Raw genomic sequence first — 72,089 nt, 5'->3', positions numbered from 1 at the left:
TTGTCCTTTGTAATTAGCTGGAGTATGTCATACCTTCTAGTTTTATTAGTTAAGTAAGTATGAGAGTCGTGTGGAGATACTAAGAAAAACTTAAATACGATTCACTGGAAGAAAGAGGATGTCATTTTCGGCTAACACTGTCGGATAACACTGTTGGCAAACTTCTGAGAACTGGTATTTGTAATAGTCTGCAATAAGTTACTTCTGCCTGCATCTTATATTTTTTTCATACGGTAATCAAAATAGGAAATATAGATTAAGGCGCATAAGGAAGCATAGGCGGTCTTTTTCCATGAATTAAATCAAATTCACGTGAATGGCTGGAATCAGTAGAGATGAAATCAATGAAATGCTGTGACATGACATGACCTCAGTGCAATCCGTTCAGAAGTACTGCACTTGAAATGTCATGAACATCCTAGGGGAGTGTTCGGGTGGCCTAAAATTCTATGGCGGCTGCTAGCGACAAGCAGGAGATGCGCGTTCGAAACGTATTTAGATGCTGTTGCACGCAGACGTTCGCTGCGACTGTGTGGGGCGGAGCGATTGTTTACTGCGGAGTGTGATTTGTGCCCCAGAAAAGTGTCAACCGAACTGTAACATGTCGTTCTCGAGGACAGGCACCATGAAATTTAATTTTGAAAGGAACACCGAAAAGGTTACCCGCCTTGCTTTTCAGAGATGGCTAATAATTGATGTAAAGTTAATTTCTGGCAATATCTATCCACATCCACTACAAATTCCTTAAATGCCGTCACTTACATGGTGTAAAGTTGCTAGATGAGGTATTCAAATTACAAATCAGTGAACCGTGTATGTATTGAATGCATAAATAACTAGCCAGCCGCCTCAGCATGGCACGGGTAGCATCAATTGTATCTACGGTCGGACGGCTAGTCGCGCGTATCGGTGATGAATTATACACAAAAACCCTCCTCGTGAATCAGTCTGTCTATTAGTGAAAACCGTGACAATATCCCTAAAGTAGCTGCTTGGGTCAGTTTTAACATACAGACTGAAAAACGTGGTGTATGTACACTACTGGCCATTAAAATTGCTACATCACGAAGATGACGTGCTACAAACGCCAAATTTAAACGATAGGAAGAAGATGCTGTGATATGCAAATGATTAGCTTTTCAGAGCATTCACACAAGGATGGCGCCGGTGGCGACACTTACAACTTGGTGACATGAGGAAAGTTCCCAACCGATTTCTCATTCACAAACAGCAGTTGACCGGCGTTGCCTGGTGAAACCTTGTTGTGATGCCTCGTGTAAGGAGGAGAAATGAGTACCATCACGTTTCCGACTTTGATAAAGGTCGGATTGTAACCTATCGCGATTGCGGTTTATCTTATCGCGACATTGCTGCTCGCGTTGGTCGAGATCCAATGACTGTTAGCAGAATATGGAATCGGTGTGGTCAGGAGAGTAATACGGAACGCCGTGCTGGATCCCAACGGCCTCGTATCACTAGCAGTCGAGATGACAAGCATCTTATCCGCATGGCTGTAACGGATCGTACAGTCATGTCTCGATCCCTGAGTCAACAAATGGGGACGTTTGCAAGACAACAACCATCTGCACGAACAGTTCGACGACGTTTGCAGCAGCATGGACTATCAGCTCGGAGACCATGGCTGCGGTTACCGTTGACGCTGCATCACAGACAGGAGCGCCTGCGATGGAGTACGTAACGACGAACCTGGGTGCACGAATGGCAAAACGTCATTTTTGCGGATGAATCCAGGTTCTGTTTACAGCATCATGATGGTCGCATCCGTGTTTGGCGACATCGCGGTGAACGCACATTGGAAGCGTGTATTCGTCTTCTTCATACTGGCGTATCACCGGGCGTGATGGTATGGGGTGCCATTGGTTACACGTCTCGGTCACCTCTTGTTCGCATTGACGGCACTTTGAACAGTCGACGTTACATTTCAGATGTGTTACGACCCGTGGCTCTACCATTCATTCGATCCCTGCGAATCCCCACATTTCAGCAGGATAATGCACGACCGGATGTTGCAGGTCCTGTACGGGCCTTTCTGGATACAGAACATGTTCGACTGCTGCCCTGGCCAACACATTCTCCAGATCTCTAACCAATTGAAAACGTCTGGTCAATGGTGGCCGAGCAACTGGCTCGTCACAGTACGCCAGTCAATACTCATGATGAACTGTCGTATCGTGTTGAAGCTGCATGGACAGCTGTACCTGTACACGCCATCCAAGCTCTGTTGAGTCAATGCCCAGGCGTATCAATGCCGTTATTATGGCCAGAGGTGATTGTTCTGGATACTGATTTCTCAGGATCTATGCACCCAAATTGCGTGAAAATGTAATCACATGTCAGTTCTAGTATAATGTATTTGTCCAATGAATACCCCATTATCATCTGCATTTCTTCTTGGTGTAGCAATTTTAATGGCCAATAGTGTATATATGACGTTTGTGAGCGAATAGTGAGGAACAGTAATGGTAGCGTAAAAGTTAGGTATAATGATGGCTCTATTAGCTCGGTACAGACTAAGGTCTGGGCTTGTGGTTTGTAATTTACCGTTCGAAGTGCCACTCGAAAAGACCAGATAAGTGTTGAGCACATACTGAACAATTAATGATATCGGGGAAGAAGTGTGATCTGAAAACTTTCGAATTGGCAGTCGAATAGGTAAAGTAGACATACAAAAGTCCAAAGGTCCTACTGTCTCCATATGAGACTCAATCGAACGCCTAACTGTAGCCGCATTGTGCAAATTGGCTATTGAAAGCATTCAAAGTGGAGCGCTGGCATAAGCAACTCTTCTGTTAGAGAGGACTGAATCCACTGTGAATAACTCAGGTAGTTGTAGTAGTACAGTAGTAGTAGTAGTAGTTTTGTTTATCCGTAGATCACTTTTATAAGGATTCTGGATATGTGTTGGTATTACAATTTTACTTAATTCGTATATTCAGGCATTTACAGACATATAGGTGTAGTTTGATAAGGATAGGAAAGGTAAACGGCTATGGCCTTATAGTAGGAACCATCCCAGCATTTGCCTGAAGTAATTTAGGGGTACTACGGAAAACTTAAATTACGAGTCTCAGTTCTTCCGAATGCAAGGCTAATCTGTTTAGAATAGTATTCTATCTCTCAGTTTATCCCTAGTGTACAATACTACTCTGTAGTGAAGTAGTGTTATTTTTCAAACACATGCAAATAGTAACAAATGTATGATCATGCATATATTCCAAGATAAGAAAGATTAAAAGGCTTTCCATAAGTTCTGAAAATCTGTAACTGTGCATGTACTTATGTATATGCTGATGCATTTGATATCGGACTATTTCTGTACTTATATGTATATTTTTCAGATATTAAAAAAACGTGTCGTCTCCTCATCCCTGGCCAATTTGTTCATAACATAACAGAACACATTATTTATTTCCACTCATAATGTATAATAACTTTGTAACTAATTTATTATTACTTTTAGATGTTAGCATCTGTAATCTAATCGAATTATAATGTTTCCATTCGACATACATTATGTATGTACTTGAAAAACAGTATGTGTGGAAATGGATGTCGTCTGTAATTTGTCTTTTCGACAGCTGTTGTTCTATCTTATGTTTGCTGTGCTTTGTATCATTCCATCTTTCTCTTGTTAATTTGTAATGAATATTGTTGTTACTGCTTACGTTCTACATTGGCTGCAAATTTAATTTTTGTATTAAAAATTTCTTATTTAACATACGCATGAACACCAATGAAATAAGGTAAACATCTAAAACGAGAGCGACTTTCTCTGTCAATGATACATACCAAAGTTTCAGTCATAATAACTGTGTCTCCAAGTTATTACTTCTGCAGTGTGAAGAATTCAGTAAAAATGAGCATTTAGCCTCCTTTAAAGAAGTTACCAGCGGGAAGTGTGGGCATATGTGATGGTGCAAGAGACTTATAGTTGTTAAAAATGAGTTGTGGTAGTTAAACTGAGCAATTAATTAGAAGAGTAGCAATGATGTATTCTAAATTTTGCACATATTCATTTCTCTCATGCTGAGATCGTTTGGGTACCATATATCAGCACTCAAATGTGTATGTGTATATGCATCCTTAGTGGTAAGTATTTTAAAAATAATTATAGACTGAACACACTGCATAGTTATGTTAATTATTAACGTTCCTAGAGTAATTATCCTCATACGAATATCAACTACAAGTACGCATTTTAGACAGTTGAACCGTGGCTGCATGACTGTACTAGGGTTGCCAAAATAATGTAATACTTTTCATATTTAAAAAAATAAGGAAGTTGTGGTAAATGATCATGACAACTGGTCTCGAAAAGATGATCTGGGTTCGAATTGCGGTAAGGCACTAATTTCGATTCGACACAGTATATTCATTTTTTTCTGACTACACTCGCAAACTGAACATGAAGAAAAATGGTGAAGAATAGTTCGAAATACTATCCATCATCCACTGCACATACTGACGAGAGTTGAAATAGGAAAATAACACGTTCTACACCCTCTTAAGTAACTCAGCTCACCCACTTCAGCGCTTCGTGCCCGGGTAAGCAACAGAGAATCTTTTATTCGGCCTTAACATACGGAGCTATACTATGGGGTAGTTCATCTTTAAGAACCGATGATTTCGTTCCACAAAAGCGTGCCACCTACGATCGGCTTGTAAACAACATGAGATTTGTTGTAATTAATCAGTTGGAGTTCACAAGAATAATATGCGTAAGTGCAGTACTAGAAGAAATATAAATCTCCATTCCTTTTAATTAAAATTGACTTGAGCTCAGAAAATTATGAAGAATGTTGCTACCAAAATTTTTAATCACTTATCGGAATATATAAAGTGCCTAAAATACAGAAAAACTGAAAGTAAGCTAAAAATGTCTTCTTCTATGACAGAGAAGAATTTTTATTTCGGAACTTATAGCTTTTGTAGTGCAAAAGTATTACAGATCTACTTCTATTATTGGACTAAATATTCTTTTCTGTAAGCATTTCGAGATATTGATACACGGTTTTCGACATGTGGTAGTAGACAAAGGGAAAACTATTTTGTTGTGTATAAAGGGAAAACCATCTTGTTGTGTATTTAATACGCGTAGTTCTTTTTATCTCCATATATACTCAAGCAACAATTCTTTATAGAGCTATGTACTTTTTAACGGCATTCGAGAGCTCTTGAAAAGATGAACACAGTGATATAACGCTCGTTAATGTCTGCAGTAAACTGTTTCGCAAAAAATACCTGGGAAATAAACTGAATGTGTGGCGCTAGCCTGGTAGCACAACGTAACTTTTCGTCCATTATCTCAAAAGCTTGAAATGGAACCCAAGTCGACGCTACACTCTTCACATTTAGATGATTTTCATCTCTTTCTACGAAAATTTTCTTTGAAAGTTTTAACGAGCCTTAAATCACTGTATTCCTCTTTCCAAGAGCTTCGAATTCCGATAAAAAAAGGGGCATCGCTGCATTGAAAAAACATAGTTGCTTCAGTATATCATTTCATAAAAAAAAATGTTACGCGAAGTGTGCCTTCAGTTAAACACACTGCCCTTGGTGTGCTGTCACATGCGAAAACATTATTTCGACATCCTGAGCCCTTAATGAAATATTACATTGGATTATTACATTAAACGTATTTCTTATGCATAGAGACAAATGAACCCATGAGCTAAATTTCTTAGCTTAGGCAAAAGACTGGTTTCGGGCGTAATAGCAGCGAACATTTTTGCTTGGTTTCCTTCTCATGTACACGAAATGCATAGTCCAAGTTCATTTGACAAACAGACTTCCCTGATGTGTGGGAGAGGGGATTCAACACAATGCAGCATCTATCCTACGGCACCTAGCGATATACCAGAATTTAGGCAGAAACAGTTTATGGCGCTAAGTAGTCTTCAACCAAGTTTATTCTTAAAAGCTTTGTATTTTAATCATTCTACTGAATGTATCCTAAGTATACTTTGTTGCATAAAGCACATGCTAGTTGCTTGCAATTACCCATTCGAAACAGATTCACCACTTGCTCGTACTTTTTTTGTCGGCATAATCAAAGATGTACGTTTGATAGACAAGCATTTATTAGCTGCCGGCCGCGGTGGTCTAGCGGTTCTAGGCGCTCAGTCCGGAACGGCGCGACTGCTACGGTCGCAGGTTCGAATCCTGCCTCGGGCATGGATGTGTGTGATGTCCTTAGGTTAGTTAGGTTTAATTAGTTCTAAGTTCTAGGGGACTGATGACCACAGATGTTTAGTCCCATAGTGCTCAGAGCCATTTATTAGCTAATTTGCATCATCTGGAGACAATACAGAACGTATCGTAGTTTCTTTTTCGATGATTCAGGTTTCACAATTTGTAATACCTTTAGAGAATTCGGTATCTTGTAAGAATTCGTTATGTATCAGTTTCAGCTATTACAACTCTGCTTGCTGTTCATATGTTCCTAATTTTCGGTTTTAATTCTTTCAGCTTTAAGACCTCAACAGAACCTTCCATTCTTACTCTGGCCTCCTTTTCGCCCGTGAGAGAGGCGACTTCCCCTGTGGTGTGACACGTCTTTGCGTGGCTGCCTCACTGCCATAGCCCATGGCTCCCCTCTTCATTAACTCAGCTCAAAGGCCTTTGAAGTCACACTAATTTGAGGTGTTTTTCCAGTACAGTATTTCTAGCGTCATATTACAAGACTGGGTACCACGAAGTAGTTGTTAGCAGTAGCTAACGGTGGACATGAAAACCCGACCTCTTCACGGTCAGAAGGCTAGAGGAAAGTAATTCGTAGGAAGTAATTATTGTATTATCAGTCTCTAAAATAAAAGTGATCACATTATATTCCTACAGGATCATATAATGTTTTTCAGTTAGGCGGGAGGCTAGATCGTAAAATTAAAAGAATAAATAAATACAAACGTGCAATTCGACCGAGAAACGTATCACTATTTCCTTCGAATCTTCGTTTGAAAAATTATCGCGGAATATATAAGATGTTTAAAAAAAACAGTCATCCTATTTTACAAGACTATATCTTCAGCATGACTGAAAACAATAAATTGGAGTAAATTTGAACTTACACATAGTAGCACAAAGTTTGGTTGGTTGGTTGATTTATTTGGGGGAAGAGGAACAAACAGCGAGGGCATCGGTCCCATCGGATGAGGTAAGGATGAGGAAGGAAGTCGGCCGTGCCCTTTGAAAGGGACCACAAAGGCATTTGCCTGAAGCAATTTAAGAAACTCATGGAAAACCTAAATCAGGATGGCTGGACGCGGGTCTGAACCGTCGTCCTCCCGAATGCGAGTCTACTGTGCTAACCAGTGCGCCACCTCGCTCAGTGGTACAAACTCTCTAGTTTCAAAAGAACCATCGAATATTCAAGTGCATATATTTTACATGCGTGTAAATACATCTTTGGGCTATTTTTTACGTTAAGTTTAGGATAGAAGCTTTCACTTACGTTTCGCAAACGTTCAGTGCGTCCTGCATCAGACGTGAGACAAACGTCCATGTGATCAAATCTGTCCCATATTTTTGCGAGCATCTCTGAATGTACAGAATTCACTGTTACTGCTATGCGACGATGCTGTTTACTCGCAGTTGTTGAAGGGGAGGTTTATAGACGGAATCTTGCACAAACTCCCACAAAAAAATCACACACGCGAGATCAGGCGAACTCGGAAGCCACAGATGCAGTGTGAGATCCGTATGCCCCTTTATGCAGTAGAAGTTGCAATGCCATACTCTCTACGAAAACGACGCCTCACGGGTGTGAATTTATTACAGGTGTTGAAACAGAGAACAAAAAAGTAGGAGGACAGTGCAGGTTCAATTACCAGATTCAAGTACACAGTGTAACCAGATATGCCACCCACACCATTTTTATGTCGCACAATAGACTTAAAGGCATGAACGGCAGACCCATGACAGGTATCAGATTAGATCCTGACCTTTAATGTACCGCACAAAGTGCTCCAGAGGCATGGTGGGGGGTTTCAGGTTATAGCATGACCGTGAATATGGTGCTTAAACCCTCACTGTCCTCCTAGCGGGAACACGCCTTTTGTTGGTGTGTTATCGCCTTCTCAACTCGGCGCACACCAGGTATTGTGTAATGGACGATCAAGCGAGCTAGCTGCTCCAAGAAGACGCCTACCAGCAGTCAAAGGAATCGACAGTTCACAAATAGTGCCAAGGTAGACTCTTAGTTTCCATGTGTAAGTTAAAATAATCCCCAATTTGTTTCTTAGTTCATGTAGAAGATACAATAGTCTTTCGAAACTGGATGAAGCTTTGGGAATGCGCTGTATTAGAGACAGGTTTTTATTTTACAGTGTAGCACTTTTCTGCCAACAACGTGTACTGAGAGGTGCTGTTTTATTTTTTAATTCATTATAGTAAGTCAGCTTACACTTTCTGTAGTGTAACTGGAACAACTTTATTACTTTTACTCTTTTATGATCATGTTACTACTCGATGTCAATAGTTTTGCTACGTTCTGTGCTGCAGTTCACTGTTTCTCACTACTGCACTAGCGTTTATTTATTTATTTATTTATCCGTTCATTTTTGCAGCTACCGTTGAATCATATGAGTCAGAGCTACTCGACCAGGACACATAATTCGCAGAATCCTGGAAAAAAAGCGTCACGAAAACTAGAGATATGCGGGTGTACAAAGGATTTAAACATCTTGTCCAGGCAGATATCAGCATATACAGGGTGTCCATTTAAACTGAAGAGATTGAAATTTTTGTGTTAGCAGAAGAGCCAACACCGTGTTATGAGTGGAGGCCGAGATACACGCGTTTTAGCTCACGCAGGCTGGCGTGAGGAGGGAAGAACTATACTGACGTGAGGTCTGGAACATGACAAGGAATGAGAACTCAGAAAGCGGACGTAGTTAGTTTCATACTTAACTTTAATCCATTAATGATGAACGTCGCTCTTGACGGTACATGATTCACAATATTATCTGTTCAGAATACATTCTTGAAGTAATTATAGTAACTGAATATGGCGCCTTGCTAGGTCGTAGCAAATGACGTAGCTGAAGGCTATGCTAAACTGTCGTCTCTGCAAATGAGAGCGTATGTAGACAGTGAACCATCGCTAGCAAAGTCGGCTGTACAACTGGGGCGAGTGCTAGGGAGTCTCTCTAGACTACACCTGCCGTGTGGTGGCGCTCGGTCTGCAATCACTGATAGTGGCGACACGCGTGTCCGACGTATACTAACGGACCGCGGCCGATTTAAATACTACCACCTAGCAAGTGTGGTGTCTGGCGGTGACACCACAGAAATATCTCGAAAACTACACATCAGATCAAAAAAAGTTATAATTCCAATTTGATTGTTTTAGAGGGGAATATACAATGCTACCGCACTCAACCTCCACCCGTGCGTGTGGCAGGGGAAATTTTGAAATGTTCAATGGTAATCCCCGTTTTTTTATTGCAGATTACTATTCTACGGCAACATCTACATACGTTTTGTCTGAATCTTTTCTTCGTTTCGCCAGAGATGGCGCTGTAATTGGAGGAATAGAAATGGGTACACGATCGTAATTTACGACACGGTACTCAATGGCCCTTGACTATCCAATGACACATAGGATACCACCGCCATGCTGCGAGGGTAGGACAGGCCAGTGTTTCATAACTTCTAATTGGGAGCTCCATTTGCAACGTTGTTTTCCTCCGACATACCGACACTGTGGCCGTGGCTCAGGCGAAGGCTACTTTGCTTTTCCAATTAGAGTAAGTGTTCAAACGTAGTACTGCCAACTTCAATATCCTTAGTGATCCGCTTTTCAAACGACCGAACACAGGACAGAAGCATATCTGCTGCCAGCAGGGGCATTTCTGGTGCGGTCGGCCATGTATTCACGGCCTGTTGGCACCTGCTGGTACACCTTGTCTTTCAAGTATCCCCACAGAAAGAAATCCGATGACGTCAACTCTGGCGACCTAGCGGGCCAATTAATGGGTCCACTTATGTTGATGCATCGACCAGTGTAAACACGTTGTAATATCTCCCGTGCTTCAATTGCGTAATGCGCTGGGCAACTGTCAAGCTGAAACAACAGCCTGTCGAACGTCCAGGGAAACATCTTGCAGTAGTAACGTTAGTTCCCGTTTCAAGGACGTTCGATATTTGGGTCCATTCAACGTGTCGTCGATAAAATACGGACCAATGTTCCTCATGATGCCACACCATACGTTAACTGACCAAGAACGTTGATGGTCAACTTGCCGTAACCAGTGGGGAGTGTCTACACTCCCGTAATGCATGTTATGCCGGTTAATAATACCATGGTTTGCGAATATACACTCAATGGGAAATAGTACCGCGGCAAAGAACATGAGGGTGGTTTGCATTTGTTTTCGTGCCCATTCACGAAGCACTTCCTGGTTATGGAAATCGGCACCGTGAAGTTCTTGATGCAGCGACACGTGGTACGGACGATACTTATGACGATGCAATATTGTGTCAATACTATCCACGGACATACTTTAATTGCGGTGTAATTGCCGGGCGCTTATCCGTGGGTTGTGGAGCATTGCTGCTAGTACAGATATTTCATTAGCGTCTCGTGTAACACGTTTGCTTCGTTGCCTTTTGTTGTTTATTAGACATAAAGGCGATCACAACCTTCTAAAAGAACTAACGAGTGCGAGTTTTCTCTGGAAGACGCTCGGCATACAAGGCAATAGCAGCTTCAAGATTTCTGTTACATTCTCCATAAATCAGCATCATTTCAGTTTTTTCTTCTGTGGTTGCACCATCCTTCGTCCACTTGCACGTCTGTTCTCCAAATGATAGGTAGGTAAGCAGACAATAAACACTGCGAAAGTACTGTAATGTTTAGTGACTCTCCATGAGGAAGCGGATATCGTTCCCCTCAAGACGGCCATACGCAACAACGCGCGGCGGCTCTATTAGAAAGTGGATGCCCTGAGGGACACTGTCCATGAGTTACGCCACATTGGGACCACACTTCCACGTCGCTGGCATCGTCATCCGGTTCCCCTAACCATCCTAGAGGTATCAGATTCCGACCACGGCTAACGATTGGCCTGGCACTCTCACTACGGATGCATCCTTATGCAGGACTAGCCACCCATTCTACGCCCACTACTTCCCCACCCTACCTACTCACGTCGGGGTGAGTTTTTCTGCCTGACTGATGCAGTACTGTCACCCTTGGAGGGTGGTATGGGACCCCAAGTCCCACCGCCACACCTCCAAAGTGTATTGCAGTGACACAGTGTCACTGTCCTGTGAATGAATTTACTGCCACATCAACACAGTCAGACCGCCAACGACCGGTGATGCTGTACTGTAACAAAAAAAAAAAAGTAATGTTTAGAGCCGCCATCTGTTATAGGTCTGCACGATATGTGAGATCTGGCCGTAGTGTACCGACCGTTACGATTGGTCGTAGTTCGCTACGCGGCCACGGTGGCGCGTCCGATAGTCCCCTATTCGACATGTCGAAGAAATGCAACGATTGTGTATCCATTTCTATTCCTCCGATTACTGTGCCATCTGTGGCAAAACGAAGACAGCGCTTCAGACAAAAGGTATGTAGATTTTGCTGCAGAATCGTGATATTCATTAAAGAAACGGTGATATTCAGTAAAGAAACGGGGTTCCCATTGAAGATTTCAAAGCTGCACCTCACCACCTACGCACGGGGCAGGATGGCGGGTCGAGACAAACAAATTGGAATTATAACCTTTTTTGATCCGATGTGTAGTTTTCAAGATATTACAATGTCTTCAGCTAAAATGAACACCCTGCATATAATTTAGAAATGGATAACACGAATGCTGACTTTAATGCAACTTATTTACCAGCTGGTTTCAGTCCTGGATCATGTGCAAGGTACTGTACAAAAATAAGACATAAAATTGCGGTAAAATGCAATGACTAACACGACCTGAAAGGTCGAAAATTCATAAGATGAAACTTACGTCAAATTTGCAATTATAAAACCAGCATTAGATATCATACATTTTTCGAAATCGAAGATACATAATTAAAGTCAAGCAGAACAATTCCGAACGCAATAATTGTTTGAAATGCAGGCGCTAATCACTACAAATGAAGGTGATAAACAGGCCCAGAACAGTAAGGAACAGTACCACATATCATCACAGTACAGTGGTCAAGCATATTGGAAAACAAAGGTAGCACAAATTTGGAACACACTTGAAGACATCAAAGATTACAAGATCAGAATGTAAAACACGTAAACCCATGTGCAAAAAATACTATACGAAATGCTATAACGCATCTTATATAAAATATGTAAAAGATTAAGGGCGCTGCAGTCTGGAACCGCAAGACCGCTACGGTCGCAGGTTCGAATCCTGCCTCGGGCATGGATGTTTGTGATGTCCTTAGGTTAGTTAGGTTTAACTAGTTCTAAGTTCTAGGGGACTAATGACCTCAGCAGTTGAGTCCCATAGTGCTCAGAGCCATTTTTTTTTTTTTTTTTTTTTTTTGTAAAAGATTAAAATAGAAGTCAGCTTTTTTTTTAATCAGATACCTGATTTAAGAATCATGAAAGGAGGTTGTATACGTGGAACAGAAGTGTAGACACCGGAAGGTTTCAGATTGATTATATAATGGTAAGACAGAGATATCGGAACCAGAAACAGATGTAGACTCTGACAACAATTTATTGGTTATGAACAGTAGATTAAAACTGAAGAAACTGCAAATAGGTAGGAATTTAAGAAGGTGGGACTTGGATAAACTGAAGGAACCAGAGGTTGTTGAGAGTTTCAGAGGGAGCGTTACGGAACGATTGACAAAAACAGGGGAAGGTATACAGTAGAAGAGAAATGGGTAGCTTTGAGAGATGAAATAGTGAAGGTAGCAGAGTATCAAGTAGGTAAAAAGACGACGGGTAATAGAAAGCCTTGGGTAGCACAAGAGATATTAAATTTAATTGATGGAACGAGAAACTAAACACTGAAGAACCAAACAAACTGGTACACCTGCCCAATATCGTGTAGGGACCCGGCGAGAACGTAGAACTGCCGCAACACGACGTGCCATCGACTTGACTAATGTATGAAGTAGTGCTGGAGGGAACTGACACCATAAATCCGTAAGAGTACGAGGGGGTGGAGATCTCTTCTGAACGGCACGTTGCAAAGCATCGCAAATATGCTCAATAATGTTCACGTCTGGGGAGTCTGGTGGCCAGCGGAAGTGTTTAAACTCAGAAGTTTGTTCCTGGAGCCACATTATAGCGATTCTGGGCATATGGTGTGTCGCATTGTCCTGCTGGAATTGCCCAAGTCCTTCGGAATGCACAATGGGCATGAATCGACGCAGGTGATCAGACACGACCCTGCCAGGATCATGTGAAACGTCCCCTTAGAAAAATTATACATGACTGTGCTTAAACTGACACACAATATTTTTTAGCGCAACCCAATCTGACTTTCAATAATCCCTACAAAAGAATGGCCCTGACTAACATTAAACTATACCTTTCACAAATCACTTACGTCACAAAAATCTTCGTTACACGAACTACTGCAATACAGTGAGCACCACTACTGCCAGCTAAATAAAAGATTCAAATGGCTCTGAGCACTATGGGACTTAACATCTGTGGTCATCAGTCCCCTAGAACTTAGAACTACTTAAACCTAACTAACCTAAGGACATCACACAACACCCAGAAATCACGAGGCAGAGAAAATCCCAGACCCCGCCGGGAATCGAACCCGGGAATCCGGGCGTGGGAAGCGAGAACGCTACCGCACGACCACGAGCTGCGGGCTAAATAAAAGATTCAAACTACGGAAGGCACTAACTACTGATAGGCATAGTTAGCAAATGAACGATTTTAATAGAGAACAAACAATGTATTTACCTTAATAGTCATAATATATATATCAGTTCATGACATCCAGTCTTACAAATTTACTGTCTCTGTCCAGATCATCCGTTCTCAAAACTCTGCCATCTCACTCCCCACTTCCACCACTGCTGGCGGCTCACCTCCAACTGCGCAACGCTACGCGCTGTTAACAGCCAACTGCCCAACACTACAATAGCCAACAACAATGCAAACCAACCACAGACTGCACACAGCACAGCCAGTGATTTTCATACAGAGCGCTACGTGGCGTTACCAATATAAAAACCTAAACAGCCTACTTACAGTATCAGGGGTCCCATAACACTCCAACTGCACACGCTTCACACCATTACGGAGCCTCCACCAGCTTGAACAGTCCCCCGCTGACAAACATGGTCCATGGATTCATGAGGTTGTCTCCACACCCGTGCACGTCCATCCGCTCGACACAATTTGAATCGAGACTCGTCCTACCAGGCAAAATGTTTCCAGTCATCAACAGTCCAATGACTGTGTTGACGGGCCCAGGTGAGGCGTAAAGCTTTGAGTCGTGCAGTCATCAAGTGTACATGAGTGGGCCTTCGGCTCCGAAAGTCCATATCGATGTTGTTTCGTTGAATGGTTCGCACGCTGACACTTGTTGATGGTCCAGCACTCAAATCTGCAGCGATTTACGGAAGGGTTGTACTTCTGTGACGTTGGGCGATTCTCTTCAGTCGTCGTCGCTCCCGTTCTTGCAGGACCTTTTTCTGGCCGCAGCGATGTCGGAGATTTGATGTTTTACCGGATTCCTGATATTCACGGTGTACTTGTGGAATGGTCGTACGGGAAAATCCTCACTTCATTGCTACCTCGGAGATTCTGTGTCCAGTCGCTCGTGCGCCGACTATAACACCACGTTCAGACTCACTTAAATCTTGATAACCTGCCATTGTAGCAGCAGTAGCCGATCTAACGACTGCGACAGACACTTGTTGTGTTATATATGCGTTGCCGACAGCAGCACCGTATTCTGCCTGTTTATACATCTCTGTATTTGAATACGCGTGCCTATATCAGTTACTTTGGCGCTTCAGTGTAAAAATGCAATAAATGAAGCAGGCGAAAGGGAATACAAAGTCTAAAAATTGAGATGAACAGGAAGTGCAGAATGGCTAAGCAGGAATAGATAGAGGATGAATGTAAGGATGTAGAAGTATATATCACTAGGGGTAAGATAGATGCCGCCTACAGGAAAATTGAAGAGACCTTTGGAGAAAAGAGAACCCCCTATGTGAATGTCTAGAGCTCAGATGGGAAACCAGTCCTAAGCAAAGAATGGAAAGCAGAAAGGTGGAAGGTGAAAGGCGTATATAAAGGGTCTATATAAGGGAGAATTACTTGAGAGCAATATTATGGAAATGGAAGAGGAAGTAGATGAAGATAACAAGGGACATATGGTACTGCGTGAAGAATTTGACAGGGCATTGAGAGATCTAAGTCGAAACAAGGCCCCGGGAGCAGACAATATGCCGCTGGAACTATCGATAGCCTTGGAAAAGCCAGCCATGACAAAACTCTTCCATCCGGTGTGCAAGATGTATGAGGCAGGCAAAATACCCTCAGACTTCAAGAAGAATGTAATAATTCTGGTTCCAAAGAACTCAGGTACTAACAGATGTGACAATTAGCGAGCTATCAATTTAATAAATCATGGTTGCAGAATACTAACACAAATTCTTCACAGAAGAATGGCAAATCTGGTAGAAGCCGACCTCGGGGAAGATCAGTTTGCATTCCGGAGAAAGGTAGGAACACGTGAGGCAATACTGATCCTACAACTTCTCATAGAAGATAGGTTAAGCAAAGGTAAACCTACGTTTATAGCACTTATAGACTTAGAAAAAACTTTTGGCAATGTTGACTCGAATACGCTCTTTAAAACTCTAAGGTTGGCAGGAGTAAAATACAGGGTGCGAAAGGCTATTTACAATTTGTACAGAAACCAGACGATAGTTATAAGATTCGAGGCTCACGGGAGGGAAGGAGTGGTTGCGAAGGGAGCGAGAGAGGGCTGTAGCCTATCCCCGGTGTTTTCAGTCTGTATATTGAAATGAAATGTCGTGTGGCTAGGGCCTCCCGTCGGGTAGACCGTTCGCCTGGTGCAGGTCTTTCGAGTTGACGCCACGTAGGCGACCTGCGCGTCGATTTGGATGAAATGATGATGATTAGGACAACACAACACCCAGTCCCTGAGCGGAGAAAATCTCCGACCCAGCCGGGAATCGAACCCGGGACCTTAGGATTGACATTCCGTCACGCTGACCAGTCAGCTACCGGGGCCGGACAGTCTGTATATTGAACAAGCATTAAAGTAAACAAAAGAAAAATAAAAGGGTAAAGAAATAAAAGCTCTGAAGTTTGCCGATGACATTGTCATTCTGTCAGAGACAGCAAAGGACTTGGAAGAGCAGCCGAACGGAATTCACAATGTCTTGAAAGGAGGATATAAGATGAACATCAACAAAAGTAAAACGAGGATAATGGAATGTTGTCGAATCAAATCAGCTGAAGCTGAGGGAATTAAATTACGAAATGAGACACTTAAAGTAGTATATGAGTTTTGCTGCTTGGGCAGCAAATTAACTGACGGTCGTCGAAGTAGAGAGTATATCAAGTGTAGACCAGCAATGGCAAGAAAAGCGTTTCTGAAGAATTTGTTAACATCGAGTGTAGATTTAAGCGTCAGAAAGTCTGTTATGAAAGTATCTGTATGGAGTGTAGCCATGTATAGAAGCGAAAGATGAACGATAAACAGATTAGACTAGAAGAGAATAGAAGCTTTTGAAATGTGCTGCTACAAAATAGTGCTGAAGATTAGATGGGTAGATCACATAAGTAATGAGGAAGTACTGAGTAGAATTGGGGAGAAATTTGTAGCACAACCTGGCTAGAAGAAGGGATCAGTCGGCAGGATGCAGTCTGACGCATCAAGCAGTCACCAGTTTAGTACTGGAGGAGATAAATATGGTAGTGGGAGATCAAGAGATGAATACAGTAAGCAGATTCAGAAGGATGTAGGTTGCGGTAGGTACTCGTAGATGAAGAGGCTGGCACAGGGTTAGAGCTGCATTAAACCAGTCTTTGGACTGAAGACCATAATAACAACATTTATACCTAAGGAAGAAAAATTGAAGCACCAAAAAATAATTCATGTAGAGTAATGAAATTTCGGAAATACATTTGTCTGTGTAACATATTTAAGTAAATAACATTCAAAGATCACAGATTAATGTAAGCGTGAGATACGTCATTGCAAATTTGAAATACTGGTACGGTAATAATGGGTGTAACTGTCAGAATGTTGAATGCGAGCACGCAGACTTGCGTATATTGTGTTGCATAGGTGCCGAATGTCGTTTGTGGGATGGAGATCCATGCTTGTTGCGCTTGGTCGGTTAATACAGGGGCGGATAATGCTGTTTGTGGATGACGCTGAAATTGTCATCCGATGATGTCCCATATGTGCTCGATTGGAGGAAGATCTGATGATTGAGCAGGCCAAGGTAACCTGTCGATACTCTGTAGAGATGTTGGGTTACAATAGCGGTATGCAGGCGAGCGACATTCTGTTGGAAAATACCCCCTGTGAACGTTGTTCATGAATGGCAGAACACAGGGTCGAATCACCAGACTGACGTACAAATTCGCAGTGTGTGAGAGATAATCACGAGAGTGTGCCTGCTATCACACGAAATCGCACCCCAGACCATAACTTCTGGTATAGGTCGAGAGCGTCTAGCCCGCAGACAGGATGGTTGCAGGCCCTCAACTGGTCTCCTAATCAACACACTGCAATCACTGGCACTGAGGCAGAAACAGTTTTCATCAGAAAACACAACAGACCTCTACCATGCCCTGCAATGAGCTATCGCTTGACACCACTGAAGTCGCAAATGGAGGTAGTTTGGTGTCAGTGAAATGCAAGCTAGAGGGCGTCCGGCTCGGATCTGCCCTTGAAGTAACCAATTCGTAACAGTTTGTTGTGTCACTGTACTACCAACAGCTGCTCAGATTGCTGCTGAAGATGCAGTACGATGCGTTAGAGCGAAACTCCAAACACGATGTTCTTCCCGCTTGGTGGCCGGCCGCTGTGACCGAGTGGTTCTAGGCACTTCAGTCCGGAACAGCAGGTTCGAATCCTGCCTCGGGCATGGATGTGTGTGATGTCCTTAGGTTAATTAGGTTTAAGTAGTTCTAAGTCTAGGGGACTGATGGCAAAAAAATGTTCAAATGTGTGTGAAATCTTATGGGACCTAACTTCAAAAATGGCTCTGAGCGCTATGGGACTTAATATCTGAGGTCATCAGTCCTGTAGAACTTAAAACTACTTAAACCGAACTAACCTAAGGACATCACATACATCCATGCCCGAGGCAGGATTCGAACCTGCGACCGTAGGAGTCGCGCAGTTCCGGACTGAAGCGCCTAGAACCGCTCGGCAACCGAGGCCGGCTGGGACTTAACTGCTAAGGTCATCACTCCCTAAGCTTACACACTACTTAACCTAAATTATCCTAAGGACAAACACACACACCCATGCCCGAGGGAGGACTCGAACCTCCGCCGGGACCAGCCACACAGTCCATGACTGCAGCGCCGTAGACCGCTCGACTAATCCCGCGCGGCGGACTGATGACCTCAGATGTTAAGTCTCCCAGTGCTTAGAGCCATTTGAACCATTTTGAACCCGCTAGATATTGCCACGCGGTCTTCCGGAGTCCGGTCTTCTTGGCACTTTTCGTTCTCGTGACCACCGCTGCCAACATCTATGTACAATGGCTACATTCCTGCCTAGCCTTCCTGCGATATCGCAGAAAGAATATCCAGATTCTCGTAGCCCTATTACACGACCTCGTTCAAATTCAGTGAGGTGTTCATAATGGCATCTTTGTCGTCTTAAAGGCATTTTTGACTAAAATCAACTCACCACGTCCAATCTCAAAGGTAACTGACCGTTAGGGGGCGTATTTAAAGCAAACCTCATCTGCATTTTGATAGTGGCGCTGCTAGCGCCACTCTTGTGCAATGGGCTCGAAATCTGAATAGACATAATTTGCAGATGTAGAAAGGCGCCTACCAACTTTCCATTATTTCACACAACTCCGTCTTGGGGTTGAGATTTTCTTTACGTCAGTACAACACACAGTGAACATTAATAAAACCCACAAACTTCAGAGAAGGATTCCTATCTGGAAATGGAGGAGAAAAAGGTCCAATGAATATTGCTCAGAAATAGACGGTGTACGTTCAAGAAATCATACCGGAACACATCACCAAACTGCTTCACATCTACGTCAGAACAGATGTTCAGCCCGCATCTCGTGGTCGTGCGGTAGCGTTCTCGCTTCCCACGCCCGGGTTCCCGGGTTCGATTCCCGGCGGGGTCAGGGATTTTCTCTGCCTCTTGATGGATGGGTGTTGTGTGCTGTCCTTAGGTTAGTTAGGTTTAAGTAGTTCTAAGTTCTAGGGGACTGATGACCTAAGATGTTAAGTCCCATAGTGCTCAGAGCCATTTGAGCCACAGATGTTCAAAGTGGCTTCCATGAGCTGCAATGCACGCCTTCGCACGTGTTATCATGGACTGCGGCACTCTTTCGCACGTTCCAGCCTCTCTTCGAATACCTTTATAGACATCGTGAACACGCTCTTAAGGGCTCAACATACACAACCCTTTTAAGATGTCCCCAGAGGTAAAAATCAAGGAGATTTAAGTTCGGTGATATAGCAGAACATGCTACAGGACCTCCGTATCCTATCCAACGTCCGTGGAAGATGTTGAAGTGTCGCCGAACTGCAATGCGGAAGTGGGGTGATTGTCCGTCATACAGAAACCACATAACCTTCCGTATTGCCAAAGGCACGTTCTCAAACAGCCCAGGCAGAGCATTCCTCAGAAAGCCCAGGTACGTTCCTTCTTCGAGGAATAATAACCAGTCCAAATACACTACTGGCCATTAAAATTGCTACACCAAGAAGAAATGCAGGTGATAAACGAGTATTCGTCGTACAAATATATTGTACTAGAACTGACACGTGATTACACTTTCACCCAATTTGGGTGCATACATCCTGAGAAATCAGTGCCCAGAACAACCACCTCTGGCCGTAATAACGGCCTTGATACGCCTAGGCATTGAGTCAAACAGAGCTTGGATGGAGTGTACAGGTACAGCTGCCCAGGCAGTTTCAACACGATACCACAGTTCATCATGAGTATTGACTGGCGTATTGTGACGAGCCAGTTGCTCGGCCACCATTAACCAGACGTTTTCAGTTGGTGAGACATCTGGAGAATGTGCTGGCCAGGGCAGCAGTCGAATATTTTCTGTATCCAGAAAGGCCCGTGCAGGACCTGCAACATGCGGTCGTGCATTATCCTGCTGAAATGTAGGGTTTCGCAAGGATACATCTGAAATGTAACGTCCACTGTTCAAAATGCCGTCAATGCGAACAAGAGGTGACCGAGACGTGTAACCAAATGCACCCCATACTATCAGGCCGGGTGATACGCCAGTATGGCGATGACGAATACACGCTTCCAATGTGCGTTCACTCCGACGTCGCCGAACACGGATGCGACCATCATGAAGCTGCAAACAGAACTTGGATTCATCCGAAAAAATGACGTTTTGCCATTCGTGCACCCAGGTTCGTCGTTGAGTACACCGTCGCAGGCGCTCCTGTCTGTGATGCAGCGTCAAGGGTAACCGCAGCCATGGTCTCCGAGCTGATAGTCCATGCTGCTGCAAACGTCGTCGAACTGTTCGTGCAGATGGTCGTTGTCTTGCAAACGTCCCCATCTGTTGACTTAGGGATCGAGACGTGGCTGCACGATCCGTTACAGCCATGCGGATAAGATGCCTGTCATCTCGACTGCTAGTGATACGAGGCCGTTGGGATCCAGCTCGGCGTTCCGTATTACCCTCCTGAACCCACCGATTCCATATTCTGCCAACAGTCATTGGATCTCGACCAACGCGAGCAGCAATGTCGCGATACGATAAACCGCAATCGCAATAGGCTACAATCCGACCTTTATCAAAGTCGGAAACGTGATGGTACGCATTTCTCCTCCTTACATGAGGCGTCACAACAAAGTTTCACCAGGCAACGCCGGTCAACTGCTGTTTGTGTATGAAAAATCGATTGGAAACTTTCCTCATGTCAGCACGATGTACTTGTCGCCACCGGCGCCAACCTCGTGTGAATGCTCTGAAAAGCTTATCATTTGCATATCACAGCATCTTCTTCCTGTTGGTTAAATTTCGCGTCTGTAGGACGTCACCTTCGTGGTGTAGCAATTTTAATGACCACACACTGATGCCAAACTGATGCTGATGAGACGCTTCAACTATACCCCGAGGATTGTTTCTACTCCACAGATGACGATTAGGTAGACTGATGGTGCCAGTTCTGATAAAGGTTGCTTCGTCGGTGTTGAGGACTTACGACAGAAATCTCATAATCGTTGTGGTCTGGTGCAAAAACTATCGACAAACTCCTTCCCGTGGATGGAAAACCGCTGCTGATAATCCTTGCACTAGTTTCAGGTGATAGGGATAGTAGCGGTTGTCATGCAGGGTAGACATATTCGTACTTTGTCTTACAGCATGTTAGCGGGCAACTTGGCTTTAGTTTGTACTAGGGTTCACCTCAGTATCCTGTAGAACATAGTCCTTCAAATCTGTTGTACGCACAGTCCCCCGCCACCCTGCACGTTCGTCTGTCTGAAAGGACCCTGATCACACAAACGCCCAAAATGTTGTGCGATGTGGTTGGTTCCTGTGAGGGCACTTGGTTTGGTATAGTCGTGTTGCCTAACGATCGTTTCCATCTGCTTGGCTGTACACAAACGCCATCTAGGCTTGATCCCGACAAGAATACCGGGGCATTCTGCTGCTTACACTACGCTGCGTCAATCACACAGCCTGCAACACACAGGGACCACACGGCCCGTGGTCAGATGAACTTTCATTCATTTGCGCTGCCTATCGTGGCAAAGATGCATTTCCGGACATAAGTTTCTAGGACCCTTTCCCGTCCATTTCCAGTCAGGAATCCGTCCCTGCAGTTTTTCGGTTTTATTAATGTTCACCAAGTATATAAAGGAAGGAGGTGCGTGTGAGGGTGTGGTTTTGGCAATACAACTGATAATTAAGAACTAATGTCTTACAACCATAAATCAAACTGAAAGGGTACACTGGTACACCAATTTATCCTCTTGTGTGGCGGGACTTCAAAAAACATGCAAGGTAAAGTGTTACATAAGAGAGAAAAATGAACTATAATACTAACCACAATTGTTATAACAATATACACTACTGGCCATTAAAATTGCTACACCACGAAGATGACGTGCTACAGACGCGAAATTTAACCGACAGGAAGAAGATTCTGTATTATGCAAATGATTAGCTTTTCAGAGCATTCACACGAGGTTGGCGACTGTGGCGACACCTACAACGTGCTGCCATGAGGAAAGTTTCCAACCGGTTTGTCATACACAAACAGCAGTTGACCGGCGTTGCCTGGTGAAACGTTGGTGTGATGCCTCATGTAAGGAGGAGAAATGCGTACCATCGCGTTTCCGACTTTGATAAAGGTCGGATTGTAGCCAATGGCGATTGCGGTTTATCGTATCGCGACATTGCTGCTCGCGTTGGTCGAGATCCAATGACTGTTAGCAGAATATGGAATCGGTGGCTTCAGGAGGGTAATACGAAACGCCGTGCTGGATCCCAACGGCCTCGCATCACTAGCAGTCGAGATGACAGGCATCTTATCCGCATGGCTGTAACGGATCGTGCAGCCACGTCTCGATCCCTAAGTCAACAGATGGGGACGTTTGCAAGACAACAACCATCTGCACGAACAGTTCGACGACGTTTGCAGGAGCATCGACTATCAGCTCGGAGACCATGGCTGCGGTTACCTTTGACGCTGCATCACAGACAGGAGCGCCTGCGATGGTGTACTCAACGACGAACCTGGGTGCACGAATGGCAAAACGTCATTTTTTCGGATGAATCCAAGTTCTGTTTACAGCTTCATGATGGTCGCATCCGTGTGTGGCGACATCGCTGTGAACGCACAATACTGGCGTATCATCCGGCGTGATGGTATGGGGTGCCATTGGTTACACGTCTCGGCACTTTGAACAGTGGACGTTACATTTCAGATGTGTTACGACCTGTGGCTCTACCCTTCATTCGACCCCAGCGAAACCGTACATTTCAGCAGGATAATGCACGACCGCATGTTGCAGGTCCTGTACGGGCCTTTCTGGATACAGAAAATATTCGACTGCTGCCCTGGCCAGCACATTCTCCAGATCTCTCACCAATCGAAAACGTCTGGTCAATGGTGGCCGAGCAACTGGCTCGTCACAATACGCCAGTCACTACTCTTGAACTGTGGTATAGTGTTGAAGCTGCATGGGCAGCTGTACCTGTACACGGCATCCAACCTCTGTTTGCTGGCCGAAGTGGCCGTGCGGTTAAAGGCGCTGCAGTCTGGAACCGTAAGACCGCTACGGTCGCAGGTTCGAATCCTGCCTCGGGCATGGATGTTTGTGATGTCCTTAGGTTAGTTCGGTTTAACTAGTTCTAAGTTCTAGGGGACTAATGACCTCAGCAGTTGAGTCCCATAGTGCTCAGAGCCATTTGAACCAACCTCTGTTTGACTCAATGCACAGGCGTATCAAGGCCGTTATTACGGCCAGAGGTGGTTGTTCTGGGTACTGATATCTCAGGATCTATGCACCCAAATTGCGTGAAAATGTAATCACATGTCAGTTCTAGTATAATATATTTGTCCAATGAATACCCGTTTATCATCTGCATTACTTCTTGGTGTAGCAATTTTAATGGCCAGTAGTGTACATAATGTGTGGTATAATTGTAACAATTATAGCTAATATCAAGCAAATTCACTGAGGTGAGAAAAGTCATGGGATATCTCCTAATGTGTTCTCAGGTCTCTTCTTGCCTTGCGTAGTGATGCATCTCAATCTGAAACCGCGCGACCGCTACGGTCGCAGGTTCGAATCCTGTCTCGGGTATGGATGTGTGTGATGTCCTTAGGTTAGTTAGGTTTAAGTAGTTCTACGTTCTAGGGGACTGATGGCCTCAGCTGTTAAGTCCCATAGTGTTCAGAGCCATTTGATTTTGAATCCTGCCTCTATAGCCGCCCAAACTGCGAAAGTTTTGCCGATGCACGAACTGACCTTTCAATAATGTGCCATAAATGTTAGATGCGATTAATGTCGAGAGATCTGAGAGGCCAGATGACTCGCTCGAAATGTCCAGAGTGTTCTTAAAACCAATTGCGAACAACTGCGGCCCAGTGGCATGCCGCATTGTCATCCACGAAAATGCCATCGTTGTTTGAGAACATGAAGTCGGTGAATGGCTGCAAAGGGTCTCCAAGTACCCGAACGTAATCATTTCCAGTCAATGATCGCTTAAGATGGGCCATAGGACCCAGTCCATTTCATGTAAACACAGCCCACACCATTATGGAGCCACCACCAGCTCCCACAGTGTCTTGTTGGCAATTTGGGTCCATGACTTCGTGGTGTCTGCGTTACACTAGAATCCTAGAATCAGCTCTTACCTACTGAAATCGGAACTCTTCTGACCAGGCCACAGATCTCCAGGCGTCTAGGACCCAAACGATGTGGTCACGATCCCAGAAGAGGGGCTGCAGAGGATGTCCTGCTGTTAGCAAAGGCACTCACGTCGGTCGTTTACTACCATAGCCCATTAACGCCGTATTTCTCCGCACTCCCAAACGGATACGTTCTTCGTATGTCCCACATTGTTTTCTGCGGCTATTTCACGCAGTGTTCTTGTCTGTTAGCACTAACAACTCTACGCAAACGCCGCTGCTGGCGTCGGCTGGCCGTCGGCCATTGCGTTGTCCGTCGTGAGAGGTTATACCTGAAAGTTGGTATTCTCGACACATTCTTGACATTGTGGATCTCGGAATATTTCCACACGATTTCCGAAATGGAATGTCCCATGCTTGCACTTCTGTGACATTGGACGATTCTCTTCAGTCATCGTTGGTCCCGTTCTTGAACGATCTTTTCTCGGTCGCAGCGATGTCGGAAATTTAATGTTTTACCGGATTCCTGATATTCACGGTTGTTGTTGTTGTGGTCTTCAGTCCTGAGACTGGTTTGATGCAGCTCTCCACGCTACTCTATCCTGTGTAAGCTTCATCATCTCCCAGTACCTACTGCAACCTACATCCTTCTGAATCTGTTTAGTGTATTTATCTCTTGGTCTCCCTCTACGATTTTTACCCTCCACGCTGCCCTCTAATACTAAATTTGTGATCCCTTGATGCCTCAGAACATGTCCTGCGAACCGATCCCTTCATCTAGTCAAGTTGTGCCACAAACTCCTCCCCAATCCTATTCAGTACTTCCTCATTAGTTATGTGATCTACCCATCTAATCTTCTGCATTCTTCTGTAGCACCACATTTCGAAAGCTTCTATTCTATTCTTGTCCAAACTAATTATCGTTCATGTTTCACTTCCATACAAGGCTACACTCCATACATATACTTTCAGAAACGACTTCCTGGCACTCAAATCCATACCCGACGTTAACAAATTTCTCTTCTTCAGAAACGCTTTCCTTGCCATTTCCAGTCTACATTTTATATCCCTTCTACTTCGACCTCATCAGTTATTTTGCTCCCTAAATAGCAAAACTCCTTTACTACTTTAAGTGTCTCATTTCCTAATCTAATTCCCTCAGCATCGCCCGACTTAATTCGACTACATTCCATTATCCTCGTTTTGCTTTTGTTGATGTTCATCTTATAGCCTTCTTTCAAGACACTGTCCATTCCGTTCAACTGCTCTTCCAAGTCCTTTGCTGTCTCTGATAGAATTACAATGTCATCGGCGAACCTCAAACTTTTTATTTCTTCTCCATGGATTTTAATACCTACTCCGAATTTTTCTTTTGTTTCCTTTACTGCTTGCTCAATATACAGATTGAATAACATCGGGGAGAGGCTACAACCCTGTCTCACTCCCTTCCCAACCACTGCTTCCCTTTCATACCCCTCGACTCTTATAACTGGCATCTTGTTTCTGTACAAATTTCAAATAGCCTTTCGCTCCCTGTATTTTACTCCTGCCACCTTCAGAATTTGAAAGAGAGTATTCCAGTCAACATTGTCAAAAGCTTTATCTATGTCTATAAATGCTAAAAACGTAGGTTTGCCTTTTCTTAATCTAGCTTCTAAAATAAGTAGGAGGGTCAGTATTGCCTCACGTGTCCCCATATTTCTACGGAATCCAAACTGATCTTCCCCAAGGTCGGCTTCTACCAGTTTTTCGATTCGTCTGTAAAGAATTCGCGTTAGTGTTTCGCAGCCGTGACTTATTAAACTGATAGTTTGGTAATTTTCACATCTGTCAACGCCTGCTTTCTTTGGGATTGGAATTATTATATTCTTCTTGAAGTCTGAGGGTATTTCGCCTGTCTCATACATCTTGCTCACCAGATGGTAGAGTTTTGTCTGGACTGGCTCTCCCTAGGCTGTCAGTAGTTCTAATGGAATGTTTCTACCCCAGGGCCTTGTTTCGACTCAGGTCTTTCAGTGCTCTGTCAAACTATTCACGCAGTATCATATCTCCCATTTCATCTTCATCTACATCCTCTTCCATTTCCATAATATTGTCCTCAAGTACATTGCCCTTGTATAGACCCTCTATACACTCGTTCCACCTTTCTGCTTTCCCATCTTTGCTTAGAACTGGGTTTCCATCTGAGCTCTTTATATTCATACAAGTCGTTCTCTTTCCTTCAAAGGTCTCTTTAATTTTCCTGTAGGCAGTATCTGTCTTACCTCTAGTGAGATAAGCCTCTATATCCTTACATTTGTCCTCTAGCCATGCCTGCTTAGCCATTTTGCACTTCCTGTCGATCTCATTTTTGAGACGTTTGAATTCCTTTTTGCCTGCTTCATTTACTGCATTTTGTTTCTCCTTTCGTCAATTAAATTCAATATTTCTTCTGTCACTCAAGGATTTCTATTAGCCCTCGTCTTTTTACCTACTTGATCCTCTGCTGCCTTCACTACTTCATCCCTCAAAGCTACCCATTCTTCTTCTACTGTATTTCTTTCCCCCATTCTTGTCAATTGTTCTCTTATTCTCTCCCTGAAGCTCTGTACAACCTCTGGTTTAGTCAGTTTATCCAGGTCCCATCTCCTTAAATTCCCACCTTTTTGCAGTTTCTTCAGTTTTAATCTACAGTTCATAACCAATGGATTGTGGTCAGTCCACATCTGCCCCTGGAAATGTCTTACAATTTAAAACCTGGTTCCTAAATCTCTGTCTTACCATTATATAATCATCATTATATATTCACGTTACACTCGTGAAATGTTCGTACGGGAAAATCTCCACTTCATCGCTTCCTCAGAGATGCTGTGTCCCATCGTTCGTGTGCCGACTATGACACCACCTTGAAACTCATTTAAGTGTTGATAACCTGCCATTGTAGCAGCAATAACCGATCTAACAACTGCGCCAAACACTTGTTGTCTTATGTAGACGTTGCCGACCTCAGCACCGTAATCTGCCTGTTTATATATCTCTGTATTTGAACACGCATGCCTATATGGGTTTCTTTGGCGCTTCAGTGAATATAAATCTCTGTAAAGCTTTTGTCTTCTTCTGTGCAAACAAACACTCTGTGTCGTAAATGTGTTCAATAAAGAGGGTGTCCATCACAAACATGCAGCTTAACTCGCTCAGTTTGAATCTTGCCTGCTAGTTGGCATGTTCTTCAAGATAAACGCCTTTGTGTGAAATTATATTTTGTGCATGATTATATGGGGCCACAGGACTTTGTCTTGGCATGTATTTTACCTTGAAAAACGGAATGCTCTCTATTGTAAAATGACACATATGTTTGTGCATTAATCATTTACGCTTGACTTCGCGTGTTTTTATTTCATTTTAGCATTGAAGATGATCACTCTGTCATTGAAATCGATATGCAGTAATAATAAAAAACTGTTTTGAAATTTATACAGCAAATGCTGAAGTTTGCCTCGTTTGCAGTAAAAAATAAACAAATTTATATTAAAGATGTATATCTAAGTGTCATCGCAAGACGGAAGGCAAGACAACAACTGTTCCAGAGATCAGTACGACCGTTGCAGGCACACAGGCTGCTACGCAGAGATAATCGCAGACTTTGCTCATGAAATGTACAGAAATGCAGTGACGGCAGATGCCAATTTGATGTATGGATTAGCTGACGGGAATGGCGCTCGAGAGCCGGGAGAGATTCGGTGACAGATGGATAGGTAGAAATGGACCAAATGCCTGACCTACAACCTCTCTAGACCCAAACCCAGTGGATATTTATTTTGGGGGTACTTGACAGCTCTTGTGTATGGAAACCTAGTACAAGATGTTCAGAGTCTCTGTGCCCGTATATGGAAGGCTGCGAGACCATACGCAATGCTCTAGGGATACATCAGTGCATCCGAGATTCACTATGCCGGCGGGTTGATGAATGTATAGATGCCCACGGAAGGCGTATTGAGCATCTCCTGTGCGAAAGAGTTGCACGTGGTATGCTCGTGCGTTCTGTTGGTGTGTTTCCCATCATAAATGAGTTGGGGAAAAAGAGTTGTAATATGGAAGCAAAACGTTTCCAGACCCATGTTCATATAACATAATTTCTTCGGCTACGTGTGAGAAATGTGTCTCGCAATTTGTGCCGTTCATTTTTGGTATGCGCTGTATAACTCTGCCACGTTACTACCGAAGATATGTCTATACATCCATAAGCAACGTACCGCTACAACATCGTACCGGAGCTCTTCCTCTGCTTTACCAGTTAAAGAAATGGAGATGCTCTTCCGGTCTTTGATTCAGAAGGCTTCCTTCCACATTGATTACTACCGAGTTCCCAGTGCTCATAGAAGTTCCCATTTCGATGGACAGGACGATGCCCTGTGTATTTATCCGTTACTCCTGCCATTAATAAGAACGCCTACGTCAGTCACAATGAGACTTCTTACACCGAGTTTCTGTCATTCTCACTGAATGAACTGTTATTTTGCAACAAGCATTACGACCTGAAGATGAATTTTGTGTCGGATTGCCAATAGTTACTTTGGAATAATTTCTATGTTTACGTTTCGCCATCAGGAGGAAAACTTATGTTGACATTTTGACATTAATGTCTTTTTGAGGTTGAATATCTTGTTGAGGAAAACCTGTTACTTGTTTGAGAAGGTAACAGGTTGTAACTATTGGAAAATTTTTTATGAATGCTTCTTAATTAACACGTAGTATATCGCACACAGTTGAAATATTATGATTTTGGCGATCTACAGATACAAGTGATGGAGAAGAGAAACTGAAATTCCAGAATATAAACGTAGAAAACAAATATTTCTCAGCCATTATTTGTGTATAACTATACTTCCACTCTGGTTGTTATTTAATGGAATAAAATTTGTTTTTTATTGTGTTCCAATTTGGATTACTAAACTGTTACGGCCGTGTAGTCATTTTCAATTGCGAACATATGTACAAGCTCCAGAAAATCCCAGGTCTGTTGAGAGTCCAAGAACAAAACACTTCGCACATACAATAGTGTAATCGTAAGGAACCACCACATTGTCTTTGTCTCTCATATCAGGTAGTGTGGTTGACTTCTTACCATCACACTGCCGTATGAGTAAATTGCTTAGTTCTTAGCCTCTAAAGAAACATACCAACCCAGGAATATACAAAATATCGTTTAACGACTGCACAGAATTCTAGATCTGTCAAACAGGAAGAAATTTTAATATTAGATAGATAGAAATTGTGACAGCAGTCGATCAAGCTTTTACCGGCATCTCAAAAACCAAAATCACAAAGCAGAAGATATCGAAAATCCTCAATGAACAAATCGATCTCAGACAAAAATTATCTAGAAAATTTTATTGACATTCAGGGAGAACAAGAGCCGGCCGTTTCGGCCGAGCGGCTCTAGCCGCTTCAGTCTGGAACCGCGCGACCGCTACGGTCGCAGGTTCGAATCCTGCCTCGGGCATGTATGTGTGTGATGTCCTGAGGTTAGTTAGGTTTAAGTAGTTCTAAGTTCTAGGAGACTGATGACCTCAACTGTTAAGTCGCATAGTGCTCAGAGCCATTTGAACCATTTGGAGAACGAGAACGGTTAATAATCACAGTAAACAGAAAACCAAAGATAGCCATAGATGCAGACGATAACAAACTTATAATGGGGTTGGGACACTTGTGAGGAGCGACAGTTGTGAGGAGCGACATTTGTGAGGAGACCCGGGCGAACAGGTAGCGGGTGGTCTACAGGGACACCAAACAGGTAGCACACCGCAGTTCAGTACTGCTCAAAACAATGTTCAAATGTGTGTGAATCTTATGGGACTTAACTGCGAAGGTCATCAGTCGCTAAGCTTACACATTACTTAACCTGAATTATCCTAAGGACAAACACACACACCCGTGCCCGAGGGAGGACTCGAACCTCCGCCGGGACCAGCCGCACAGTCCATGACTGCAGTACCTTAGACCGCTCGGCTAATACCGCGAGACTTCAATACTGCCGTGGACACCAAACAGGTAGTGCACCGCGTAAACGTAAACAAGAAGTGTAAAGGAAGACTATCCATCAGAAACAAATTAGTTTTAGGCGAAGGCAGCCATACATGCATTCCGGACGTCGCGGCTAATGAAGTGCGAAAACAGGTGGCAAACGCCAAAAGGCGTGCAAAAGAAACGGACACTTCAATTTCTACTGTTTACGCCGAAGAAGTAGGGCCGCTGTTCAATCAAGGATACGACATCGTCACACCACAGCCGTCACACAGGAGTGCAAAACGATCGCTGCAACGCATCAGGCAAAAAAGCATGGGATCTACACAAGATACGATCGATGCTGCAGGAATATTTCTGCAAGAACATCATTTGCTAATGAGTGATGGGAGCAAATTTTTACTTGCAGATGACGACAAAAGACCAAATGATAGGATATTGGTGTTCGCCAGCGAAAGGGGAAAATCCTGTTTAACAGGCTGCAAATCCTTCTTTGTCGATGAGACGTTCAAAAGCTCCAGCAAGCTGTTTGGACAATTAATTATTGTTCATGCCGATATTTCTAGTTCTGAAGGAAAAAAAAACACAGTTCCAACCGTGTACGTCTTGCCACCCAATAAAAAGTGAGAAACGTACGATCGCTTTTTCACAGCTCTTAAGAGCAACGTACCTGGATGGAATCCTATAGCTGTCATGATGGATTTTGAAGCTGCAATCATCCAATCAGTAACACATTTGTTTCCTGATGCAAAGATTAATGGCTGCAACTACCATTTCAATCAGTGCTTGTGGAGGCAAGTGCAACTTGTAGGTTTGAGTTAAAAAGCATACTTCCGTGCATTTTTGTATGGTTTGTATTAAACAATTACACTAGCCCCTCTCCTCACGTTCGGTCTGTGGAATCGGTTCGTCAGTATTTGATGTGGTTTACGAAATATATCCAGCGGTAACGTTAGGTGACTCACCCTGTATATGTAATACATAAAGAGAAAACGTTGTTAGCAAAAATCTCGAAAAGCTCTTGACCAATTTATCTGAAATTTTTACATGCTCCTCTAAAAAATAATCGGTAGACATGGGCTGTATATTTGTTAAATATATGTAACATATGAACATATAACACAGAAGAAGTAAACGTTGGTTAGCAAAAATCTCGAAAAGTTCTTGACCAATTTAATTCAAATGATTACTGATACTCTAATAAACGTTTGCATGGACATGGGCTATATATTTTTTTATATGTGTGGTATACAAATGTATGTGTAGTACCTAAAGGGGAACGTTGTTAGCAGAAAACTCAAAAAGCTCTTGACAGTTTTACTTAAAACTGTTACACGGTACTCTACTAGCATTCAGACGGAAACAGGCTATATATTTTTTAATCACCAATGCATAAACTTTCCGTTACAAGCAACTGTGAGAAAGAAAATGCTATGCTGTGAAAATATGCTGTTTCGTTTTCTTTCTCCCAGTCAGTTTTAACTTAGATATCAGGGCATTTAAGCAATTTTTCCCGCATTTATTCTTTCCCCTTATATAAAATTTTAAACAAAAATTGAATACACAACAGATTGTTGTTCCGTTTTCTTCATCGCATTCAGTTTTATGAGTAAAGGTGAATGTTGTACTTATGGCTTATGGACTTATAATTAGAATACTACTATGGAATCGAGTCACCCGAAACTTTGCAGTCCTACCCGTTCACAGATCAAAACTGTGAGAAATTCTGTCTTTGAACGGACTATCCTCGTAGATACAGCAGCTGCAGAGGTCTCTCCTGTAGCCCTTATATTAATGATCCCAACTTATTTATCCATTCATTTTCAGTGACTTCACTTCTCAATCGAAGTTTCATTTACAATAACAATAAACAAGGTTCAGGGTCAGAGAGAGAGAGGGAGAGAGAGAGAGGGGAAGACGAGACGGACAGAGAGGGGGAGGGGGAGAATATGGACCGAGAGACGGGAAGGGAGACGGATAGATAGAGCGGGGAGAAGCAGATTGGGACACATATACAATTTCTATACATCTTTATTAAGTGTGAAGCATTGACGGATTCTCTAGTTTGCTTATAAACGTTACAGAGCTATTGATGAAACTAAGCGTATATTTGTCTCACTGAAGTACGTTCAGAAGTTCATTAAGTATTAAATACGTTGTTTTTCTTTCTTTTTTTCCTTTTCATGATGCGGTCTCCTAACCTCTTTTTACATAAGCATCAATATTGATAACAACTTTCTCACTGATGAAGTGCGAAGAAATGTTTGGACCCCTCGCTTGAAAAAGAATAATTTTAAGGCAAACGACCACAGAAATCTATGTAGTAAACATTGTCACATAAGTGTTTTGACACTTAGGCGTTAAGAGTCGCAAAATACTTAACTAGATGCCACATCACAATTTTACTTCAGAGAGTGGACACACAATAAGAGGCTAGACCCTTCTTTGGGATCCGGACTTTTGAGTGACACTGCTTAAATTCGAAGTGCATGTTACTGCTGATTGTCAGGTTTTACCTTGTAAATTATCATATATTATTAATTCTCACATGTAATACAGAATTAACTTTACGTAAAAAAGACGAGTGCATGTTACTAGATCCCCATTCTGAAAAGGAACATGATGATTTTCCATATTATGTAATGAGTGGTTGAGTCACCATTTTTATTGCGTTATTATTGGTATTCATCTTTATTTGGTACATGTGTCAGAATGTTTTTGTACGATCTATTATAGCTATGATTTTATTATTCCATTTCATTATCAATCGACAGTCTAGAAACAAAAGAAAAATTAATAGAAATAGGACCAGAATTGATAGCTTCAATAAAGGAAGGAATTTACAAAATTGATTGGCTGGGCTACATTTTATAACTCTACTTAATAGCTAGCCGGCCGCGGTGGTCTAGCGGTTCTAGGCGCGCAGTCCGGAACCGCGCGACTGCTACGGTCGCAGGTTCGAGTCCTGCCTCGGGCATGGGTGTGTGTGATGTCCTTGGGTTGGTTGGGTTTAATTAGTTCTAAGTTCTAGGCGACTGATGACCACAGAAGTTAAGTCGCATAGTGCTCAGAGCCATTTGAACTTAATAGCTAAAAAATCTTGTTTCGTCTCGTAGCGAGGGTACGCTCTCATTGGCCCGTCATATGATAGACATCGTTATTAAAGGTTTAAACAAAAGCAAAGGTCAGTACTAACTTTTATCTCCCTATAATGGAGTGAATTTTCCGGTTAATAAAAGCGGTACTAGAATTCTAAAATCAACTTAAGGTTAAGCAGGACAAAAAGGCTGGCATGCAGTAACAAAAATCAGTACTGCTCAGGCCTGTGTCTATGGCATTCATAATACACGTTTTAGAATAGATTCTGCATTTTTTTCTTAATGATATTTCAGTTCGTCGGCTGAGTGAAGTAGAATTCACAAAACATAAATACCTGTGTGATGGATAAAAGTGGGCGTCAGTTCTGAGAAAAATACACCGCCTGACAACAAAAGTGAAGTACCCAGAAGAGGAGGCGAAAACGAAATAAAATTTCATGAGTTGAGGGGGTATGTGATACTATTTCAGAGATTACAACATTGCCCCAAATTTACAAAGAACATGTCCGCCGCTCGTGGTCTCGCGGTAGCGTTCTCGCTTCCCGAGCACGGGGTCCCGGGTTCGATTCCCGGCGGGGTCAGGGATTTTCACCTGCCTCGAGATGACTGGGTGTTTGTGTTGTCCTCATCATTTCATCATCATCCAGGAAAGTGGCGAAATTGGACTGAGCAAAGATTGGATAATTGTACGGGCGCTGATAACCACGCAGTTGAGCGCCCCACAAACCAAACATCATCATCATCATCATCAAAGAACATGGGGGTATGAGACCACTTACCAGTATGACGTTACGCTCCCCTCTGGCCTACATAAAGACATTGTACCCTCCCTTGGGGCAAGCTGGTTCACAACTATCGTAACTGATCCTTGGTATCGTAGATACTGGCACTCGGACGAAGTTGAAATTAGAACAAGTCCCGGGCACATTCTATCGGCTACAGATCTGAGGATCTCGTTAACCATGGGAGAATCTCAAAATCACGCAGACAGTTCATAAAGACATAAGCTATTTGTGGTCGAGCCTTGTCCTGTTGAAAAATGCACCACGATCATATCGCGTTAGGGGTAATATATGAGGACACTTGATGCCCGTGACTACAATTGTGGGAAATACAGAAGCGTCCGATCTTACCCGTCGGCTTTGACCCATGACGTCACAAATACCGCGGAAACGACTATAAACAATTCCAATATGGCGGATATAAAAACATCGCATACGTATAGTAAACACTGAAATACACAAGTTTCACAAAAAGCCTAATGACTGTAACGGGACAAGCGTGGGAAATTAGGGGTTTTTGGGTGCGGAGAAACTAAATATACAGAAATGTAGCCACCGACCGCCATTCAAAACCACGCAAAACAACGAAATAAATCAACATCACAAAACTGACCAAATACCAAAAAACACATTCCTATCCATAATCGGACACTTCCCTTAACCTATATAGCTCAACAGAACCTACCGATCACATCCCCCAATAGAAAACTAAGAAACGAAAGCTTCCCTTACACCTACATACATCGGCACTTATGCAGTTTAGCAGGTACGGAAAAAATTTTTCATTTTTTTTCAAAATTTGATCATCATGTGTCGTTATGCGGTGGGGGGAGTCTGCAGTGCCCCCCCATCCCCCCACAGGCTTCATTAGTGTCAAATCAATATTTTCGAATCATAGGCGGCCGCTGCCGCGGCCGCATTCCAAAAAAAAACTCCCAACCTAACCTCAAGTGGGCTACGCTACAGATCAATATGTTCATCAAATTGCTTCATATTACGTATACATGTTCATTAGTGTCAAATCAATATTTTCGAATCATAGGCGGCCGCTGCCGCGGCCGCATTAGCACGACAAACAAAAACAAGACATCTACAAACACGCCACAATCGCAAATCAAACTCCGCGCCGTAATGACGTCACACACCACAACACGCTTACGTCACGGGTCAAAGCCGACGGGTAAGATCGGACGCTTCTGTTGACCCCAATTGTGTCATTAAAGCTCCCCCAATCACAATCATCCGTCACGTGAAGTCAGACACTATAGTTCCCCACACCATGACGCTAGAAGTAACAGCCCTGTGCCTATCTAAAACTGTTGTGCCCCAAGCCTCTCTCTCTCTCTCTCTCTCTCTTTGCCGATGAGTCCACTCTTCCAGCACGGTGGCCTTTCAAGGCGAGACCAAGAGCGTCGAGCACTTCCGCGGTTGCCCACAGAGGTCGCCTGCTGCAGGCGCTGTTTCGCTACGCCACATCACGTGCAGCAGTCGGACAAGACGATGGCTTCACACCGCTTGCGTAGCGAACGACCAGGACACACAGTATCGCTAGTGGACTCGGCCAGTCACGCGGACTAATTGGATCAACGTGCTCGGTTTTATAGCTCGCGGCCAGCGAGTCAGCAGCAGTTCTTCGTCGGGCAGCCAGAATTCGCGTTTAGCAACAGTCTGGAGAGAGCAGAATCTGCTGCCAACAGAAAACAACCGACGAGGATAGGTATCACCGAAGTCCCTAGTATAGCAACGTTTGTAATGGACTTAGTCTCGGGATGGGTGTTTACTTCTGGAAGTGTATGTTTTTTGTAAGACTTAGTCCTCAGCCTGGACGGATCCATATTCGTGTCTTATCTGAACTGGATATTGTGGTTTATGTCTGTGTTGCAATAAGCATGTGTGTAGGCTATGGTAGTTGACCCTGAATGTAAATAAATGTAACATATTGCACATACATATCAAAAGGAAGCCACAACTGAACAACTACACTACTAATGAGAAACTGCTGGAAACGGTATCAACCGTAAAGTATCTAGGTGGAACTATTCAAAGAGACCGTAAGTGAAACGACCAAAGAAAGCAAACAGGAGGAAAATCAGCTGCCAAACTGAGATTCATAGAAAGAATCTTAAGGAAATGTAACTCATCCAGGAAGGAAGTGGCTTACAAAGCCCTTGTTCGACCGATTCATAAGTACTGTTCGTCAATATGGGAACCTTAGGACTGAGAGAATAAATAGAGAAGTTTTAGCGAAGGGCGGCTCATTTCCTCATGGTATCGTTTAGTCGGCACGAAAGCCTTACCGACATGCTCAACAAACCCCATTGGCAGTCGTTACAGGAGGGCCGTTGTGTATCACGGAGAGTTTCAATACTGAAATCTCGAGAGAGAGCTTTCCACTGTCAGACAGCTTACTACTTCATCTACATCGATACTCCGCAAGCCACCGTACAGTGCGTGGCGGAAGGTCCCCTTACCATTATCAGTCATTTCCTTTCCTGTTGCGCTTCCAAATAGAGCGAGGGAAAAACGAATCTCTATATGCCTCCGTATGAGCCCTAATTCACGTATCTTATCTTCATGGTCCTTACTTGCAATGTATGTTGCGCTCCGTCTTCAGGCCACAAGTAGCCCATCGGGACCATCCGACCGCGGTGTCATCCTCAGCTGAGGATGCGGATAGGAGGGGCGAGTAGTCACCACACCGCTACTATTCGGTCGAGTAGCTCCTCAATTGGCATCACGAGGCTGAGTGCACCCCGAAAAATGGCAACAGCGCATGGCGCCCCGGGTGATCACCCATCCAAGGGCCGGCCACACCCGACAGCACTTAACTTCCGTGATCTGAAGGGAACCGGTGTTTCCACTGCGGCAAGGCCGTCGCCTGCAATGTATGTTGGCGGCAATAGAATCGTTTATCAGTCAGCTTCAGATGCCGCTTCTCCAAATTTTCTCGATTCTGTTTCGCGGCCGGCCGGTGTGGCCGTGCGGTTCTAGGCGTGACAGTCTGGAACCGCTGCCGTCGCAGGTTCGAATACTGCCTCGGGCGTGGATGTGTGTGTTGTCCCTAGGTTAGTTAGGTTTAAGTAGTTCTAAGTTCCAGGGGACTGATGACCTCAGCAGTTAAGTCCCATAGTGCTCAGAGCCATTTGAACCATTTTGAACTGTTTCTCGAAAATAACGTTGCCTTCCCTCCAGGGATACCAATTCGTGTTCCCAAAGCATCTCCGTAACACTTACGTGTTCGTTGAACCTACCGGTAGCAAATCTATCAGCCTTACTCTGAATTGCTTCCATGTTTTCCTTCAGTACGACCTGGTACGGATCCAAAACACTCGAGCAGTACTCAAGAATAGGTCGCACCAGCATCCTATATGCGGTGAACCACTCTTTCCTAAAATTCTCCCAATAAACCGAAGTCGATCATTCGCCTTCCCTACCACAGTTCTCATATCCTTGTTTCGTTTGCCGGCCGAATTGGCCGTGCGGTTAAAGGCGCTGCAGTCTGGAACCGCAAGACCGCTACGGTCGCAGGTTCGAATCCTGCCTCGGGCATTGATGTTTGTGATGTCCTTAGGTTAGTTAGGTTTAACTAGTTCTAAGTTCTAGGGGACTAATGACCTCAGCAGTTGAGTCCCATAGTGCTCAGAGCCATTTGAACCATTTGAACCTTGTTTCGTTTCATATCGCTTTGCAACGTTATACCCAGATATGTAAACGAACGTATTGTGTCAAGCAGGACGCTAGTAATACTGTATACTAACATTACAGGTTTGTTTTTCCTACTCATCCGCATTAACCAAAATTTTTCCACTTTTAGAGCTAGCTGCCATTCTTCACACCAACTGGAAATTTTTTCTAAGTCGTCTTGTATCTTCCACTTCACTCCACTTTTAAACCTTACCGTACACTCCAGCATCGTCAGCAAACAACCACAGATTGCTGCTCACTCTGTCAGCTAAATCGTTTATGTACGAAGGTTGTCCAGAAAGTAAGTTCCAATTGGTCGCGAAATGGAAACCACAATGAAAACCAGAAACATTTTATTTGCAACAGTTAGATACACATTCCACCTACTTCTCTACACAGTCGCCGCTCCAACTTCCAGTTCTGTAGTAGTGTTGTATCAGCTTTCCAATATCCTCACCATAGAAAGCAGCCGCTTGTGCTTTCGGCCAGTTATCTGCACTGGTCTGCAGCTCGTTGTCTGTGGAAAAATTTTGTCTTCATAGCCAGCGGTTTTTGTGAGCGGAGATGAGACTCAGGGGAAGCCAATTACAGACTGTATTGTGGTTGATCAAACTCTTCTCATCGGAAACGTTGCAGGAGCGTCTTCATTGTCCCTGATGTGTGCGGCCCAGAATTGGCATGAAGAAGCAACTGCTATGTGGGCTGCATGACACAGGCGAAATCTCTAAACAGGCCCTCATACTTGGCGCGAGACGCTATTCCCTACGCTCACATTTCACTCAAAACTGAAAAGAGCGACGCGACAGGATCGACGGGCATACTTGAGACACTGCCCAAAACATCTCTGCAAAGCTTTACCGGATTTTCCCAGTGGTTTCCATTTCGCGACCGATCAGAACTTACTTTCTGGACATCCCTCGTATATAGAGAACAGCAGCGCTCCTATCACACTTCTTTCGGGCAATCCTGAAGATACCCTTGTCTCTGATGAACACTCGCCGTCGAGGACTACATAGTGAGTTCTATTACTTAAGAAATCTTCGAGTCACTCACATATCTGTGAACTTATTCCATATGCTCGTATCTTCGTTACCAGCCTGCAATGACGCACCGTGTCAAACGCTTTCCGGAAATCTAGAAATATGGAATCTCCCTGTTGCCCTTCATCCATAGTTCGCAATATACCATGTGAGAAAAGGATAAGCTGAGTTTCGCAAGAGCGATGCTTTTTAAAACCATGCTGATTCGTGGACATAAGCTTCTCAGTCCCAAGAAAGTTTAATATATTCGAACTGAGAATATGTTCAAGAATTCTGTAGCAAACCGAAGTTAGGGAAATTGATCTGTAATTTTGCGGGTCAGTTCTTTTACCCTAATTATGTACTAGAGTCACCTGCGTGTTTTTCCAGTCGCTTGGGACTTCGTGCTGGGCGAGAGATTCGCGATAAGTGCAGGCTAGGTTAGGGGCCAATTCCGTAGAGTGTGCTCTTTGTACACTCATCAGAAAAAGTTTTGCACCACCTCGTTTCCGAGAGTTCCGGAACCTGTACAGACAACTGGAATAGAGTAAAGATAAACATCATTTCCGCCCTTTTTATTGCTCATGAAAACCACACATCACATGTTGTACCACCATATAGCGAGACTTTCAGAGGTGGTGGTCCAGGTTGTTGTACACATCGGTACCTCTAATACTCAGTAGCACATCCTTTTGCGTTGATGCATGCCTGTACTCGTCGTGGCATATTATCAAAAAGTTCATCAAGGTACCGTTGACCCAGATTGTCCCACTCCTCAACGGCGATTCGGCGTAGATCCCTCAGAGTGGTTGGTGGGTCACATCGTCCATAACAGCCATTTTCAATCTATTTCAGGCATGTTCGAAAGGGTTCATGTCTTGAGAACGTACTGGCCACTCCAGGCGAGTGATGTCGTTATCCTGAAGGAAGTCATTCACAAAATGTGCACGATGGGGGCGCGAATTGTCGTCCATGAAGACGAATGCCTCGCCAATATGCTGTCGATATGGCTGCACTGTCGGTCGGAGGATGGCATACACGTATTGTACAGCCGTTACTACGCCTTCCATGACCACCAGCGGTTGGACGTCGGGCCCACATAATGCCACCCCAAAACAGCAGGAAACCTCCACCTTGCTGCACTCTCTGGACAGTGTGTCTAAGGCGTTCATCCTGACCGGGTTGCCTCCAAACACGTCTCCGACGACTGTCTGGTTGAAGGCATTTGCGACATCCATCGGTGAAGAGAATGTGATGCCAATCCTGAGCGGCCCATTCGACATGTTGTTGGGCCCATCTGTACCGAGTTGCATGATGTCGTGGCTGCAAAGATGAACTTCGCCATGGACGTCGGGAGTGAAGTTGCGCATCATGCAGCCTACTGCGCACAGTTTGAGTCGTAACACGACGTCCGGTGTAGAGATAGGTAGTTCGCGAACGAACGGGTGCAAAGGAACGGTTCACCAAGATAAACGAAAGGACCGAGGAACGAATTTCAAGGAACGATCGGTTCATAGTTCACTTCGGTCGCGGCGATCTACTTATACTCGTAGTTCCCGGGAACGAGGAACGATCGGTTCTTAGTTCACTAGTTCACTTCGGTCGCGGCAGTCACTTCGGCAGTTCTCGTTCCAGCCTCGGTCGCGTGCTTGTCTCAGTCTCGGTCTCCCTCGGCCGCACTCGTCGTTCTTCGCATGACCACCTGTCTCAGTTCCACTGCCGACTGCTCCTAGTTAGTTCAGTATCCAGTTCGTTTCGTTCACTGCGCTCGCCCATTTTACATGTGTTCCAAACTGTTCTTCCACTTGGGTCTGGCTATTCAGCGTCCACGACCGGTAATCAAAAAGTATTTTATGGTTACGTAAATTACATAAAAATCACGTTGTATGTAATAGGTAGGTCTTTTTAGGTAACAAAAGGGCATATCAGCTCACTTCATTATATCTATGAACAGTAGAAGACATAACAAGGCAGGTTTTTTTGTTATATATATATTTTTCGGTTTCATCGACTTGATTTAGCAACTAACTTTCAATAATTTGCTTAATTTTTAGTGTAAGAAAATTCATATAAAGCGGTTTTCGTGTATCTTTCATATACAAAACATTACATTTAGGAAGGCTCTAATTATTTGTAAGTTTGGTTGTTTCTAATTTGCATTACCTGATAGTTTAGTTTCTTTGAAAAAAAAAAGTGGGTTGTGGGTCATTTTGGCTCAGTAGCAAAAGCGGTGCTTCTCCATTTGAAAAGACATAGATCGGCATAAAATCGTATTTGCTTATTACTTCAAAAACATTTGTTCAGAAGGAGCTTTCAAACCAAAAACTTTACTACTGCGAACTTAATTATTATTATTATTGCTGCATTAACTTTAATTATGCAACATAAAAACCTAATTTTTACTAAGCGTGTGACGCAAGTATGATGAGAAAGCCACATTTTATTTTATGCTTCCATAAAGTCTACTTCGCCTACGAACTCAGATACAACGTGAAGTATATATAGGGTGTAAACGATTATTGTTTATAACGTAGCATAGCTATGTAGTGGAAGTCGAAACGAAGAATTTTATAGAAGGCACTTGTGGTCTATTGGGAAACAGACACCAACAGGTTTACAAAGACCATGCGCGTCGCGTGAGATTTTCATGTTCTCTTCTCCAGCTCTCTACACATCGTCATCGTCATCGATTGTTTCGCCATTGTTGCTTGCATTAGCTTGTTATTTCTTCTCTGCCTAATTATTACATGTTTGTCTGTTTGTTATATCTGTTCGTAACGGGCAACACATCGTCCGTAATTGGCGAGCAGTCTGTACTCGGGGCCGGTTTTCCGTGCGCCACCCTATATTATTTCTCTGCGATCAGCCACACAACGCTACAGTTGGCTAAACGAGAGGTTCTGCAGAATCACAGAAATTACTTCTAAAAGTGTGTAAGAATTCTGTAATGAATAAAAACTCTATACTCCAGGGGGGAGGCAAGTGCCCCCTCTTGGTGCCCTCCATCCCTCAGTCACCTACACTACTAGTTTTCAGTTTTTCACAAGAACCATATACCAAGCACAAATGAACGGTGAACGAGTAAAAATGTACGGTTCCCAAAAAAGAACTATCAGCAGTGAACTAGTTCCCAAGGATGAACGAGTCTGCCCATCTCTAGTGCGGTGGCTGCACGAAAAGCATTATTCAACATGGTGGTGTTACTGTCAGGGTTCCTCCGAGCCATAATCCGTAGGTAGCGGTCATCAACTGCAGTAGTAGCCCTTGGGCGGCCTAGCTAGACATGTCATCGACAGTTTCTGTCTCTCTGTATCTCCTCAATGTCCGAACAACATCGCTCTGGTTCACTCCGAGGCACCTGGACACTTCCCTTTTTGAGAGCCCTTCGTGGCACAAAGTAACAATGCGGACGCGATCGAACCGCGGTATTGATCTTCTAGGCATGATTGAACTATAGACTACGCGAGCCGTGTACCTCCTTCCTGGTGGAATGACTGGAACTGATCGGCTGTCGGACCCCCTCCCTCTAATAGGCGCTGCTCATGCATGGTTGTTTACATCTTTGGGCGGGTTTAGTGAAATCTCTGAACACTCAATGGGACTGTGTGTGTGATACAATATTCACAGTCAACGTCTATCTTCAGGAGTTCTGGGAACCAGAGTGATGCAAAACATTTTTTGATGTGTGTAAAATCGAATTGGGGTTCCATCCGGACTTGGCGATTTATTTGCTTTCAAATCTTTCAGTTGTTTCTCTACGTCTGTGGTGCTTATTACAATGTCGTCCATATGGGAGTCCGCCCGATGTTCAAATGACGGCATGTTTGGGCGACTCTCCGGTGTGAATGATTACTTCAACGTCAAATTTCAAACTTCGGTTTTCGTTCTGCTATCTTCAAATGCCACACCAGACTGGTCTACAAGAGAACAAATGGAAGCCTTAGACGCACAGTAATGACCAGAAAGAGAAAATTCGAAAATTAGAGCCAATATAGAGGTTTGCCGACAATCATCCTTCCCACCTGCCCTTCGCGAATGAAACATGGTAGAAGGGCTCAGTTTGTGGTAGCAGAAATGCTCTCCGCCAAACAGCATTACGTAGTTTTCGGAATGTGATGTAGGTGTGTTCAGTTACATTGTACTAACGATTTTGTGTAGCAGTGTTTCAGAACCCGATAACCACAGAGGTGTCCGCCCACATATAGTGGCGAAATCTATTGAACATCAAATCGCTGTACTTCAGAAACATTGAAAGAATGCGACCTCTCCAGGTCGCCGCCATTGCAACCGACTACGGTAATCCTGAGTAGTGCTGCATCACTATTCAACGCTGAAAACTATGCAACGCCATTCATCAGCGGTCCATCTCCCCGGCACGGCACCACTCCAAACGCAGTCGTTTGTCTTGTGGTGTTAACGGCAGCGTACTCATCGGACAGTAATTCCCTAGCCCGGCTGCTGTTTGTCTCCGATATGAATGGTGTGAGATGACAGAATGGTGCAGGGAATCCACTCATTGTTGTCGGATGGCAGGGGCAGATGTAAAGAGGTTACGATGTGCTTGATGCACAATGCACTTGTGATGGTCAGGCGTGGTCGACTGGAAACTTTATTGTCCTAACGTTTCCATGAAGCGCAACATCGCACCACAATCACGTCCGAATGTCACACGAGTCCGGATATTGCACGATTCGATCATCTGGTCAAACGGAAGCCCCCAATGAGGCCCCTTTCAAACTCTGTCAGTGCTGATAACGCTGTCTCATACGAGTGCACGAGATCTACGTCTCCTTCTGAGTGATCGTTCAACCTATATACTCTACCATAGCCAGTAATAACACTGAGCACGAACAATACTAAACACGCGGTACCCATACTATATATCATAGTGAACTGCAGCTATAATGATTTACATACCCAATCATTGTGAACGTAGTTACATTGACATCCGATCGTGTCTTGTGGTTGCTTCACTTTTTTGTCAGTTCGTGTATTTCACACTTATTTCTGAGAAATCGTCTGGGAGAAAATAGGTTCCTATAGGGGATAGGCAAAATAATGTGAACGTCTGTTCTTACATCTACATCTACATCTACATCTACATGACTACACTGCAATTCACATTTAAGTGCTTGGCAGAGGGTTCATCGAACTACAATCATACTATCTCTCTACCATTCCACTCCCGAACAGCGCGCGGGAAAAACGAACACCCAAACCTTTCTGTTCGAGCTCTGATTTCTCTTATTTTATTTTGATGATCATTCCTACCTATGTAGGTTCGGCTGGACAAAATATTTTCGCATTCGGAGGAGAAAGTTGGTGACTGAAATTTCGTAAATAGATCTCGCCGCGACGAAAAACGTCTTTGCTTTAATGACTTCCATCCCAACTCGCGTATCATATCTGCCACACTCTCTCCCCTATTACGTGATAATACAAAACGAGCTGCCCTTTTTTGGACCCTTTCGATGTCCTCCGTCAATCCCACCAGGTAAGGATCCCACACCGCGCAACAATATTCAAACAGAGGACGAACGAGTGTAGTGTAAGCTGTCTCTTTAGTGGGCTTGTTGCATCTTCTAAGTGTCCTGCCAATGAAACGCAACCTTTGGCTCGCCTTCCCCACAATATTAGCTATGTGGTCTTTCCAACTGAAGTTGTTCGTGATTTTGACACCCAGGTACTTAGTTGAATTGACAGCCTTGAGAATTGTACTATTTATCGAGTAATCGAATTCCAACGGATTTCTTTTGGAACTCATATGGATCACCTCACACTTTTAGTTATTTAGGGTCAACTGCCACCTGCCACACCATACAGCAATCTCTTCTAAATCGCTTTGCAACTGATACTGGGGAATGGTTACTCGGGAATGATTTATTAAAAAGGGTCTGGATCCTGGTATTCTGCCGGTCCCATCATTACTGTTAAAGGCCGTGTTGCTGTTCGTTTATTTCTGATCTGGTAAGTGATATTAGTAGTAACTTCAGACTTTTTACGGATGATGCAGTTATCTATTACGAAGTACAAGCTGCACAAATATCCAGTCAGTTGTTGATAAGATTGCAAAGTGGTGCAAAGACTGCTTTAAATGTACAAATCTGTAAAATTCTGCCCTTAACAACACTCACAGTGAGTCGCAACTGGAATCAGTCATTTCATAAAAATATCCAGGTGTAACATTTTGTAGGGATTTGAAATGGAATGATCACATGGGATCAGTCGTAAGTAAAGCAGTTGGAAGGTTTCGGCTGATTGGCAGGAGACCAGGATAATGCAGTTAGTCTACAAAAGAGACTGCATGCAAAACCTTTGTGGCTCCCTTCTTCGAATACTTAGTTTTAGTGACTGTATGCTAGTGACTTATTCACACTGCTGAAATCTAGTCGGCAGAGAAGCAATGAGAGACGGCCTAAGTTTTGTCCACTTGCTTCTGAGATGCACCCGTCGCGTGTATCTGGAAGGAACACTGCCCAAGGGTTATTAAGGGAAGCTGGGGGAATGCTAAATTGAGACGGGAAGCTCGAAAATGGAAGGTAAGGCCGGCACGATATGAGTTCAGGGCGCCACTACTTCCCCATATTTGGCGGCCCTTCTGTCGTCTCGGCTATCACAAGAGAGCTCGCAGGGAAGGCTGCAGCATGCTTCCTTATTGGTCAGCGCCTTGGGACTGAGAATTCTCCGTACTATTTCCCGTATATTACGTACATTCCATAAATGCTCTACCTGATATCTCATATCATTTCTACCAATTTACACTCGTGGTCTAATCCTGTCTAGCTGTTTTTCTGTGCGTCATCTAATCTTACATCTGAAGTTAATTTTTTTTCACTTCTACGTAAAGGCAGTTCATTGATTCACATATCACGTACCTCAGCAAAAGCATTGTATATCACAACCATACATGGAGGGTAGGAGAGGTACTGGCAGAAGTAATTCTGTGAGAGAAACCTTCGAATAGTACCCGGATAGTTCAGTCGGTAGAGCATTTACCTGCGAAAGACAAAGATTCCGAGTTCGCTACCGGTCTGGCACACAATTTAAATCTGCCAGGAAGTTTCAAATCAACGCACACGTCGCTGAGAGGTGAAGATTCATTCTGGAAATATACTGAAGCACCAAAGAAACTGGTATAGACATGGTTCAAATGGCTCTGAGCACTATGGGACTTAACATCTGTGGTCATTAGTCCCCTAGAACTTAGAACTACTTAAACCTAACTAACCTAAGGACATCACACACATCCATGCCCGAGGCAGGATTCGAACCTGCGACCGTAGCAGTCGCGCGGTTCCGGACTGAGCGCCTAGAACCGCTAGACCACCGCGGCCGGAGTATAGACATGCCTATTCAAATACAGAGACATGTAAAAAGGCAGAATACAGCGCTGCGGTCGTCAACATCTCTGTAAGACAACAAGTGTCTGGTACAGATTTTAGATTGGTTACTGCTGCTACAATGGCTGGTTATCAAGACTGAGAGAGTTTGAACGGGGTGTTATAGTCGGCACACCAGCGATGGGACACAGTATCTCCGAGGCAGCGATGAAGTGGGGATTTTCCCGTATGAACATTTCACGAGTGTACCGTGAATACCAGGGATCCGATAAAACATCAAATCACCGACATCGCTATGGCCGAAAAAAGATCCTACAAGAACGGTACCAACGACGACTGAAGAGAATCGTTCAACGTGCCAGAAGTGCAATCCTTCCGCAAACTGCTGCAGATTTCAATGATGGACCATCAACAATGTCAGCGTGCGAACCATTCAACGAAACACATCGATATGGGCTTTCGGAGCCGAAGGTCCACTCGTGTACCCTTGATTACTGCACGACACAAAGCTTTACGCCTTGCCTGGGCCCGTCAACACCGACATTGGACTGTTGATAACTGGAAACATGTTGCCTGGTCGGACGAGTCTCATTTCAAATTTTATCGAGCGGATGGACGTGTACGGGTATGGAGACAACCACATGTCAGCAGAGGACTGTTGAAGGTGGTGGAGGCTCTGTAATGGTATCGGGCGTGTGCTGTTCGAGTGATATGGGACCCCTGATACGTCTAGATACGTTTCTGACAGGTGACATGAAAGTAAGCATCCTGTCTGATCACCTGCATCCATTCATGTCCACTGTGCATTCCGACCGACTTGGGCAATTCCAGCAGGATAATGTGACAACCCACAGGCCCAGGTTTGCTTACAGAGTGGCTCCAGGAGCACTCTTGCGCTGGCCACCAATCTCCCCAGACATAGACACTATTGAGCATATCTGGAATGACTGGAAACGTGCTGTTCAGAAGAGATTTCCACGCCCTCGTATCCTTGCTGATTTATGGACAGCCCTGCAGGATTCATGGCGTCAGTTTCCTCCAGCACTACTTCAGACATTAGTCGTGTCCATGCCACGTCGTGTTGCTGCACTTCTGCGTGCTCGTGGGGGCCCTAACGATGTTAGGGCGGTGTTCCAGTTTCTCTGGCACTTCAGTATAACTCTAGGCTGTAAGCTATGGCTGGCCGCGGTGGTCTCGCGGTTAAGGCGCTCAGTCCGGAACCGCGCGACTGCTACGGTCGCAGGTTCGAATCCTGCCTCCGGCATGGATGTGTGTGATGTCCTTAGGTTAGTTAGGTTTAAGTAGTTCTAAGTTCTAGGGGACTGATGACCACGGATGTTAAGTCCCATAGTGCTCAGAGCCATTTGAACCATTTGTAAGCTATGTCTCCACAACATCCTTTCTTCTAGATCTGGTAGCCCTGTAAGGTCAGCAGAAGAACTTCTGTGATGGTTAGGAGGTAGGAGAGGAAATACTGGTGGAAATAAAGCTGAGAATGTGGTGCGTGAGACGTGAAAAGTGCCTAACAAAACCATGAAGCAACCAGCAAACATGGTTGGATGCCAGTGCAACTTCGTACACGTACACACCATTGCGTGTATTTAAATAATTAGTCGGCCTCTGTGGCCGAGCGGTTCTATGCGCATCAGTCCGGAACCGCCCGACTGCTACGGTCGCAGGTTCGAATCCTGCCTCGGGCATGGATGTGTGTGATGTCCTTAGGTTAGTTAGGTTTAAGTAGTTCTAAGTCCAGGGGACTGATGACCTCAGATGTTAAGTCCCATAGTACTTAGAGCCATTTAAATCATTTTTTTAATAAGTAGAATCGCAATTTTCTGTGTAAGGTGGAATGGCCACCACAGAGATTATTGTTGTTCGTGTGGAATGTTGCTACCAGGCCTGGTAGGTTATATAAGAGGCGTGAACAGTTGCAGATGGTGAATGATCACGGAGATGCAGCGTATTCGTGTGAAACGGCGTTATCAGCACTTGGCACAGTTTGGGAGTGGACCTCATCGTGGCTAGCTTGTCGAACCGTACAATATCCAGATTTGTGGGGCATTCGGATGCGACAGTGGCCCAGTAATGGAATGCACGGGAACTTGAAGGCAGGCACACTCGTTGTCAAGGATCCAGTGGACCACATCTGAACACCACATGGGAGGAACATAGCGTTGTGCACTAAGCACATCATCACACGTGCTCATCTACGCCAGACACCCGCAACATTCTGTGTCATCCTTCGCCATAGCTTCGAGAGTATTAGCAGCCAGACTAGGGAATACCACCCCATGCGTAGGGCTACCTTAACTCCGCAACATAAACGGCTGCGTTCGTAATGGCACTGTCGGCCGCTGTGGCCGAGCGTTTCTAGGCGCTTCAGTCCGGAACCGCGCTGCTGCTACGGTCGCATGTTCGAATCCTGCCTCGGGAATGGGTGTGTGTGATGTCCTTAGGTTAGTTAGGTTTATTTAGTTCTAAGTCTAGGGGACTGATGACCTCAGATGTTAAGTCCCATAGTGCTTAGAGCCATTTGAACCATTTTGTAACGGCGCTGTGGCCGGGAAGCACGGACCTCTGACGAATGGCAAGAAATTGTGTCCAGCGATGACTCGAGGTTCTACATACCGCGAATGACCATCGTAGGCGAGTATGGCGGCCGCGTGGGAAGAGGTGCCATTCTTTCAATGTTTTTGATGTACAGCGTTTTGATATTCCACTGATTTCCCCACTGTATGTTAGCGGACGCTTATGTGTTGGAGACACACAGTGGTGTCAGTCCTGGTGGCTTTCCTGAAACCATGTGGTTTGACTTAATGTCAAGGCCCGTAATGACTGAAGGAACTCTGAACTGCCAACGGTGCGTCACAGACATCATGCATCCTCATATGTCACCTCTCATGCGATAGTATCGTGGTGCCATTTTTCAGCAGAACAATGCTCGTTCACACATGACACGTGTATCTATGAACTGTCTGCGTCATATTGAGGTACTCCAGTGGCCAGCAGGACACTCAGAATTGTCTCCGGTAGAACGTGTGTTGGACCAGATGGGACGTCAAATGCGTCCCAGAGCCAATATCAGAGGCATCGAGGACCACATACAACAGTTGTGAGTGACCTTGCCTCAGGAAAAAAATATGACTATGACCTCCTTCCGATCCGAATCCGCGTATGCTCCTGTGCCAGACTAAGTACAACGTCATACTGGTAAGTGGACTCAGACTGCAAGTTGATTGTGAATCTGACTCGATTTTGAAACCATTTAAATAACACCACAAATCCTCTCAGCCCGTGAATTTTCATTTAGATTCGAAGTCCTCATCTTGGTGCTTCGCCTTTTCATCGAGTGGTGTATTTGCATGTCACTCTCGAAACAGGTTATATACTGAAAATGGTCCAAATGGCTCTGAGCACTATGGGACTTAACATCTATGGTCATCAGTCCCCTAGAACTTAGAACTACTTAAACCTAACTAACCTAAGGACATCACACAACACCCAGTCATCACGAGGCAGAGAAAATCCCTGACCCCGCCGGGAATCGAACCCGGGAACATACTGAAAATGACGAGTTAGTATTCAAACTGCAACACAATTCCCTGGTAGAATTAAGTGTGCCAAAATAGTGGGAGTCAACTTCCCTGCATACTTCTTTTCCAGGACAGCAATATGCTGATGAAGTCGCTCGCCATGTACCTCAGAAACTGCCACGTCATTTACGGGGAACAAGTCGAAGTGTGCATGAAGGAAGTGTATTCTATCTTTTCATAACAGAAGTTCCCCTTGTCATTTTGTGTTAGTTTGTTTCCTAAGAAATAGAAATAAACATTTTTAAAACTCCGATAGGCCGTCTTCTCATCTTCATGTGACATTAATCAAACTGCTTGTCTTCTCATTGTCATGTAAGATTTCACCAAAATGCTTGTCTCTTAAAAGCTGCCGAATCTGTGGGGGCGCCAAAGTACTTCAAATATATTTCTACATAATACAATAACTTTACAAACACTGACGAACTTTCAGAACTGTAAATATCACATAAGCGGAAAACATGAGTTAGTTAGCTTTTTGAGGGGACTGATGACCATAGATGTTAAGTCCCATAGTGCTCAGAGCCAACCAGTTAGCTTTTTGGATTGCTTTTAAGAACACTGTACACACCTAACGAACCTTCAGGTGAATGACAGCATACCAATTTAAGATTTTGGTTCTTATACACATTCCCTTTGTTTAAGTACATGCCACGACTACAATTTAGCAGACTCTGATTCTCCAAGTCATTCTTTGCGAAGCCAAATTCATACCTTATGTTAGGACCTTACCTCAATTTCAACATAAGTTTTATTTTTCATTTGAATTTATTCATACACTACCTGGAGTAGTTTCTTAAGCTGCTTATGCAGTCTATGACTTTCACGTCAAATAAGCTTCGAGATACTACGGTTTTCACTTCTCTGCACATCGATTGTAAAACTACCTATATAATCTCAGATTTACAACTATGAAATGAATATTTCACAAACTGTAGGCAGCCATGTCTTATGAAGATTTAAAACTAAATTTGCTTCCGTGTACTATTTTTAGTCAAACTCAATTGACGCTACATGTTTCTTAGATAACAGTCCCAACACCAGTGATATAAATGTTTGATAAAAGTTATATAAAGACCCCATCTCGCATTTTTCATGGTTTGAGTGTAGACGGTGGCGGCATGGAGTGGTGCAGCATTTTCCTGGTGTTTCAAGTCCCCTGTGGAATACTTTAGGCAAACAAATGCATGCACACATGCTCGAACAATAGGTTCCTGTAATGTACACCTGTCAAGGAATGGCAAACACACCATAGATTCCATTTTATCTCGTGTAACCAATCTTTCACACAAAGATACCTCCTCCGAATACCTTAAGGGTTTCTTGTTAGCAACTGGGATATCTCCTCATGTTTTGGAGTACTAGCTTTTACCACTACCTGTGCAAATAGTGGGCTACCACCATTTCTAAGATGCTTCAGACACACTATAATTACACTCCCACCCCTACCCTCTACCCCCAATCCAAGACGGCCACTGGTCCTAAGTGCTGAAAGGTTGTGGATTTGAACCCCATCATGTTTAATTTTCTTAAATGTCAACCGTTTTCCAAGAATTTCAGTATTAGGGATGATCTGCCTGACCCACACGTGTATCTGCATAGAGAGAAATAGACATAGAGAGATCAAGACTACCCGACCATCCCAAATTCTGATGTTAGTGGGAAACAGATGAATTTAATAAAAACATGACGGAACTCGGATCTAGAATTTTCCACCTCCTAGAACACGTGACGATATTGGATTGGTTGTGGGTGAGGAGTGGTGACATAATTAGTGTGTGACAAGTGTCGTGGAAACGCCAGTACCCTACTACTACTACGCCATGCGTTTCTTGTAACCAGACTCCAAGTGCTGACAGTACACATTTCTACAGATAACAGTGCACGCACCACAGAAATCAATATTCGGTAAATGTTATATAAAGGATCCCTCTCCTATTTTTCGTGGTTTGTGCACAGTATACACTCAAAATATACAGCAAAATACGCCAAGACTTGTCTCTTATCTAATAAATATTTCAAGAATTTGTATGTTCACTTCATGTTGTAAGGCGTCCGGATTTTACGGGCCTTACATGAGCTTGATCCATAACGACAGTTTTATTTATTTATTTATTTATTGTTCCATGGGACCACATTTAGGAGAAGTCTCCATGGTCATGGAACGAGTCAATACATGAAATTATAACACGATTGTAGAAACAGATAAAATGAAATATAAGAGACATATTAAGGCGACAAGTCGTTAGTTTAAATAAAGAAAATCAAGAATGTAACACTGGAATTTGCTTAATTTTTTATCTCTTCCAGGAGCTCCTCGACAGAATAGAAGGAGTGAGCCATGAGGAAACTCTTCAGTTTAGACTTAAAAGTGTTTGGGCTACTGCTAAGATTTTTGAGTTCTTGTGGTAGCTTATTGAAAATGGATGCAGCAGAATACTGCACTCCTTTCTGCACAAGAGTCAAGGAAGTGGATTCCACATGCAGATTTGATTTCTGCCTAGTATTAACTGAGTGAAAGCTGCTAACTCTTGGGAATAAGCTAATATTGCTAACAACAAACGACATTAAAGAAAATATATACTGTGAGGGCAATGTCAAAATTCCCAGTCTATTGAATAGGGGTCGACAAGAGGTTTTCAAACTTACACCCTACATAGCTCGAACAGCCCGTTTTTGAGCCAAAAATACCCTTTTTGAATCAGAAGAATTACCCCAAAAAATAATACCATATGACATAAGCGTATGAAAATATGCGAAGTATACTACTTTTCGTGTTGAAATGTCACTTATTTCAGATACTGTTCTAATGGTAAATAAAGCGGCATTTAGTTTCTGAACAAGATCCTGAACATGGGCTTTCCACAACAGCTTACTATCTATCTGTACGCCTAGGAACTTGAACTGTTCCGTCTCGCTTATAACATGCCCATTCTGTCTGATTAAAATGTCAGTTCTTGTTGAATTGTGGGTTAGAAACTGTAAAAACTGAGTCTTACTGTGATTTAGCATCAAATTATTTTCCACAAGCCACGAACTTATATCATGAACTACATTATTTGATAATGTTTCAATATTACACACAAGATCCTTCACTACCAAGGTGGTGTCATCAGCAAACAGAAATATTTTTGAATCACCTGTAATACTAGAAGGCATATCATTTACATAAATAAGGAACAGCAGTGGCCCCAGCACCGACCCTTGGGGAACGCCCCATTTAACAGTGCCCCATTGGGACTGAACATCATTACCACTCTCAATATTGCGGAGGATTACCTTCTGCTTTCTGTTCTTAAAGTAGGAGGCGAACCAATTGTAAGCTACTCCCCTTACTCCATAATGTTCCAACTTCTGCAGTAATATTTTGTGGTCAACACAGTCAAAAGCCTTCGTTAAATCAAAGAAAACACCTAACGTTCGCAACCTTTTATTTAATCCGTCCAAAACCTCACAGAGAAAAGAGACTATAGCATTTTCAGTTGTACTGTACGATACAGTACGAGATATTCGGAAAATAATTATATTATATCAACAAAAGGCAATTGCAGTCACCTCATGTACCGAAAACTAACAAAACAATATCTACCAATATTTGGACAGGGGCATGAATAAACAAGTTAAAGTGAAACGCATTGAGGAGATGAACCGAGCAGGTGGGTAATGGAATCGGAAAACCCCACTTAACATAAGAACAGCGAGTTTCAGCGCAGAAAGGGATCATACCAGAACAATACATTATTCCTTTTAATATAAATACGGCCAGGACCAAGGGTAAGTGGCTGGGCGGCTTTAATAGGGCTAGGCTGCAACCTGGCAAGAAAAATAAAATTCGCCTCTAACGAGATAGGCTGAAGCCATACTGGGCGACGTAGGCGCGACACGGTAGGGAGATCCCCATCATATAAAAGCATTTTGAGGACTAACATTTTTAGATATCTCTCTCATCTGGCAGCGGACAGCACAAGTACGTGGAAAACAGCAAGAGCGTTGAGAGCTTTACTTTCTGCAAAGTGTAGGGATTACCGTTCCAGATCCAGCATGGAGACAACGCCGTTGCTGATACCGCATTAGGCCACAGTAAATGTTGAGTCGAGATTTTGCTCACTTCAACTTGCGTACGCTTTGACCATTGAATATCAAAAGCTAGGATACTAACCTACCTTCACATTAATTACATGAGAATTTTTTCATTGGTTCAAAAAGGAAATTTATTCTCCACCAACTCAGTGCGTTGATCAGTTACGACATCATGGATGTAAACGAGCTAACGAAGATTTTAATCATTCTTTCCTGCGATAAAATTTTTTTCATATGTAGAAATAACGATTACAATAAGTGTTAATTCAATATGTCCAAGAGTTAAATATATTGTTACCGAGTGTCAAAAGTAATTGAACATGATTGTTGTGTATCACTTGACCCCTGGAAGCACAGTTGATAAATTATATGTAGAATGAAAAAGGGAATAGCTGTTTTGTCTTTCTAGAATAGACCTCAAAATTTCACTCTTATTCAAGCACGCATTCTAGTCAAGTGACAGCAGCATTTCTAATGATTTCTGTTACGATCCGCACATGATATTAGCTGACTTACAGGGCCATGTTCACATTTATATAGAATGCCAGTTCAACACCCGAGGCTTGAGAAGGCAGTTAAGATGTTTTGTCCATTTGCGCGCTCAGTGGTACGCTAAGTTTGCACGCATTAGTCCACTAGCTGTACAGATACAAAGTGCGGACAATCGCACAATGTTATTGAAGAAAATAGCGTAACAAATAGCAAAAATGTGGTAAACATGGTGGAAATGTGACCATCAGGCTACACTACACGTCAGTCTGTTGTGTCCATACTTTATGTGGTAGCTTAACACATCAGATACCTATGAAATGGGCAGCCGGGTTGGCCGAGCGGTTCTAGGCGCTTCAGTCTGGAACCGCGCGACCGCTACGGTCGCAGGTTCGAATACTGCCTCGGGCATGGATGTGTGTGATGTCCTTAGGTTACTTAGGTTTACGTAGTTCTCAGTTCTAGGGAACTAATGACCTCAGATGTTAAGTCTCATAGTGCTCAGAGCCATTTGAGCAATTTGAACCTATGAAATGAATAAATGATTATCACATTATTTACAGTATGCACAAGTTGAAACATGGGAAATACACAACTTTGGTAATGCTGCGAGGCCTTCAGTGGTGCTGCGATTGATCAATTTACACTACTGGCCATTAAAATTGCTACACCACGAGCATGACGTGCTACAGACGCGAAATTTAACCGACAGGAAGAAGATGCTGTGACATGCAAATAAGTAGCTTTTCAGAGCATTCACACGACGTTGGCGCCGGTGGCGACACCTACAACGTGATGACATGAGGACAGTTTCCAACCGATTTCTCATACACAAACAGCAGTTGACCGGCGTTGCCTGGTGAAACGTTGTTGTGATGCCTCGTGTAAGGAGGAGAAATGCGTACCATCACGTTTCCGACTTTGATAAAGGTCGGATTGTACCCTATCGCGATTGCGGTTTATCGTATCGCGACATTGCTGCTCGCGTTGGTCGAGATCCAATGACTGTTAGCAGAATATGGAATCCGTGGGTTCAGGAGGGTAATACGGAACGCTGTGCTGGATCCCAACGGCCTCGTATCACTAGCAGTCGAGATGACAGGCATCTTATCCGCATGGCTGTAACGGATCGTGCAGCTACGTCTCGATCCCTGAGTCTACAGATGGGGACGTTTCAAAGCAACAACCATCTGCACGAAGAGTTCGACGACGTTTGCAGCTCGGAGACCATGGCTGCGGTTACCCTTGACGCTGCATCACAGACAAGAGCGCCTGCGATGGTGTACTCAACGACGAACCTGGGTGCACGAATGGCAAAACTTCATTTTTTCGGATGAATCCAGGTTCTGTTTACAGCATCATGATGGTCGCACCCGTGTTTGGCGACATCGCGGTGAACGCACATTTGAAGCGTATATTCGTCATCGCCATACTGGCGTAGCACCCGGCGTGGTGGTTTCTGTTCGCATTGACGGCACTTTGAACAGTGGACGTTACATTTCAGATGTGTTACGACCCGTGGCTCTACCCTTCATTCAATCCCTGCGAAACCGTACATTTCAGCAGGATAATGCACGACCGCATTTTGCAGGCCCTGTACGGGCCTTTCTGGATACAGAAAATGTTCAACTGCTATCCTGGCCAGCACATTCTCCAGATCTCTCACCAATTGAAAACGTCTGGTCAATGGTGGCTTAGCAACTGGCTCGTCACAATATGCCAGTCAGTACTCTTGATAAACTGTGGTATCGTGTTGAAGTTGCATGGGCAGCTGTACCTGTACACGCCATCCAAGCTCTGTTTGACTCAATGCCCAGGCGTATCAAGGCCGTTATTACGGCCAGAGTTGGTTGTTCTGGGTACTGATTTCTCAGGATGTATGCACCCAAATTGCGTGAAAATGTAATCGAATGTCAGTTCTAGTATAATATATTTGTCCAATGAATACCCGTTTATCATCTGCATTTCTTCTTGGTGTAGCAATTTTAATGGCCAAAAGTGTATGAAATGTCCTTTATACAATGTGGTTCACTTGCTAGATGTTAGCCCATAAGATACTATCACTGGCTAGCTGTCGTGAATAGTAGCATCACACTGCAATGATGTATTCTCACTGCAAGTCTTCAGAGATCTGCAGACGGATCTCGGTGTGCAGTCTTTAAAAAAGAATTCTAAACCTATATCTATACTCACCAAGCCACATTTCTGTGTATGGCGGAGGGTACTATGTGCAGCACGGTCACTTCCTCCCTTTTCCCGTTCCAGATCCGTATGGTTGACAGGAGAACGATTGCTGGTAAGTCTCTGTGTGGGCTCGAGTCTCTAATTTTATCGTTATGGTTCTTTTCGCGAGATATGCGTAGGTGGAAGCAATATGTTGGTTGACTCTTCCAGGAACGTACATTCTCGGAATTATAACAGTAGACCACATCGTGATGAAAAACAGCTTTGTTGAATTGTCTGTCACTGGAGCTGACTGAACACCTCCGTCATGCTTTCGCGAATACTAAATGAACCTGCAAAGAAATGTGCTGCTCTTCTTTGGATTTTCTCTATTTCTGTAGTATACTCTTAATAAACAAAAAGGACCGGGAATATGGTCTCGGTTGCCATTTCTTTTCATAGTAGGACCCCTTCGGTTGTCATCTGCGGCGCCCTTACAGCATACCGATACGTCGACGATATTCTACGCCCCTATTTGTTGCCCTTCATGAGCTTACATTTTGTAAAGATAATGCCCGCCTGCACTTGTTTCTACTGCTTGTCTTTGTGCTTGCCAAATACTACCTTGGCTAGCAAGGGCGCCAGGTACCTCTCAGCCGGCCGTTGTGACCGAGCGGTTCTAGGCGCTTCTGTCCAGAACCACGCTGCTGCTACGGTCGCAGGTTCGAAACTTGCCTCGGGCATGGATGTGTGTGATGTCCTTAGGTTAGTTAGGTTTACGTAGTTCTAAGTCTACAGGACTGATGACCTCAGATGTTAAATCCCATTGTTCTTAGAGCCATTTGAACCAGGTAACTCTCCAATTGCGAACTTCCGGAGCACTATGGGCGGTGCCTTCCAATCAACTCTTGATTTTGACGATATAAAGCGCCAGTTGGATATAATTTGTCACGATATCCTTCAGGAGGACATCCAAGAATTCTACAGTCAATGCTAGGCCGAATAACTGCTCGCATAGGGTTCAGAAGTGCACCAACACGTTTCTGACTTGCTCATATTGTGAAGCATTTTTTCACTAATAAATCAAACAATTTTTGTGAAATTGTAGTCATATGTTTCTCTGTACATGTATATCACATCTACCGATTTCCGTTACGAGGGTTGTTCAGAAAGTAAGTTTCGATCGGTCTCGAAATGGAAACCACTGGGAAAATCCGGTAAAGTTTTGCACAGATGTGTTGGGCAGTGTCTCTAGTATGACCGTCGATCGTGTCGCGTCGCTCTTTTCAGTTTTGAGTGAACAGTGTGCATTTAAATATGCGTAGGGAATAGCGTCTCCCGTCAACTATGGGGGCCTGGTTAGAGATTTCGCCTGTGTCATGCAGCCTACATAACACAACTGTCGAGCAGTTCCTTCTTCATGCCAATTCTCTGGCGCACACTGCAGGGGCAATGAAGACGCTCCTGCATCGTTTCTGATGAGAAGTGTTTGATCACCCACAATACAGTCCGTAATTGGCACCCCTGAGTCTCTTCTCTTCTCACAAGAACCGCTGGCTATGAATACAAAAATTTTCCACAGTCAACGAGCTGCAGACCAGCGCAGATAACTGGACGAAAGCACAGGCGGCTGCTTTGTATGCCGAGGATATTCGAAAATTGTTACAACACTACGATAACACTCGAAGTTGGAGCGGCGACTCTGTATAGATGTAGGTGGAAGGTGTACCTGTTGTTGTTGTTGTGGTCTTCAGTCCTGAGACTGGTTTGATGCAGCTCTCCATACTACTCTATCCTGTGCAAGCTTCTTCATCTCTCAGTACTTACTGCAAGATGGAAGGATTATATAGAGGGTCTATACAAGGGCGATGTACTCGAGGACAATATTATGGAAATGGAAGAGGATGTAGATGAAGATGAAATGGGACGTACGATACTGCGTGAAGAGTTTGACAGAGCGCTGAAAGACCTGAGTCGAAACAAGGCCCCGGGAGTAGACAACATTCCATTAGAACTACTGACGGCCTTGGGAGAGCCAGTCATGACAAAACTCTACCATCTAGTGAGCAAGATGTATGAGACAGGCGAAATACCTTCAGACTGTGGTGTCACCGCCAGACACCACACTTGCTAGGTGGTAGCTTTAAATCGGCCGCGGTCCATTAGTACATGTCGGACCCCCGTGTCGCCACTGTGTGATCGCAGACCGAGCGCCACCACAAGGCAGGTCTCGAGATACGGACTAGCACTCGCCCCAGTTGTACGGACGACATTGCTAGCGACTACACTGACGAAGCATCGCTCATTAGCCGAGCAGATAGTTAGAATAGCCTTCAGCTAAGTTCATGGCTACGACCTAGCAAGGCGCCATTAGCCTTACATAGCAATTGATAATTCTCGTCTAAAGCATGTCTAAACAAGAACGATGTATACAACAAGGATGGATTAAAGTTAAGTATTCCAAAAGCAACGTACTTTTCTTTATAGCATTCATTGAGCGTCCTGCTTCAGACTTCCCGATATTCTGCGTGAGCTTATAGCGTGAATATCGGCCCCCTCAAAATAACACTGTGTCGGCACTTCTGTCGACACATCACAGACTTCAAGAAGAATATAATAATTCCAATCCCAAAGAAAGCAGGCGTTGACAGATGTGAAAATTACCGAACTATCAGTTTAATAAGTCACAGCTGCAAAATACTAACGCTAATTCTTTACAGACGAATCGAAAAACTGGTAGAAGCTGACCTCGGGGAAGATCAGTTTGGATTCCGTAGAAATGTTGGAACACGTGAGGTAATACTGACCTTACGCCTTATCTTAGAAGAAAGATTAAGAAAAGGCAAACCTATGTTTCTAGCATTTGTAGACTTAGAGAAAGGTTTTGACAATGTTCACTGGAATACTCTCTTTCAAATTCTAAAGGTGGCAGGGGTATAATACAGGGAGCGAAAGGCTATTTACAAGGTGTACCTAACTGTCGCAAATAAAACGTTTCACTACGGTTTCCATTTCGCGACCGATCGGAACTTGCTTTCTGGACAACCCTCGTAATTCCTACATGGTGCGTCATTTTTTTTTTTTTTTTTTTGTCAATTTTACGCTTCCAACACAACGTCTTCGCCCGGCGTGTTGCTTACTCACAGCCCGCAGGCGTATCTCCTCTGGAGCCTATTTACTAATATCACACAAACGTCGCATTTTATGGGCAAAATACAATATACAAACAGTCTGTTGATACACTGTCTGTTACAGGCGCCACCGGAGGGCGACAGGCACGCTTCCGAGTAGGGTGCGCATCAGGAATCGACGGCGCTGCTGTCGGTGAAACGAGTATCGTTCGCACGTCACGTGATCGCGGACATACTTCCGCCTGCTGGATACTCCAGGGTAAGCACATCCTCGAGCAGCAGCAATCAACTGCTCACTCAGTTCCGGGCCCGGAGCTGGCCTCAGTCGTAGCTCATCGATCGGAACTCGCCGAGAGCGGCCCAGACGCCCCGCTTTACTCCGCGCCGTCTCCGCAGTACACAGGGTACTCCGTACGGTGTGGCGCCACGGACGCCGCTCCTGCAGCCACTCGGGTTGAGGCTTGCCTCGGAATTGGTATTCCACCATGGAACTTCGTTTCTGTAATGCTCAAGTAATCATGAACAAAGTTTCAGTTGTCATTAGATGTAATCTTAATTGTGAAATTGTGCCGTGAATTAAGTGTTCTTTACTTCAACATGTGACTCAGTTACTACAGTATGCATCACCCACTACGGGACTTAATAATTACGACAAGGACAGTTCGCTGTATATTACACTGAAGAGCCAAAAAACTGGTAGACCTGCCTAATATCGTATAGAGCCCCTGCGAGCACACAGAAGTGCCGCATTGCGACGTGGCATGGAGTCGACTAATATCTGCAGTAGTGCTGGAAGGAACTGACACCATGAATCCTACAGGGCTGTCCATAAATCCACAAGAGTACGAGGGGATGGAAATCTCTTCTGAACAGCACGTTGCAAGGCATCCGAGATAAGCTCAATAATGTTCATGTCTGGGGAGGATTGTGACCAACGAATGTGTTTAATCCCAGAAGAGTGTTTCTGGAGCCACCCTGTAGCAGTTCTGGACGTTTGAGGTGTCGCATTGTCCTGCTGGAGTTGCAAAAGTCCATCGCAATGACAATGAACAGGTGATCAGGCAGGATGCTTATGTACGTGTCACCTATCAGAGTCGTATCTAGACATATCAGGGAACCCATATCACTCCAACTGCATACGACCCACACCATTACAGAGCCTCCACCACCTTCAACAGTCCCCTGCTGACGTGCGGGGCCCATGGATTCACGAGGTTGTCTCCATAGCCGTTCACATCCATTCGCTCGATACATTTTGAAACGAGACTATTACGCCCAGGCAATATGTTTCCAGTCATAAATAGTCCAATATCTGTGTTGACGGGCCCAGGCGAGGCGTAAAGCTTTGTGTCGTGCAGTCACCAATGCTACACGAGCGTACCTTCGTCTCCGAAAGCCCATATCGATGATGTTTCGCTAAATGGTTTGCACGCTGACGCTTGTTGATGGCCCAGCAACGAAATCTGCAGCAATTTGCGGAAGAATTGCACTTCTGTCACGTTGAACGATTCTCTTCAGTTATCGTTGGTCCCGTTCTTGCAGGATCTTTATCTGGCCGCAGCGATGTCGGAGATTTGATGTTTCACCGGATTCCTGATATTTACGGTACACTCGTGAAATGGTCGTACGGGAAAATCCCCCACTTCATAGTTACCTCGGAGACGCTGTGTCCCATCGCTTGTGCTCCGATTACAACACCTCGTTCAAACTCATTTAAAGTTTGATAACCTGCCACTGCAGTAACCGATCTAACAACAGCGCCAGACACTTGTTGTGTTACATACGCGTTGCCGACCGCAGCGCCATATTCTCCCCGTTTATATATCTCTGTATTTGAATACGCATGCCTATACCTATTTCTTTGGCGTTTCAGCGCAATTTCCTCTATCAAACTTATCCGGTGTAGATCCAAAGCTGACGAGCAATATTTAAATATTGGTGAACGAGTGCTTTGTAAGCTACCTCCTTTCTTGATGGACTATGTTTTCTGAGAGTTCTTCCAATGAATCTGCCTGGCATCTGCCTTAACTACGATTAATTTTATGTGGTCGTCCTACTTCGTTTGCTCTATGCCCACAATGATAGATATTTTATGCAAGTAATTGTTACCAGTGATTATTGGAAAGCACATTGTCTTGAGCATAGCATCCAACTCGATTGTCAGATGCCATCAGGCAACATCTTTGTAGGCGCGATAACGGCTTAAATAAGTTTTTCAGCGAGAATGGTCTTCGGAAGCATGTACCACCTGTAGTATTTGTGGACCTGGAACCGACAGTTATTGGCAAGTACGGAAATATACGTTATGTTTAATCAGCGGTGAATGCAGTGAAAAACATTTCAGTGGTAAATCTGTTTGTTTGTCCGTTGTGGATGAGATGCGTACAGGCACCTACAGCCAGCTGTTCCACCAAGAGAAGTTGGTTACAAGCATGGTACTGGTTCAGGCTTTACTTCAGTGTGAATGGAACGGCTATCTGTGGATTGTTACAAAAACAGGTAACTGGAATTTGCTATTTACCCAACTCCTCAGGTGAGAAGATTTTGTCAAACACTGAATCTTGTTTTTGAGATTTGAAGGAACTCTTTGTGTGCAGGTTTCTACAACTAAAGCACAACTTGTTTCCAGGTATCAACAGCAGTTGTGGAGCAATAGAACCCCACCCTAACAACGCACACCACGCTGGAGCAATTCTAATGTATTTTCATACGTGGCAGTGAGTCTACGTATGACATTTGCCACCGTAGCTTGGACGTTAAACGCCCAGCTAACAAAAATCTTAACAGGCCGACGGGACAGAGTGTATCCTCAATCACTGCATATTTTCGCTTTTTTAGAGCTCTTATTGTGGACCCGCAGAACTCCAAACCAACTTGATTCCTCGTATTCAATTCCCTCTTGTTACGTATGCCCTGTCATCCCGGCAGAAAAAGCTTACCTTGATGAACTGTCTGTGAAATAACGAACGCCTGCTTCGAACCTGCCAACCAAATGGTGAAAGGTTATCTGGGGCATGGGAAGTACATGGCATGTTATATGTTGTACAGAGAAATAAAGAAAAGTGCGAAGTTACTCACATGAGTAGTAAAAGAAATCAGCTAAATTTCGATTACGCGATAAGCAACACAAATCTGAGGTCTGTAAATTCAACTAAATACTTAGTGATTACAATTTCAAATAACCTAAACTGGAACGATCACATAGATAATATTGTGGGTAGAGCAAACCAAGGACTGCGATTCATTGGCAGGACACTTAGAAGGTGCAACAGGTCTACCAAAGAGACTGCTTACACTACGCTTGTTCGCCCTATTCTGGAGTACTGCTGTGCGGTGTGGGATCCGCATCAGATGGGACTGACGGATGACATCGAAAAAGTACAAAGAAGGGCAGCTCGTTTTGTATTATCGCGAAATAGGGGAGATAGTGTCACAGACATGATACGTGAATTGGAGTCGCAATCATCAAAACAAAGGCGTTTTTCGTTGCGACGGGATCTTCTCATGAAATTTCAATCTCCAGTTTTCTCCTCCGACTGCGAAAACATTCAGTTGGCACCCACCTACATAGGGAGAAATGATCATGACGATAAAATAAGAGAAATCAGGGCTCGCACGGAAAAATTTAAGTGTGCGTTTTTCCCACGTGCCGTTCGAGAGTGGAACGGTAGAGAGACAGAATGAAGGTGGTTCATTGGACCCTTTGCCAGGCACTTTATTGTGAATAACAGAGTAATCACGTAGATGTAGATGAGATGTTGCGCTGAAGGATGTGAAGCCTACTTTGTGAATTATTATGACAAGGCGAACCATTCAATTTGTCGATTCGTGTCCCACTGTTTCCAAGGTCTGAGTGATTGTTGTGTTACCACTAAAGATTTAACTATTGATCTATTTTATGGAACAGAATTGAAATACTGAGAATGTTTAGTAAAACTTGCCTTCTTATTGTGCGAGAGGCGTTCGGTAAGTAATGTAACACTTTTTTCCTCGCCCAGTTTTGGTCAAAAAAAAGGAAGAATTTGTTGTGGTACATCGTGGAATATTCCCGCTTCAGCCCCTATACTATCAAGAAGTACTGATGGGTAGCGGCGTTACACGTAACCCTCAAAGTGGCATCTGTGACGGAGCAGCTTTCTAAGAAGAGAACTATCATTGAGTTCCTTTTGGTGTAAAACAAGAGCATTGCAGCTATTCATAGGTGGTTGCCGAAGTTCTACGGAGACCTGGCAGTGAGCAAAAGCACGGTGAGTCGTTGAGCGAGGTGTCTGTCATTGCAGCAAAGTCGCGCAGACCTGGCAGTGAGCAAAGGCACGGTGAGTCGTTGAGCGAGGTGTCTGTCATTGCAGCAATGTCGCGCAGACCTGGCAGTGAGCAAAAGCACGGTGAGTCGTTGAGCGAGGTGTCTGTCATTGCAGCAATGTCGCGCAGACCTGGCAGTGAGCAAAAGCACGGTGAGTCGTTGAGCGAGGTGTCTGTCATTGCAGCAATGTCGCGCAGACATGGCAGTGAGCAAAAGCACGGTGAGCCGTTGAGCGAGGTGTCTGTCATTGCAGCAATGTCGCGCAGACCTGGCAGTGAGCAAAAGCACGGTGAGTCGTTGAGCGAGGTGTCTGTCATTGCAGCAATGTCGCGCAGACCTGGCAGTGAGCAAAAGCACGGTGAGTCGTTGAGCGAGGTGTCTGTCATTGCAGCAATGTCGCGCAGACCTGGCAGTGAGCAAAGGCACGTTGAGTCGTTGAGCGACGTGTCTGTCATTGCAGCAATGTCGCGCAGACCTGGCAGTGAGCAAAAGCACGGTGAGTCGTTGAGCGAGGTGTCTGTCATTGCAGCAATGTCGCGCAGACATGGCAGTGAGCAAAAGCACGGTGAGTCGCTGAGCGAGGTGTCTGTCATTGCAGCAATGTCGCGCAGACCTGGCAGTGAGCAAAAGCACGGTGAGTCGCTGAGCGAGGTGTCTGTCATTGCAGCAATGTCGCGCAGACCTGGCAGTGAGCAAAAGCACGGTGAGTCGTTGAGCGAGGTGTCTGTCATTGCAGCAATGTCGCGCAGACCTGGCAGTGAGCAAAAGCACGGTGAGTCGTTGAGCGAGGTGTCTGTCATTGCAGCAATGTCGCGCAGACATGGCAGTGAGCAAAAGCACGGTGAGTCGTTGAGCGAGGTGTCTGTCATTGCAGCAATGTCGCGCAGACCTGGCAGTGAGCAAAAGCACGGTGAGTCGCTGAGCGAGGTGTCTGTCATTGCAGCAATGTCGCGCAGACCTGGCAGTGAGCAAAAGCACGGTGAGTCGTTGAGCGAGGTGTCTGTCATTGCAGCAATGTCGCGCAGACCTGGCAGTGAGCAAAAGCACGGTGAGTCGTTGAGCGTGGTGTCTGTCATTGCAGCAATGTCGCGCAGACCTGGCAGTGAGCAAAAGCACGGTGAGTCATTGAGCGAGGTGTCTGTCATTGCAGCAATGTCGCGCAGACCTGGCAGTGAGCAAAAGCACGGTGAGTCGTTGAGCGAGGTGTCTGTCATTGCAGCAATGTCGCGCAGACCTGGCAGTGAGCAAAATCACGGTGAGTCGTTGAGCGAGGTGTCTGTCATTGCAGCAATGTCGCGCAGACCTGGCAGTGAGCAAAAGCACGTTGAGTCGTTGAGCGAGGTGTCTGTCATTGCAGCAATGTCGCGCAGACCTGGCAGTGAGCAAAATCACGGTGAGTCGTTGAGCGAGGTGTCTGTCATTGCAGCAATGTCGCGCAGACCTGGCAGTGAGCAAAAGCACGGTGAGTCGTTGAGCGAGGTGTCTGTCATTGCAGCAATGTCGCGCAGACCTGGCAGTGAGCAAAAGCACGGTGAGTCGTTGAGCGAGGTGTCTGTCATTGCAGCAATGTCGCGCAGACCTGGCAGTGAGCAAAAGCACGGTGAGTCGTTGAGCGAGGTGTCTGTCATTGCAGCAATGTCGCGCAGACCTGGCAGTGAGCAAAAGCACGGTGAGTCGTTGAGCGAGGTGTCTGTCATTGCAGCAATGTCGCGCAGACCTGGCAGTGAGCATAAGCACGGTGAGTCGTTGAGCGAGGTGTCTGTCATTGCAGCAATGTCGCGCAAACCTGTCCGACCTCCTGCGTGTCCGCAGCTGCGACCCCTGCTGTTCTGGAACGTGCGGGCACTTCACTCTAGGTGATCGACAGATTATAAGCAAACAACTCGCTGCACAACTGGACGTCTTCGTTGGTACTACTGACACACTCCTCCACTTGTTGGGGTACTCAAAGGGTGTGTGCCCTCTGTGTTCCTCGCCGCCTAACAGAACCACCATAAAGAACAACGTAGGACCATCAGTGAGTAACTACTTGCGCGTTACGCGGCTGATCGTGACAATTTTTTGTCAAACATCATCACAGGCGATGAAACAAGGGTTCATCACTTCGTACCGGGAACAAAACGGCAATCGATGGAGTGGCGCCACACCACCTCTCCTGCGAAGAAAAAGTACAAAGCCGCACCCTTAGCCTGTAAAGTCATGGCTACAGTTTTTCTGGGACTCGGAGGTTGTTCTGTTTGATGTCCTCCCTCATGGTGCAACGATCAACTTTGAAGTGTATTGTGCTATCCTCAGGAAACTGAAAAAACGACTTCAGCGTGTTCGTCACCACAAACATGCAAACGAATTTCTACTTTTCCATGACAACGCAGGGTCTCACACAAGTCTGCGCACACAAACTTCGTTGGACTGTTCTTCCTCATTCATCCCACAGCTCGGATCTCGCACCTTCCGAATTCCATCGGTCTGGCCCAATGAAGGATGCACTTCGCGGGTAGCAGTATGTTGTAATCTTCTCTCCTTCCTGATTCCATCTATTGTTCATATTAAACAATGTCCAGTCCAAGTAATTAATAAGCAAAGTCTTTTATGAAGATTTAAGAGGAGGAAGATTACAATAAACTTTCAAGTTTACTTAGCTTGTCATTCTGAGATGTCTCCAGTGCTTTTTGTCTAGGGGTCTGATTCTTGAAGCTGAAAATCTCACATCAGGTCATCACGGTTGGTTTGAAATAAATAAATTTTACGATTGTTGGAAATTGGAAATTCATGGTAAGGTCTTATGGGATCGAACTACTTAGGTCATCGGTCCCTAAGCCTACACACTACTTAATCTATCTTAAACTAACTTACGCTATGGACAACACACACACCCATGCCCGAGGGAGGACTCGAACCTCCGACTGGGGTAGCCGCACGAACCGTGACAAGGCGCCCCAGACCGTGCGGCTACCCCGCGCGGCCTACAATTGTTGTTGCAGAAATTTTTTTAACGTAAATATATTTTCTCACATTTTAGTATATCATACAGTATTTTGATTTTTCACATTAACAAAGCCGAAATTACATTGTTCTCACAAAAATACAAAAATATGTCCGACCACATCGGAGGCATGCTTACTACTCTCACACTCCGCGGAAGTAACAATAATCTCAAGGGTCTACAATTTTTTTTAACAAATGAATTTCTACTAGTTTCCGTTTCGTTACTAATTTGGATTATTATTTCATAAAAGAATCGAGAAATATATATACGAGGGCAGTTCAATAAGTAATGCAACACATTTTTTTTCTGAAACAGGGGTTGTTTTATTCAGCATTGAAATACACCAGGTTATTCCCCAATCTTTTAGCTACACAACACTATTTTTCAACGTAATCTCCATTCAATGCTACGGCCTTACGCCACCTTGAAATGAGGGCCTGTATGCCTGCACGGTACCACTCCACTGGTCGATGTCGGAGCCAACGTCGTACTGGATCAATAACTTCTTCATCATCCGCGTAGTGCCTCCCACGGATTGCGTCCTTCATTGGGCCAAACATATGGAAATCCGACGGTGCGAGATTGGGGCTGTAGGGTGCATGAGGAAGAACAGTCCACTGAAGTTTTGTGAGCTCTTCTCGGGTGCGAAGACTTGTGTGAGGTCTTGCGTTGTCAAGAAGAAGGAGAAGTACGGTCAGATTTTTGTGCCTACGAACACGCTGAAGTCGTTTCTTCAATTTCTGAAGAGTAGCACAATACACTTCAGAGTTGATCGTTTGACCATGGGGAAGGACATCGAACAGAATAACCCCTTCAGCGTCCCAGAAGACTGTAACCATGACTTTACCGGCTGAGGGTATGGCTTTAAACTTTTTCTTGGTAGGGGAGTGGGTGTGGCGCCACTCCATTGATTGCCGTTTCGTTTCAGGTTTGAAGTGATGAACCCATGTTTCATCGCCTGTAACAATCTTTGACAAGAAATTGTCACCCTCAGCCACATGACAAGCAAGCAATTCCGCACAGATGGTTCTCCTTTGCTCTTTATGGTGTTCGGTTAGACAACGAGGGACCCAGCGGGAACAAACCTTTGAATATCCCAACTGGTGAACAATTGTGACAGCACTACCAACAGAGATGTCTAGTTGAGCACTGAGTTGTTTGATGGTGATCCGTCGATCATCTCGAACGAGTGTGTTCGCACGCTCCGCCATTGCAGGAGTCACAGCTGTGCACGGCCGGCCCGCACGCGGGAGATCAGACAGTCTTGCTTGACCTTGCGGCGATGATGACACAGGCTTTGCCCAACGACTCACCGTGCTTTTGTCCACTGCCAGATCACCGTAGACATTCTGCAAGCGCCTATGAATATCTGAGATGCCCTGGTTTTCCGCCAAAAGAAACTCGATCACTGCCCGTTGTTTGCAATGCACATCCGTTACAGACGCCATTTTAACAGCTCCGTACAGCGCTGCCACCTGTCGGAAGTCAATGAAACTATACGAGACGAAGCGGGAATGTTTGAAAATATTCCACAAGAAATTTCCGGTTTTTTCAACCAAAATTGGCCGAGAAAAAAAATGTGTTGCATTACTTATTGAACTGCCCTCGTAATAAACAGTACAGGGTTGCGTAATTAACAATAGAAATTTTAAGTGTAGCAATAATGCGTAATTTCAAATGTTTCTAAAAAACTAATTTTAGCTGTACATGCAGAACTAGTGCTTGTCGCTTATCACATCGAAACTAAAATATCTTATAAAGTAATTCCTTTTCATAAATTTTAGCTTGAAATAAAACATACTGTGTATAATATTATACGAAAGTTTTCAGAAAAGCAACTGAGATAATATTGACATGTCCAAAATTCGAAAAATAATACTGCTTTCGTCAACTACTGTTGAGGTAAAGAAATGCTAATAGAGGCTGTCCCGCTACAATGTGGATGATGAGGTTATTGATGCAGCAAGACTTTGGCTCCGACGTCGATCAGTGGATGGGTACCATGCACGCATACAGGCACTTCAGTAAGACAGCGTAAGGCCGTAGCTCTGAAAAGAGATTATATTGAGAAATAGGGTTTTGTAGCCAACAAAGTGAGGAATAGTATGATGTATTGGAATCCTGAATAAAATCATACTGGTTTCACAAAAAAAAATGTATTGCATTACTTACTGAACGCCCCTCGTAGATCGGAATAAACTACCAACGTACTGTGATACCAGTTGGTGATCTTGCAAAGATTGGGCGTGCTGTTTTCCTGATGTCAAACACAACTCCAACTGCAGTGGCCGAGGGTCGCCTTGACCATAAGTTTGATTTCGTGTATGCCAAGTGAGTTATTGCACATTGGTACGTCGGTGTGGAGGAACGAGAGTTTCAAGAAGCTCGTGAATATCTGGTACCTCTTGAAAACGACCATGGAAATGTGGGTATGGATTTCACTGAAGAACAAAACTACGTTTTATATAATACATTTTGGGTAAATCAAATGACTTGTACAACAGGTACGCACCGAATGGGACATTGCTGCTGTTAGTATTCGGGAAGGTGAAGTTCGCTCTGTCCAGTCATCCTGATTTAGATTTCGGTGGCTTTCTTAAATCGCTTCAGGAAAATGCCTGGATGATTCCTTCAAGGTCGCGAGTGATCTGTAGTCCTACCGTCATAAAGCATGTCTATGCATTCTATGAATGTATTTTGATATACTGATTTTCTTTGTGTCACCATAATAATGTATAACCATAAGAAACTATATGTAACCATAAATATCTCTAGTGCTCTAGTGAGGATTCTTGAATCAATAAAAAATAAATAACGTGAAGGTGCCGAAGAGTACAGTTTCGCAAGATGATTGGGTTGGGTTGTTTTGGCGGAGGAGACCAGACAGCGTGGTCATCGGTCTCATCGGATTAGGGAAGGAAGTCCACCGTGCCCTTTGAAAGGAGCCATCTCGGCATTTGCCTGGAGTGATATAGGGAAACCACGGAAAACCTAAATCAGGATGGCCGGACGCGGGATTGAACCGTCGTCCTCCAGAATGCGAATCCAGTGTGCTAACCACTGCGTCACCTCGCCCGGTCCGCAAGACGAACAGTTGTGAAGTCATTAATGTTGTAAGTCATTTTAGGTTGGTGTTGATTTTAAAGAAAGCGGCTTTCTCGTTCTTTATTTATGTAATAAAGTTTATTTTGCCCTAATTTCTATGAAATTGTTATAAATAGTTCTGAATTAATTAACGTTTTAATCAAGAAACAGACTGAAGAAATTCATTGCTTTTTGAAATGGTTCCTTTATATAGTGCATTAGTGGACTCCTTAATAGTAGAACACTGGACCAGAGTGTGATAATGCCGCTGCTCCTCCTCTTCGATCTTGGTTAGCTGACTGATTCGTAATACAGCCTGAGGTCTACGTCAGGCTGAAAGGTTATGATGAGAGTTGTGTGAAGTCAACAAATGTGATTACGAAATGACGGTTATGGGAAGAAAGTGACCTACAGTATAGCCTAAGGGCCACACTTTCACTATGTTTAACAGCCTTTTCCCACCTGTTCCGCAATTTTCTTCAGCAAACTAAAGCTGACATGTGAATTCAGGAAATCTATATTGTATAATATTAAATACATATTCGAAATTAATTAACGTATATTTTTGTGTATACACTGTACACAAACCGTGAAAAATGCGAGAGGCTTTACATAAATTTTACCGAAACTGATTTCTGTGGTGTGTAGAGCACTGTCAATTTATGGGATTTGATTGCAAGTGACATATGGCATAGTAGAGGTGGGGTACCACCGATTCCAAGACGCTTGTCACATCCTAGTTACACCCCCACACCTCACCCGCTCCCAAACCAAGGCGGCCATCTATCCTAAGAGGTGTAAAGTTCTGGGTTTGGGTACCGTCATATTTAGTTTTCTTAAATTTTGTTTCCTAACGGCTTTGGGAGACGTCAGTGCCATACCGCAATTACTCTATTGCAACACGTCTATGTTAATGTCATGGGGTCCGGTAGTGCAATTGGAGTAGAAGGTCCTAAGTTCGAAACACGTCATGTTTTTACTAAAATTAATGTCTTCCACTGTCAGGATTTAGGACTGTTTCTTTAGAGTTTAAGAAAATTAAGCATAACGGGACTCGGGTCCAGTACCTTCCAGCTCCTAGGATAAGTGACCGTCTTGCGTTCAGGGTATGGAGAGGCGTGGGAAATGACATCATGTACTTAGGTTGTGACTGAAGTGTCTTGAAAACGGCGGCAGTCCACTAGGCATACTTTCGCTGACAGACAGCGGTGTAAGCTGGTACACGAGAACATGAGCAGACATTCCAATTGCCAGCAGGGAATCGTCCAGGCATTTGGTAGAGGTATTCTTGTACAGCGAATGGTAACATGAGATTAAATATGCTCCCTGATGTGTTTGCCATCCTCTTTCGTGGTGAACGGTACAGGATCTAATGTACGATCATGTGCATACGTCTGTTTGCCTACAGCATTCCACTGGTGACGTGAACCTCCAGGAAGACAATGTACCATTCCATTGCACCCCCCCCCCCCCTCCCACCCCCACCACCACCCATACCCGACAAATAGAGTCAGAAAAGTTGGGAACATGCGATCGCTTATGAGGTCGCTCAGGCAATCTGACTTCAATCCTATTTAAAGGAAAGAAGATTAGGGTTTAAACTCCAGTCGAAGATGACGTTGAGACATAACACAAGCCCAAAGTGAATGAAGGAAGTCGCCCGTACTCTTTAGAAGGAACCATCACAGCATTTGCCTTACGCTATTTAGGGAAAACGTAAATCTGAATAGTCGGACGGTGACTGGACAGGGGCCTCTCAAATAAAAATCCAGTCCCTTACCTATACGGCT

General features: G+C 44.2%; 1 pseudogene; it reads left to right on the top strand.

Moving 5' to 3' along the window:
- Positions 1–45,665: 45,665 nt before the first annotated feature.
- Positions 45,666–71,726, top strand: LOC126470721 (tubulin alpha-1 chain-like; annotated as a pseudogene).
- Positions 71,727–72,089: the final 363 nt, after the last annotated feature.

The sequence above is a fragment of the Schistocerca serialis genome, chromosome 3 (genome assembly GCF_023864345.2).
Source record: "Schistocerca serialis cubense isolate TAMUIC-IGC-003099 chromosome 3, iqSchSeri2.2, whole genome shotgun sequence".
In the NCBI taxonomy this organism is placed as follows: domain Eukaryota; kingdom Metazoa; phylum Arthropoda; class Insecta; order Orthoptera; family Acrididae; genus Schistocerca; species Schistocerca serialis.
The sequence above is the reverse complement of the archived record's forward strand: the minus strand, read 5'-3'. Positions and strand labels throughout refer to the sequence as shown.